The 70,292-nt window shown below is 39.1% G+C and overlaps 7 protein-coding genes across 10 annotated transcripts; 2 read left to right on the top strand and 5 right to left on the bottom strand.

Annotated features, from left to right (window-relative positions):
• The first annotated feature begins 16,727 nt into the window (after positions 1-16,727).
• On the top strand, positions 16,728-28,018 carry LOC103444249 (putative ALA-interacting subunit 4). The gene is made up of 8 exons (XM_029108652.2): positions 16,728-17,118; positions 17,542-17,600; positions 17,706-17,780; positions 17,886-18,002; positions 18,119-18,189; positions 26,748-27,045; positions 27,147-27,436; positions 27,726-28,018. The coding sequence occupies exons 1-8, from the start codon at positions 17,052-17,054 to the stop codon at positions 27,787-27,789; spliced, it is 1,041 nt and encodes a 346-aa protein (XP_028964485.1). The 5' UTR covers positions 16,728-17,051; the 3' UTR covers positions 27,790-28,018.
• A 6,314-nt stretch (positions 28,019-34,332) lies between these two features.
• On the bottom strand, positions 34,333-39,322 carry LOC103444247 (NAC domain-containing protein 54). 4 transcript variants are annotated; one of them, XM_008383168.4, is made up of 7 exons: positions 39,154-39,322; positions 38,779-39,061; positions 36,850-37,133; positions 36,377-36,733; positions 35,656-36,117; positions 35,360-35,447; positions 34,333-35,244 (listed from the first exon to the last, which is right to left on the bottom strand). In XM_008383168.4, exons 2-7 carry the CDS (start codon positions 38,933-38,935, stop codon positions 34,508-34,510), a joined length of 2,085 nt encoding a protein of 694 aa, XP_008381390.3. In that variant the 5' UTR covers positions 38,936-39,061; positions 39,154-39,322; the 3' UTR covers positions 34,333-34,507. The 4 variants fall into 4 exon arrangements, with proteins under 4 accessions (XP_008381390.3, XP_070661247.1, XP_008381391.3 ...); XM_070805146.1 differs by having other exon boundaries at positions 36,856-37,133; positions 38,779-38,967; XM_008383169.4 differs by having other exon boundaries at positions 36,856-37,133; positions 39,154-39,290.
• Positions 39,323-41,085: 1,763 nt separating this feature from the next.
• On the bottom strand, positions 41,086-43,480 carry LOC103444246 (PH, RCC1 and FYVE domains-containing protein 1). Its single transcript, XM_008383166.3, has 4 exons — positions 43,342-43,480; positions 42,929-43,075; positions 41,978-42,261; positions 41,086-41,625 (listed from the first exon to the last, which is right to left on the bottom strand). The coding sequence occupies exons 1-4, from the start codon at positions 43,423-43,425 to the stop codon at positions 41,517-41,519; spliced, it is 624 nt and encodes a 207-aa protein (XP_008381388.3). The 5' UTR covers positions 43,426-43,480; the 3' UTR covers positions 41,086-41,516.
• Positions 43,481-51,996: 8,516 nt separating this feature from the next.
• Positions 51,997-55,462, bottom strand: LOC139187918 (PH, RCC1 and FYVE domains-containing protein 1-like). The gene is made up of 6 exons (XM_070804541.1): positions 55,327-55,462; positions 54,671-54,757; positions 53,890-53,979; positions 53,687-53,773; positions 53,390-53,584; positions 51,997-53,232 (listed from the first exon to the last, which is right to left on the bottom strand). The coding sequence occupies exons 1-6, from the start codon at positions 55,375-55,377 to the stop codon at positions 51,997-51,999; spliced, it is 1,746 nt and encodes a 581-aa protein (XP_070660642.1). The 5' UTR covers positions 55,378-55,462.
• Positions 55,463-57,367: 1,905 nt separating this feature from the next.
• On the bottom strand, positions 57,368-58,372 carry LOC103444374 (probable glutathione S-transferase). The gene is made up of 2 exons (XM_008383302.3): positions 58,055-58,372; positions 57,368-57,712 (listed from the first exon to the last, which is right to left on the bottom strand). Exons 1-2 carry the CDS (start codon positions 58,370-58,372, stop codon positions 57,368-57,370), a joined length of 663 nt encoding a protein of 220 aa, XP_008381524.3.
• Positions 58,373-62,304: 3,932 nt separating this feature from the next.
• LOC103411773 (protein ALTERED XYLOGLUCAN 9-like) lies at positions 62,305-63,961 on the top strand. Its single transcript, XM_008350394.4, has one exon. It carries the CDS (start codon positions 62,544-62,546, stop codon positions 63,651-63,653), a length of 1,110 nt encoding a protein of 369 aa, XP_008348616.3. The 5' UTR covers positions 62,305-62,543; the 3' UTR covers positions 63,654-63,961.
• Positions 63,962-65,488: 1,527 nt separating this feature from the next.
• On the bottom strand, positions 65,489-67,667 carry LOC103411774 (expansin-A13-like). The gene is made up of 2 exons (XM_008350395.4): positions 67,001-67,667; positions 65,489-66,233 (listed from the first exon to the last, which is right to left on the bottom strand). Exons 1-2 carry the CDS (start codon positions 67,486-67,488, stop codon positions 65,924-65,926), a joined length of 798 nt encoding a protein of 265 aa, XP_008348617.3. The 5' UTR covers positions 67,489-67,667; the 3' UTR covers positions 65,489-65,923.
• Positions 67,668-70,292: the final 2,625 nt, after the last annotated feature.

The raw sequence follows: 70,292 nt of genomic DNA, 5'->3' as shown, positions 1-70,292 counted from the left end.
ATTCTTCTAACACCTCCAACCACACCCTTAACTGAAACTTGAAAAACTTTTTATTTTCTTTATATACAATCTTTCTTTTTTTTTTTTTTTTTTTTTTTTTTTTTTTTTTTTAAATACAAACCTGAAATACCCCCATACTTATTCTTTTGCCAAACACCTTCAAAGTACTTCACAAACATTTCTCATAAGACAATCTCACATTGCTCACTAGCTTGCTTGGAAAGGGTAAGGAAAAATGTTTCAGGCATAAGGGTAGACATATCTGGTGATAAGAAATAAAAGGCTCAACATACACGGCTCAAATTGGCAATCTAATGATACCATTTTTCTTTGGGAAACATGGTTATTTGGGCCATAGTGGTAAACCTAATGCCTCTATCATTTCCAAGTTCATGCAATCAATGACAAACATTTCGAAAGATCGTTACGCAAGTTCTAGAGATGTATCTCACATAAGTTCATCACACATGAAAGAATAGGAGTGTATGAAAAATGCACACACTTTCAATCGGCTCAAAAACTCACATAGGATGTAAATGGTCACTAAATTCACATATGAAGCTTTAAGTCATACTTTAGTTTCACATTAACAAGGCTATGTGCATTTGGTTTTTCAAAGATGGTCAAACATGTACAAAACTAACAAGAGAATTAGGAATTTCACAAAACACATGTTAACTAAGTTCTTGATGATCATGGTTCAAATTTGATCCAATTATATCATTGGGTCTAAAAACTAACAAAAATCTAATTCGAAACAATAAGGGAAACAAGACAATATTTTTGGATTTTTAAATTTTCCGATTTTTTTTAAGTTTTTTTTTTTTTTAAGAAAACAAAACTAATTAAGAAAACAAAAAGCAACAACACGGAAACAAATGAAATTCTATAGATGTCTACCCCCACACTTAAACTGGACATTGTCCCCAATGTCAGAAAACACTATAATGCAAATAAAAAAATAATAATAATAAGAAACAAAATAAAACAATTGGACTGAAAACTTCCCGAATTTGCAGGAAAATCAAGCGATGACCCCCAACCTAAAATTCTGCAATCAACTTCAAGGGTGGAAAGAACCAAAAGTTCCTGCAAAGAAAAGAAATAATTCAGTTAAGTAACGCAAGAAAATGTAAAAAAAAAAAAATGCAAACGAAAAATTGAAAATCACGATGAAAGACAATGAATAGAACTAATAAGTGATCATTTGTCATGCTTGTTGACTTTCCACAGCTTTCCTCTTGAACTGGGTGACACTTAGCTTTTTACTTGCAAGTGATGATTTGATGATATCGTACGGCGAGGCTTTGCTATTTGGCGAAGTTGTTGAAGCTTCTTGAGTTCTTCAACTCAGATTCCTTCTGCTCTCGAGTTGATTGTGCAAGCTCAATTCCTTATTTGTTCTCCAAGCAGATGTGGCAGCTTCTCTAGTTCTTCAACTCAGACTCCTTATGCTGGGTTGATTGTGCCAGCTGCATTCTTCTCTGCTTATTTCTTCTGCACGTTGTCTCCACATGCTGCTGGTATCATTTTCGCTTGCCTTATCTGTTCTACAGGTAGATGTGGCAGCTTCTTTGGAAGTACATCAGCAGTGGAAGACGAGTACTCGAGAGCAATTTCTCCATGTCCTGCAGGTTAGAACAAAGACAAGGAAAAGGACATGGAGAATGCATGATATGAGATACTCTTGCTTTCAACCTTCATGATATGAAATATTTTTGCTTTGGATAGGTTGTTAGCAGAGGTACCCCAAGGAATAAGGAAAACTGAGTGACTCGAGAGGGTGTGTTGGAAATACATTCTCGGAGATGAAGAAGTGCTGAGAGGGTGTGCCTTTGCTGTGGAAGGCGAAGGTAGATACTTATAGGACTTTTCTTCACAACCGGAACTATTCCCTCACTTATTGTCGGCAGCCGGTGGATGGATGAATAGTACATATTACGCGCTTTCTGACAAAGCTGCCCGTAATTTCCGCAAAGCTGCCAGTTGCATGTGACGAGTGACGACACGTCTGGACAAATTGATCTTTCGAAATCCGGGGTTCGGCTCGTGGTTTCTGAGCAAGCCCAAATTTTAAGAAATGAAACGCCTCTTTTGAGAAAAGAATCCGGCTTTTGAGAAAAGAACCCCGACTCTTCGATTTGCGGGAGGACGCTTCTCTGAGGAGCGCCTCTCCGATTTCTTCTTTTTATAGAGGCGTTAATTTTGTTCCACAACACACTTGAGCTCCCTCCTGTAAACACTCCCTTCTTGCACTTCCGAAATCTTAATCTGTCTGATCTCTTCTTTCTCAACACCTTCAGAAAATGTCTGGCCCTTCCGATCGTCGTTTTGACTTGAACATTGGTGAAGAGGCAACTCCTATGGTGCCCATCCTTCATATCCTTAACCGGTTCCCTTACCGTGGGGGATTCGGTGATGAAAAATGACATGACCGCTGCGGTGGTGGCCCGGAACCTTGTCACCCCCAGAGATAACAGACTGCTCGCTAGACGGTCTGATGAATTGGCGGTTAAGGAGTCTCTGGCTCTTAGCGTGCAGTGTGCGGGTTCTGTGTCCAACATGGCCCAACGCCTATTTGCTCGAACCCGTCACGTTGAATCGTTGGTAGCTGAAATACAGAGTCTCAAAGAGGAGATTAGAGGACTCAAGCATGAAAATAAACAATTGCACAAGCTTGCACACAATTATGCCACAAACATGAAGAGGAAAATTGACCAGCTGCAGGAAAATGATGGTCAGATTTTACTTGATCACCGGAGGTTTGTGGGTTTGTTCCAACCGCATCTGCCTTCGTCTACTGGGGCGGCACCGCGTAGTGAAGCTCCAACTGATCAACCTCCGATACCTCCTCCTTCCGTGGCCCCGCCGACTGCTAAAGCTCCGCCGACTACTCCTAAGCAGCCTATCTGAAGGCTCCCTCTTGTATTTATCTGCTTAATATTCCTTTCGTTTTCATGAATGTACAAGTACTTTGCAAGAAGTTGTGGTAGAGATTGCAACATCATTACCTGCATAAAGGAACAAAAGTAGGACTTAAACACACAAACTAGAAATCACGAGAAAAACAGAACAAGAACATTTAAAATTATTCAAAATAAAGATGAAAGATAAAAAGCTTGGGTTGCCTCCCAATAAGCGCTTTCTTTAACGTCTTGCAGTCGGACGATGCCTCCAATACTCATCCAAAGGGACCTGGTTCTTGGAGAGGTACAACCTCCACATCATGCTCGGCAAAAGGCTCGTAATATGGCTTGAGTCTATGCCCATTCACTTTGAACACGTTTCCGGTCTTCGTACTTCGGATTTCCACTGCACCATGAGGAAAAATATTAGTAACAACAAATGGACCAACCCATCGAGAATGAAGCTTACCTGGAAATAATCGAAGGCGAGAATTAAATAGAAGAACTTTCTGTCCAATGACAAAGTTCTTCCTTAAGATCATCTTATCATGAAATGCCTTTGATTTCTCCTTGTATATTCGACTTGACTCGTACGCATCATTCCGGATTTCGTCTAACTCATTTAATTGAAGCTTCCTTTGCTTACCGGCAACACTCATGTCCATGTTGTAGGCTTTGATCGCCCAATAAGCTTTGTGCTCTAACTCTACTGGAAGACGGCATGGTTTCCCATAAATTAACCGAAATGGGGACATTCCAATAGGAGTCTTATAGGCAGTCCTATAAGCCCACAATGCATCGTTCAAGCGCATGCTCCAATCCTTCCTACTAGGACTCACAGTTTTCTCCAAAATTTTCTTCACCTCACGATTTGATACTTCTGCTTGACCGCTAGTTTGCGGATGATAAGGTGTAGACACCTTATGTGTGACATTGTACTTCCTAAGCAATGCTTCAAATGTTCGATTGCAAAAATGACTCCCTCCATCGCTAATGATTACTCTAGGTATTCCAAATCTTGCAAAGATATTACTCTTAATAAAATCTGAAACAACTTTTGAATCATTAGTTTTGGTGGCTTTTGCTTCCACCCATTTAGAAACATAATCCACAGCCAATAAAATGTAAAGAAAACCATTTGAAGATGGAAAAGGTCCCATGAAATCAATGCCCCACACATCAAAGATCTCAACAACCAAAATAGGGGTTTGTGGCATTTGATTTCTTGGGCCCAAGTTACCTGTTCGTTGACAACGATCACATGTTGCACAAAACTCATACGCATCCTTAAACAGACTCGGCCAATAAAATCCACTCTCTAACACCTTAAGTGCTGTCCTCTTTGCTCCAAAATGGCCACCACATGCATAAGAATGACAAAAAGTTAGAATAGATTTAAACTCAGATTCGGGGACACACCTTCTAATTAATTGATCAGTGCAATATTTCCACAAATAAGGATCATCCCACTCGTAGTATTTGGCGGTTTTGACAAGCTTATCTTTCTGAGCACGTGTAAAATCATCCGGAATCTTTTTGATGACCTTGTAATTGATAATATCTACATACCAAGGGTCAGTAATCTTTAATGAAAACAATTGCTCATCCGGAAAACTCTCACTTAAAGGGATGAGATCTTCCTCTGTGTTTGAATGCACAAGTCGACTAAGATGATCTGCTACAACATTCTCACTCCCTTTCTTATCCTTGATCTCCAAGTCAAACTCTTGAAGTAGAAGTATCCATCGAATGAGTCGCGGTTTTGCATCCTTTTTTGTGAGTAGATACTTTAATGCTGCATGGTCAGAAAACACAATAATTTTAGTCCCAATCAGATAAGATCGAAATTTTTCTAAAGCGAATACAACAGCTAAAAACTCCTTCTCTGTTGTTGAATAATTCAACTGGGCATCATTAAGTGTCCGGGATGCATAATAAATGGCATGAGGCACTTTGTTGACACGTTGCCCTAGAACTGCTCCGACTGCATAGTCTGAAGCATCGCACATCAACTCAAAAGGTAAACTCCAATCTGGTGGCATGATCACAGGAGCTGTGGATAACAACTCCTTAAGCTTGTTGAATGCTACCACACACTCTTTATTCATATCAAATGATACATCCTTTTGAAGCAAACGACACAACGGTCTAGAAATCTTTGAGAAGTCCTTCATAAACCTGCGGTAAAAACCTGCATGTCCCAGAAAAGAACGAACCTCCCTGACAGTAGTAGGGAGAGGTAAAGAACTAACAAGTTCTGCTTTAGACTTATCCACTTCAATTCCCTTTTCAGATATGATATGCCCTAGAACTAATCCATGAGAAACCATGAAATGACATTTTTCCCAATTTAAGACCAGATTAGTTTCATGGCAACGTTTTAAAACTAGGGACAGAATATGTAGACAGGTATCAAAAGAATCACCATAAACAGAAAAATCATCCATGAACACTTCAATTATTTTCTCAATCATATCAGAAAAGATACTCACCATACACCTTTGAAATGTGGCAGGTGCGTTGCAAAGTCCAAACGGCATCCTTCGATATGCAAATGTACCAAATGGACATGTGAAAGTCGTCTTTTCTTGATCCTCAGGAGCAACTGCAATTTGATTATATCCAGAATAGCCATCAAGAAAACAATAATGAGAATGACCAGCTAACCTTTCTAACATTTGATCAATGAATGGGACTGGAAAGTGATCCTTGCGTGTGGTGTTGTTTATCTTCCGATAGTCTGTACAAACTCTCCAACTATTTTGCACACGTGTAGGCACTAGCTCATTAGCTTCATTCTTAACAACTGTGACTCCTGATCGCTTTGGAACTACGTGAACAGGGCTCACCCACTTGCTGTCTGAAATAGGATATATGATGCCAACATCAAGAAGTTTGATAACCTTTTTCTTGACGACCTCCATCATGAGAGGGTTTAAACGCCGTTGAGCTTCCCTTGTTGGTTTTGCACCTTCCTCCAACAGAATCTTATGCATACATGTAGCTGGATTTATACCTTTGATATCTGTAATGCTCCAAGCTATCGCAGTTTTATGATACTTCAGTACCCGGATCAGTTTCTCCATCTCCTCTGCTGTGAGTTGTGATGATATGATGACTGGTAATGTTTCTTCCTCTCCCAAAAATGCATACTTCAAATATTCAGGAATCGATTTAAGCTCTAATTTTGGTGCCTGAATCACAGAAGGAAGATTTTTTTTGTTAGAAATAGGAAGAGAAATAAAATAGGCAGAAGACTTACCGTGAATTGGTGAAAGAGACTCAAGATCTGCCATAGTCTGAATTAATTCTTCTTCAATGTGCTCGAAAGTATTAAGCTTTTCCTGTGTAATGCTATGCACTAACACCTTTTCTAAATTACCTTGTCCCACACTTTCATTAAAACAATCCTGCACAAAATAGTCAAACGCATCAATAGAAAAACAAGATTCAAAATCATTAGGGTACCTCATAGCATCGAAGATTCTGAATTTGACAATTTCTCCATCAATTTCCATGGTCAAGGTACCATCATAGACGTCAATCTTTGTACGTGCCGTTCTAAGGAATGGTCTTCCCAATATAAGAGGAAGTGCAGTAGGCATAGGGTCATGTTCCATCTCAAGAACAAAAAAATCAGCAAGAAAAATAAGCTCATTCACTTGCACAAGTACATCCTCCAATAAGCCTTTCGGATATCTATTTGAACGGTCTGCCAACTGGATTATTACCTTTGTTTCCTTCAACTCTCCAAGGTTCAATGATTCATACATTGAATATGGCATCAGATTGATGGATGCCCCCAAATCACACAATGCTCTCCCAAACTCTTTCCCTCCAATTACACATGGAATGGTAAAGCTACCGGCATCCTTCAACTTTGGTGGTAGCTTCCTTTGCAAAACAGCTGATGCTTCCTCACTTAATGCCACAGTTTCTTGATCATTGAATCTCCTCTTGTTTGTACAAAGCTCTTTAAGGAACTTTGCATACTTGGGCACTTGTTTTATGGCATCTAAAAGAGGTAAGTTCACTTGGACTTTCTGGAAAGTATCCAAGATTTCCTTATCAGTTTGCTCTTTCTTTGACTTCATAAACCTGCGAGGGAAAGGAATAGGGACACATGAGTTAAATGAATTTTGAATTTCTTTTCTTACAGTATTAGAATTTTTTTTGTTTAATTCAACTGCTTTAGAAGACTTTTCAATTTCTGTTGAAGCTTCATCTTGCTCAAGATTTTTGGTTTGTAACTCCCCTTGTTGCATCCTTGGATGCTCAAAAACTTCTTTTCCACTCCTTAAAGTCATAGCATTTAACTGCTCCGCATTTGGATTTGTCACAGTTTGGCTTGGTAACCTTCCTGGTTGGTGTTGTTGCCCCATCAAACTTGCTAACTGACTCATTTGGCGCTCAAGGTTTTCAATTGCTTTGTCTGTTTTCTGTTAATGAGATTGAGTAGAGTTAGCTAAAGAAGCAATTAAATCCTCAAGAGACTTACTTGGAGCTTGTTGTTGTTGAGGCTGAAATGGTGCCTGCGGTCTTGCTTGAAAGAAGCCAGGCGGACGGTTATAATTGTTGGGAACAGATTGTTGTCCATTGTCTTGATTGTTCCATTTTAAGTGTGGATGATCGCGCCACCCTACATTATAGTTGTTGGAGTATGGATCATACTTTTGCCTTTGTTGCCCTTGAAACCCTCCTAACGCATTAGCTTGCTCAAGACCACCTTGATCCATCAACGAAGGGCACATGTCCGTGGCATGTCCCATCATTGAACATACACCACACACCTGTTTTGGAGCCACAATAACCTGTTGCACAAGATTAGTCAAGTTAGCTAATTGTAATTCAATACTAGAATTAGCACTTACCTCGTTAACTTTCTTAAAAGGTAGCTCATCTCTCCCTCCAAATTGTCGTGTGTTGCCAGCAATGTTCTTTAATAATGCCTTAGCATTTATTGGTGTCTTGTCCATGAATGCTCCTCCACTGGCTGCATCAAGCATTATACGATCAGTACCACATAATCCTTCATAAAAATACTGTATTAAAAGATGCTTTGAAATTTGATGATTAGGACAAGATGCAACCAAATGTGTGAATCACTCATAGTAATCTCCAAAGGGCTCTCCATGTTGTTGTCGGATTGCACATATGTCTTTCCTTATGCTTGCAGCTTTGGTGGCTGGAAAATATTGCTCCAAGAATGCTTGCTTCACCTGGTTCCAGGTGTTCATTGATCCCGGGGGTAAATTGTAAAGCCACTCCTTTGCCTTGGCTTCTAATGTTTATGGGAATGCCCTCAATTTGACTTGCTCCTCATCCACATTTGCTGGTCTCATTCCTGAGCATACCACGTGAAACTCCATGAGATGCTTGTTGGCATCCTCTGTTGAGAACCCATGGAACTTAGGCAAGTAGTGAATCATGCCGGACTTGATCTCACATCCTCCTTCTGCATTTGGATATGTGATGCACAATGGCTGTTGATCCGTATTTGGCATTGCCAACTCCCTCAATGTACGGTTATCAGCCATGCCTTTTTGTGGTTCCTCCTCCTCTTCCGAACTTAAATGTGGTGGAGAAGATGGCGGTAAAGACACCGATGCAAACTTTTTCTTGATTTTTCTCTGAAGCTTTCGAAATGTTCGTTCAATCTCTGGATCGTATGAAGCTAGATCAATGCTCTTAGACTTTCGAGTATGCATGTACTACAAAGAGTACCTGAAATAAAAACAAAACCAAAAACACTAAATAGACAAGAAATAGAAAATAATAAAAATAAATAAAAATAAAAATAAAAATAAAAACTAAAAATAATAAAAATAAAATATAAGCAATCAGAAATAACAATCCCCGGCGACACGGCGCCAAAAATTTGATAGGTAATTATAACGCACCACAAAGTAGCACAAAATAATCCTATTAATTTTCCTTATTAACACTAAGATTTGTCAATTGTAGCATATGAAAATAAGGGTCTTTCCCGCAGAAGATTGTTTTATCCAAATACTTAAAAATGTCACAAAAACAGGGTGGTTATCTCCACTGACCAGCCACCGAACAATAATTATTAAACCAACTTACACTAATCCAAATGAAACGAAATTTTATACACATAAACTAGACACACAGTACGACAGTCTCACAAATTTTTGGGATTTATGGAGTTGATTTGCTATTTAAATTAAATCGTACAAAAACAGTACAGAAACAGATTTTAAATAATACCAATAGATTTTGATTCACAAGTTAAGAAAAACGAGTTAGGGGACATGCTATCCACCACCAAATAATCATGTAAACATGTTATGTTTCATTCAAATTCCTTTTATTTCCGGATGAAGATGCTCAAGTTGGCTCAATGTTAGAACACAACCTATTACTCTTTCTTACGTAGTATGTTAAGAGAATGATGTTTTCAACTTAACTTAGTCCCTAGCATGCAATCTAGAATGGTGTGTTCATAGATTTAACAAGTAGAAATCATTAAGAATAAAAAAAGTTTGAGTCATCACAAGGCATCGTAAGTACTGGTGTTGTCTTACTTATCCTAGAAATCGTTTCACATGTTAACCACAATTAACAAGTGCTACTCTAGAACATATGTAGGTCCTCATTCAACAAGGGCAGGCAGACATATATTCATAGCATTAAAATCCTAGATATGCTCACTATGTATGCATCCATAGAAACACATAAAGAATTTATCAATGACATAAGTAGTCAAACAATTTTCATCCTTTCATAAAAGTCATTCAAACAAAATATCACAACAAACTTACAATCATATTCGGGGCTTCAAAACAAGCCCTAACTACTAAAAATTAGTTACACATAATTCTTAAATTAAACCAAAAGTAAAATATGAGTTTGAGAAGATAAAACTAAGAAAAATGGAGTGAAGCCTCTAATTTTCTTGCTGCCTTGCTCTCTGCCTTCCTGCGCCTTCTCTTCCTTCCAGTCAGTCAGTTTCTCCCTGCTCTCCCCGTGTCTCTTTCTTATGCTCTGCGCACTGCGCCAGCCAGTCCGAGTCTATCTATCTCCCGCTCACGTCAACTCTCCTGCTTTTCTGGCAGTCTCTCCGCAGTCTCTTTGGTCCACTCTCCTTCTTAAGTCTTCTTTTTATTTTTATTCCCCGAGGCTCAAGCTGCGCTGTTGCTGTCTATCCCTCTGTTTTATATATTTTTCTGCTCCTCCTTTTGTTCTCTGCAGTCTGTCCGTCCCATGATTTCCGTCCCATTTCTTTTATTTTCTCCTCTTCTGCGCATTGCACTAGTTTTTTTTATTCTTTCTCCCCACTGTCTTCTCTTTTCTTTCTTTTATTCTTCCACTCAACCTGTGTCTGCCATGAAATTTTTTCTTTTCTTTTGTTTTTGCCATCATGCACTCCTTCTCTTTCTTTGCAGTTTATTTTCATTCTTTGATTTCCACTTCCTCTCTTTCTCATCATGCCGTGCTCTACTCTTTCTATTTATTATTTAAAACTCATTTGTGCTATTTTTATTTTCTTTGCATAACAGATCCTATAAACACAAAAATAACGTAAATAGCTCAAAAATATAAGGAACTAACTAAGAAAAGACGAGTGAATTCGAAGTAAAAATATATATAAATATGATCCGATCAACAGGCAAACCTGCAAAAATGCTCAACCCTTTCTCGCATTTGAGAATGCACCCTCAACATAACCTCTCGAAATACTCAGCTTTATTTCCCCCCGATAATACCTCAGCAAATAAGCCACACCAAGAACAAGAGTATCTCATATCATCAGGGTCGAAAGCAAGAGTATCCCATATCATGCTTTCTCCCTGTCCTTGTCTTCGTCCTTGTCCACACCAGCAGGACAAAGAGAAAGAGAGCAGTCAGTCGGAACCTGAAATCAAACCTCCAATCTGGAACTGACTGCCTGAGACCTTTGCCTGGTTACTTACTTAGCATTGCTCTCGAGAACTCATCTTCAACTGCTGTCAAGGTCATGAATTCCACCGGCACATACCTCATGATAGTTGATCAGATATTGGCTCTTTACACTGAAGCTGCCAAGCGTGGATGAGTCACTATGAAGGAATGTTCTGAAGGACCATTTAAATGCAAAGGTTGCACACCACTTCTGCCGTGCAAAAGATTGAAGCAGAAGGTTCAACGGTGAGCTGAAACAGATCACTACAGCACGACACATTTCCATACCACATTCATTATTCCGTCAACAGCAAAAGTATCCCATATCATCAAGGTCGAACGTACTCTAGATTTGATGGACTTGTTTTGACCCTCAAATTCTTGAGTCGGCCTTATACTCTGAAGGGAACCAGAAAACCCTCCAGCACAGTTCAAGAATAAGCCTGTGGAAAGTTACTTCTTCAAAAGCAAAAGTATCTCATATCATCTCTTCTCCATTTGCTTCTCCTTATCCTGGCAGCTGAATGAGAGACAATGAGAAAGAGAACAATCAACCGAAGCCGAAGTCGAACCTCCGATCCTGGGTTGCTTGCTTGGAAGTTTGACTACTTACCTTGTCTGTCACCTTTTTCGGCAGATCTCCTAGCTCGGCGACTTGGGGGACTCCTACTATAGGGTTTGTATCGCACTTGACCAAGCCCGAAACTACAAGTAAGCTTCAAGTGAAATTGATACATTACCTTGTGCATCTTCATCGGTTAAAGATACCACCCATGGATGGAGGAAAAGTACTTCCAGAGAAGATGCCACATCTACATATGAGACAGATAAGGCACGTGAAAATAATACCACACTTCAGTACTTAGAAGTTTCGTGATTACTCAATGGCTTGGATCTTGCAAGTCCCCAACCGAGGAGCTTCCCTCATTCTGGAACTTAGGGGAGCACTGTTTGTACCATACTTGACCAATCCTGAAACTACTGAGCACCGGTCAACGTTATACCATCAAGGACCCAGAAGAGCTTCCCTTCAACCAGGAGGCCAATCACAATGCGACACGTGTTGACATCAGAAGCTAATCACAGCTCGACACGTGTCAACATCAGAAGCCAATCACAACACGACACGTGTCAATGTTAGAACAAAACTAGAAACTCTCCTCTATAAATAAGGATCATTCTCCCACAATAATCTCTAATGTCATTTTGTACTAAACTATTCACTAGAACTCACAAAATGAGAGCTTGAACCTATGTATTTGTGTAAACCCTTCACAATTAATGAGAACTCATCTACTCCGTGGACGTAGCCGATCTGGGTGAACCACGTACATCTTGTGTTTGCTTCCATGTCCTTATTCATTTACGTACTTATCTTCACTAGTGATCGAAGCAACCAAGCGAAGGTCACAAACCTGACACTTTCTGTTGGACCAAAGTCCTCGCTGATTTTGTGCATCAACATATTTCATGTATCATTGCACTCAATTGCTACACCACTCCATGTTCCCCTCCATTGCCATGCATTTCCTCTATAAAAGGAAGTGTGTGTAACATAAATTAAGTTCATACTTGGTTAGATCATTCACTCCCATTTCAACACAACCTTCATCCAAACACATCCATTCATCTTCACATCCATTCCTCCATACAAACAAACCTTCAAACACTCACCAACACCTTGTGTCGTAGCAAAGGAATGGAAGGAAAGTGCTTGGACATGCTTGCTGTCCAACTTGGATCGTTGGAGCGTTTAGGTGTTTTCTTTCTTTTGTTTCTAATGTTTAAATTCATTTCATTTCGTTTTGTTGTAAATATGAGTGGCTAAACCCCTCTTGGCTATGGGTGATTTCAAAGCCATGATTATGTATGCAATATAATTTGATAAATTCCAGTTATGAACTCTTGAATCGTGAATGCAATTGGCTTAACTATTTGATTGATAACTTATTTGTATTTGTTAATTAAGGGTCGACACTTAATTGGCATGCATAAATCCGTTGTTAGAATATAAGGAAGTTTCACATAATCGTTACAAACTTATATTCACATGTAGTGAAGGTCGCTTATAAACGATCGCGTTAAGTTCAATTCCTAGCATGAGTGACATGATGTCATAGTTGCAAGTGCTTTGTCAATGCTTATGATTTTCATTAAACGTAATGATCTTTGATTGTATATCTATTATGATGTCATGTAGGGAACTTTAGAAGAATATTTTGGGTTGTCGAATGATGTCATCCAATCCAATAAAATAAGGAAAAACTGAGAGTTAACTAGTGATGTCACGGTTAATTTGGAGCATTGTCGTTCATAATTCAATGAAGTAATAACTTGAAATTAAGTTATTTGCATACATGTCATGTGTGGAGAAAAAGCCTCTAGCTATCACATCCATCATCTTATTTCTCAAATTTGTTTTACAATCTGTCTAGTTTTTCATACTTGTTTTTTTGTTTCAACTTCATCCCAATCAAAACCCCCCTTTTAGTTTCTTGTTTCAAAGTGTTTCAAATCTGTTTTAGTTTGTGTTTTAAAGTGTTTTGATTCAAGTAAAAGTCAATTTTCGTCCAAAGTCATTTCGAGTGTCTAGTTTAAGTTTATTTGGTTGTTTTAAGCTGTTTTCAGTATTTTAAGTTTGCTTTGAGTCTTGTGAGTCTTGTTAAGTATTTTTAAGTTTAGTTTTATGTTTTTGAGTCAGTTTAGAGGTTATTAGCAAGCCCTCCTAATCTCCGGTCCAGAACGATCCCTACTTATACTTATACTACAGTTGTCAAAAGAGGGTTAAATTTGTGTGTTAAGAATATTTTCGCATCACTTTCCGAACCAAGATCTGCACTTGTTTATCACATCTTTCGAGAATATAACCACTAAAACTCATGAACAATATATGCACAGATTTACATCAATAAGAAAACAAATACCCCACTCCATCAACTAACAATAACCAGAAAGAGCATTTTAAATAGATTCCAACCTGCAACTTCCAATTTAAGCCTCTTTGGACTACTCAATTTCCACATGGTCTATGGCAGCCACACTTGCTCCAGCATTCTTTAATAAATTGCCTCCTTAAGTGGCCCTTGCATGGTTCTAAACAATCATCATTCTTGACTCTTTCAAGTAGGCAGCTTTTACAATAGAAAGGACGGTGTTGTTGAGGGTTGCGAGTCATAGAGATACACTCTTCCAAGAAATCATCGTTTAGAAGGCCTTCTCGGGTGTTTCAGAGTTTGATGGAGAAAATCAGATGATGGCAAGATGTAATGAGAAAATTACATAAATTAATCTGAGTTTATAGACTTTCTCTCTGCATATGAAGGAAACGGACCAAATAAACGGGCGAGGAAACTTGATGTTAAGGGTACAATTGGAAGCACAATAAATTATTTTGGTTGGGCCAATTTTATTGAGCTGATTTGATATTAGGTTTTGTACTAACCATTAAATAAACTTTTAACATGGTTTTTGGTTAAAATTTAAAGTTTTTAAGCCCTTTTGGTTAGTTTTCCTTTTATCAAACGAACACTAGTACTATCACTGTTTTGTAAACAAAATCGAACACTAGTACTATCACTGTTTCGTAAACTAAACACTGACTATTTCTTAAACGGAACACTAGTATTATCACTGTTTCGTAAACTCAACACTGACTATTTATCAAACAAACACTAGTATTATTACTGTTTCGTAAACTAAACACTGACTATTCACTGTTTCGTAAACGAAACACTGACTATTTCTTAGACGGAACACTAGTACTCTGGAAACTTTATTATGTAATCTCCTGACTATCTCAATATATATATATATAACTAAACATTGACTATTTCTTAAACGAAACACTAACTATTTCTTAAATATAACACTGACTAATTATTGGATCTATCTCCTGACTATCACTGACTATCTCAATAAAAAGTTGTGTAGTCTCCTGACTATCTCAAACACAATAAAAAGTGACTTTTTTTTCTTAAATGGAACACTAGTATTTTGGAAACTTTATTGTGTAATCTCCTGACTATTTCTTGAGAGGAAGCTCATTTTTTATTTTTTATTATATATATATATATACACACGCACTCACACACACGAGTTCAATTTTATAATGAGATAGATCCAAGGAAATTGCATGAGACTTCCAAACATAATTAAGACCAAACATAATCATAAACTAGTTTCCAAAAAAAAACAAAAAACATAATCATAAACGTTGATGTGAGTCTCGCACTTTTAAGTTTCACTGATCCAAGAAATCTTCTCTTAAACATTCTTTTTTCAATTTTAGTGCATTGAGTGCCCTTTAACTTCTCATCACCTTGCCAAACTGTTCTAGAGGGCCTCCTTGTTGAGCCCCATCACATAGTTCTCCAAGTACCTCTGCAGAAGGTTCACCACCTGATCCTCCAACATAATCTCTTCGGCCGCCCAATCTTTCTTCCAAATCGCTATCTCATTCCAACCGACTGAAGTCGGAAGAACTCGCAAGGTGAGAGGAAGCTGGTTCGTTGGAGGAGGTAGGCAGTTTTTGAGTGAAAAACCTACTAATATCTGTTTGGTGGATTAATGAGAAAGTGGCATACTTGTAAATAAAAAGAAGTTTAATTCTAACAGATTGGCTGACAGAATGGGATTTCTATTAAGGGCAGGGGCTGGAAAAAAAATTTGTTTCGTTTTGGGCTTTTAATTCATTCTATGTGGGTTTAATGGTTGTGAGTCTGAAATAGATTAGTTTTGTCCTTATAATTAAATATGAAGCCCTTTTGATTAAATAATAATATAGGATGGTTTTTGGTTAAATTAAACTTTGTTCAAGCCCTTTTCATTAAAGCTCCCTAAATAAAATGGGTGTAGAGAGAGTGAGAGAGAGAGAGAGATTTTTGTTGTTTGCGTTTGGGTTTATAAAATTGTTTCTACTTTTTTATTTATTTAAGGGTGAATTTAGAAGTTTGGTAGACAAATTTTTTTAATTAGGTGTAAAGATAAGATAATTGGGTTCAAATAAAATTTCTCAAAAACAAACCAACTAGAAGAAGAAACTCACCAATAGAAATAGTGGAACAGTGACTTGACTAACCGGCTAATTTCCACCCTCTTTATTTACTTTTTATCCAAGAGAATAAGGAAAATGTCTTTCTCTCCTGAAACTCATCTTCTTTCATGTGAAAGCATCCCCCATTGGTTTAAAATTGTGTTCTCTGTCAATAGACTCAAACTGTATTAACAATGTTGGGAATTAGAACAATTTTGATTTTAAATATTAAAATTTGTAATTAAAAATATCTTTTTTCAATGTTACTTGGAAGTGGAACACCGTTGAATTATTCAATTAAATGAATAGAAATTCTGCTTAACTGTGGCCACAGATAGGGTGAAATTCCTTATAGCCTCTCTAGGCCCGAAAGGAGTGGATAACCGTAACTTGCCACTAGTTGTCCCCCTTTTGCGAAGCAATAAATCATAAGGATACAAACAATCGCATAAGTACAAAGAGATTAAAATTAAAAAAAATAAAATAAAAAGTGTGTGGCAATAATGTTTTTTTGGTCATTAGGTAACCAATGAATGTATGGTTACTAACATTTGATTTGATATCAAGAGTAGAGACTAAACAAATGAGTAAGCATCTGAATCATCTGTTACTTAGTGACCAAAATAATGGAACTCAAATCCGAAAATCATTTCCGATAAAGAGAAAAGCCAGCGTTTAGAATTACCACAACCGAAAATAAATTAGTAAATTAAAAAGAATAGGATAAAAAGAAGAAAAAGGGACATCAACCTCTCGATGCAGTCCGATGAAAAGGTCGATAGAGTGCCTAAGAATAAACATACATGAATGGTGGGACGACTAGTTCGAGATTTAGGAGCTACAAGACCGGTGTTGCGCTCATGCAAAATGAAAAAAAAAACAACCAAAATACAACACTCTACCCACATCATATCCTTCGTTCCATTGTTTTTCCCTAACAACCTTCCGCACCAAATCACCAATCAACTACCCAAAAAAGAAACAAAAATACCAAAAAAAAAAACATTAAAAAAATATAAAACAAGGGTGGGTTGGAATATCAGATTAACGAACAAAGAGCAAAAGTTTTGTTTCTTCCCATGCTTCCAAATTTGCTGGAGAACAAAGGAAGTTACCAAATTTTCAAAAGGGTTGTTTCCAATTTTACTTAATCGATCAAATATTTTGTGTGAATAACAGTGGCATTGTAGAGAGAGGGGATCGTGGAGATGGATGCAAAAGATGGAGCCTCGGATTTAACTTCCTCTACCAAAAAGAAGTCCAGAAGACCCAAATGTTCGTTCATACCTTTCTAACTGCCCTTTTGTTTCATTTTCCCTCTGTGTTGCATAAATGCATGTGTCTTATAAAATGAATATTTTCAAACATAAGCCGGAAGTTCCGTGAATTTGTCACGCACTATTTCTGTGTACAAATCGTCCATAATCATGTGGAGCCAAGCATCTCTCTTCTTCAAATTTCATTGCTCTGTTTTGTGTTAACATTTATTTGGACGCTTGATTGTGTAATTTGTTTGATTTGTGGAGGAACCCCAACCCGACCAACATATTTCTATATATTTATGAAACAGATAAAAATAGATGCAGTTGGATTGTCATTGTGCATTATGAATTGTTCAATCCACTCCTTTTCCGTTGGCGTTTAAGCGTTATTCTAACCAAAGTAATATGCTTGGTGCATTGTTATGATGCATTTCAGATTCCCAGTTCACACAGCAAGAGCTTCCAGCTTGCAAACCAATTTTAACACCAGCATGGGTATAGGTTACCCTACATTTTGATGAATTTTTCTTTTCAGTTGCAGGTTTTGCCTTCAGTTTTGTGTGTTTTGGTTTCTTAATATGTTTCCATTTCGGATTTCAGGTCATACTAATATTTGTTGCAATCGGCATTGTCTTTTTACCAATTGGATTTGCTTCCTTATTTGCATCAGAGCATGTAATATATCTTCGTTTCCTTTATGTAGTGCTTATCATGAAGTTGGCTGGTGGCGGCTGATTATTGTTGAGCCTGAAACCAAACTTTGCCTTGTTTAACATGCAGGTGGTGGAAATCGTCGACCACTATGATAAAGATTGCGTTCCTCCTAATTATGTGGATAATAAGCTTGCATATATTCAGAGTAGTAAAACTAACAAGACATGTATTAGGAGAGTGACTGTAAGTCCAATCCTCTGCCAGTGTTGAGTTTAGGCTAATTTTGCAAAGTGTTTCTCTGCTTTTCTAGGATGATGATACATGCTACTAAAAATGTGCATTTACCGGTGGTTTTTCAGATTCCAAAACAAATGAAATCTCCCGTTTACATTTACTACCAGCTTGATCACTTCTATCAGAATCATCGCCGGTATGTAAAAAGTGTGGATGCAAATTTTCTCCGCTTCAATCTTGGACGATTTTGCACCTACAAAACAACTAGCACCTTAAGTTAAGGCCAAGAGCCTTACGCGCCCACGATGAATGGGGGGGCTTTGGCCGAAGAACCTCCGATGCCAAAGTTAGAATTTTAGAGAGAAATAGTGTTTAGAATATTTGGGATTTTTTGTAAGAGAATTGGAACTAGTGTTTTGTGAAAATGGGACCCAATTTATAGGAGAGGAAATGGTGATTTATTTTGGGGGGTTATGGAGATAATGGGCTAGTTATTTTGGGGAGTTATGGAAATAATTGGCTAGTTAATTAGCAAATAGTAATAACCTAATTAACTAGCTATTTGAATGTCATAAAAAGGGGGAGAAAATGGCAGCAACAAACAGAAAATAAAGGGCATGGCCGGCCCTAGTGGGGTTTTGGTTATAATTTGGAGGTTTAGTTGATAATTAAGGGATTGATTAGGTAATTAATCCCTTAATTAGTCAATTTTAGGAAATATGAAAGGAATAAGTATATTATTTAGCTAATTGATTAGCTAAATAATGAAATGGGAAATATATGAATAAATTAGGTTTTAAGTTGATACCTATTTTGGGTACTTTTGACTTGGTTGAAGGATAATTGTCTGCTGATTGCACGTAGGAATCCCGGTATACCTCAAGGGTAGTTTTGTCTTTTTTTGTCAAAAATCCACGTGTCGCCTTGTGATTATTTTTGGCTCCACAAATGCCCCCACACCTGTTGGGCTGCTTGTAGGAAAGGGCAACAGGTGTAGAGATTTTCTTGCTTTAGGAAACTTAAGACTGTTTCCTATTTTCATGTTGATTCTCTCTTTAAATGGAAATTAGATCCTTCTAGGAAAGGGAAATAAATTTCTCTCCAAGCCTATTTAATTCCACCTTAAGTGGGTTATTAAATCAACTTTGGAGAGCGATTTATTCTACCCAACAAGAGAGAGAAAGTTAGAGGATATTTGTTCCCCCTCATCTAGCAATTTTCTACATCTTGCCCGTGCAAAGGACCGTCTTTCGTTGATTTCTTCGTCTTCTCCGTGCCGCACCGATGTAAGAAAAATTTAATTTTTCTTGCCTTCTTCTTGGATAGTGCTATTGCAGGGCAGCCGTCGGGGTGGTGCGGCACGTCGGCTGGCAGGGGCCAGGAGTTGGCTTGGCATGGGTTGAGGAGATGTCGTGGCAGGGACCACTGCTTGGGTAGATTGGCTTGGCTTGAGCCAAGGGTAGCTTGTGCAGCTGGGGTCGAGGATTGTGGCACTGGGGCGCAGTGCTAAGCGAGCCGCATGGCTCATGTCCTTTGGGCTCTTGGACCTGACTCGGGCCAGGCTGGTGATTGAGAGAAATAAGGAGATTGCGGGTCTCATGGGCTGCTGAAATGTTGGGCATGCAGGCCTCCTGCCTGCTGGAATGCTGGGTTGAGCTCCCTTGCTGAGTACATGAATGTCGTTGGCTGCTTAGTCCTCTTTGCTGAAAGAAATGTGGGCTGCTCCAGAAAGAGGAGGTAAAGATGATCAAGGCAGATGCATTGGCTCGTCTGATCGCTGTCATGGAGCTTACTATGAATGAAGATGGAAAGAAGAGATCTTCCCCGCCTGCTCATGAGATGCCAGTTAAGAAAAAACTAAAGACTTCTTCTGCTGCTTTTGAGGGTCCGCTTGCTACTGAGAGGTATGTGATTGACATTTTTCTTCCAATGGGAAGAAAAATAAGGCTGCTAGATCTGAGCATGTGGCGTCTTCCATGTTGAGAAATGCTAGTACAATTGTGGATAAGATTGCTCAGCGTAAAGGTTTTATCATGCCCCTAGTGCCGAAGTCTGTACCAGGACGTTCTTTGGGAGCCAAGTTCGGTTCACCTTTGTAGAGACTTGCTATTATGAAGAGTGGTAAGGTGGACTCTGCTGCTAAAGTGGCGCCAAAGCCTGCTCCCTTTGCTGCTGAGATTGATTCGCCTCAGATTCAAGATCGTAAGCTTGCAATTTCTGAGCTTCGTTTTGCTGCTTATGCTAAGAAGGGAATGGATGAGCTTCTCTATTTCTCCAGAAGACTTGCTTGCTTTTATTTTTAAGGCTTCCATTGGTGAAGTAGTTGGAGAAGTTAGTGCCCAGACTGGGGCAGCCGGGGGTGAAGCGCCGAATGAAGGTGTGGCGACCGAGTAGTCGTGGGATGTCCAAGCTGCTGTAGTGTAATATTTTAGGTAGCCTTTAGGATTTTCTTTGTTTTTCCTTGTAGCTCTTGTTTTGCTTGAACTCTTTCGGCCTTTACTAGTTGTTTATAAACATGTTTTCCTTCGTTTTTCTTCATCTTCACTTCTTTTGTTCATGCCCTAACCTTTAGACTTGATAGACCAGTGGCAAGCATGCTACTTTTTTATAAGCAGACAAGCTCGCGTAGCCTATGCAGCCGTAGGTGTTGGTGTAGAACTTTGCAAAGTTGTTAGCCATAGGGTTGGCAGCCGGATGCCTTACTTACAGTAGCAGACAAGTCCGCGTAACCACTAGGTTGTTAACCTTGACTTTCTTCAATTTCGTAGGTTGCGTAGCAAGTATCACAACACTTTAGGACTTGGTGTAGGTTGTTCCGCGCTTGGCAGAGGTGAAGCTTATCGACTACGTAGCATGTCGGCAGTGGATAAAACTTCGTATATGCGCGCTAGCTTGTTTAACCTTTCACAAGAATGTGCAGTTGCATAAGTCTAGCACGGCTTTACTGCTCGAAGGGCAAGCCGTAGGCAGTCTTCTGGAATCCGTAGGCTACCTTAGCGCACTCGGTAGCAGCTTTAGGATTCCAGGGCAGCCGTCCATCGAATGTACTGCGTAATGTGCCCTCTCCGTCTCTAGGGCCCGGTTCCCCACGGATTAGGCCAAGAGACCCAAAATCCTTCAGTTAGCTAAGCCTTGAAAAAGACCATTGCGGCTACTTCTAGGAATCCCGGCGCAAGCCATCGTGCATCTAGTTATACTAGGGCAGCCAGGCTCATCCACGTCTGGATATTCGGAGTGTAAAGTTTATCCTCTCATCTTGGAGAGCTGACCCATATGGGTGTCGGGGAATTGGTTTACCCTCTCGCACTGGAGAGCAATTAGTTTACCCTCTCGCACTGGAGAGCATGGTTGGTCCCTCGGGGGGCGCAATTCCTGCGATGGGTCCCTAAGAAGGGCACAGTCTTCTTTTGAAGTACCGGAGTGATCAGTTGTTATAAGCATGCAGCCGAGCCAAGTTGTGATTACTTCTGAATTCCTCATTGAAAAACGAGTGAAACGAACGAGAACTTAGCTGTAAGGTAGAAACTGCATAACAACTGGATAGTCCTCAACTTGTGAGGTGGTGCCCGTCGAGCTTCTTGAGTCTTTGGGCTTTGATGTAGTGGGAGGTCACACATGGTACTTCTTCAGATTGTAGGCGCTCCACTACTTTTCAATCTTTTTATCGTTTCATGGTAGCGGGGGTATAATTACTCTTGCCGCCTATTCTGCTGAGCTTGTACAGACCTTCCCAGATGAGATCCATCTTTTTGGATGTTTTGGCCTGCCTATTGCCTTGAGGATATCTCGGCATGGACATATGCTGCTTGATACCATATTTTTTGAAGAACTTCGCCAAATCTTTGCCAACGAATTGCAGGCCGTTGTTGGTGACGATGGATTAAGGGATGCCAAATCGGTAAATGATGTTCCTCCATATGAAGCGCTCTATGTCCGTCTGAATTGTGGTCGTCATGGGCTCTGCTTCCACCTATTTGGTGAAGTAGTCGGTTGCCACGAACCACGGCTGCTCACGAGCCTTTGTAGTTGGATGCGCCGTTGACATGCGAATGCCAGAAATCTCCATTGAGGGAATATGTGCGGCTAAAGTGTGATCGACTGCCTTCGGGCATCGTTGGGCCGAGTTGTTACGTTCGTCAGAAAACTTTGCATCTGCCAGGGTCTACGCCTTTATCGCCGCCGGTTTAGATTCGGCGGAATAGTGCGTCATGATGATGACTGCAGGTAACTGTAGAATACAGGTAGTCGGGCCTCCATCTCTTCTCGCATAATGGTAGAGCTTATTGCTACTTTAGATACCGTCAAACATGCGAATAAGTCCTCCGCTACTTCTAGGGAGGTGATGTCGGGTACTTCTTCAAGTCCTTGAATATGCATTGGCTAGCCTCATCCCAAAGTGCATGCTTCTCTGCTAAAGCAAAAGAGTCTGCCAGAGTTAGATCTTCTTTCATGATCAATTTTCCGAATAGCGGGTGGTCTGCTGGAAGTCCTTTTTGGAAGGCTGCTCTAGTTATCGAGTCGTTGCATCCGACTATTTTTGCTTTCTCTACTTTGAACCTCCTCACATAGTTGCGAAGCGACTCTTTTGGGTTCTTCTTGACGTCGAACAAATGGTCAGACTTCTTTTTGATCGAGCGATAGGATGAATATTCTTTGGTGAAAACCAAAGAAAGTTCATAGAAATTCCGGATGGATTGTGGCAGCAGGGTGTAGAACCAATCTTGCGCCTCGCCTTGTAGAGTGGTGGCGAATATCTTGCACATGAGATCATCGTTGTTTCGATAAAGGATCATTGCACTTTGGTAACGTTTTAAGTGTCTCTCTGGGTCTTCATCCCCTTTGAAAGATGTGAAATGTGGCATGCTGAACTCGCGTGGAGGCTCTGCCTGCTCGATCTCCTCCGTGAAGGGTGACCTGCTTATGTTGGTTATGTTCCGTTGTAGTGCCTCGTCGGTGACCTCGTTGCGTTGGAAATCATGTAATCGCTTGGTCAAGAGTCTCTCTACTTCTTCCTGAATTTGCCTTTGTTGGGGTAGCGGAGCTCTCGGCTGCCCCCAGTCATGACTTGCTAGTCTAGGCTGCTCTTCTATGTGTTTGGCTCGTCTATGCCGCGGATGCAGTGCATGTGGTGCGTTCCTAGTAGGCGAGAAAGTTCTTCGCAGGCTGCTGGTTGAACTTGAGTTGGATTGAGTGACTGCTTCTCTCCGTCCGTCGTGCTGCCTACTCTGATGTGAGGTGGACGGCGCTCCTTGTGGGCTTACCTGCGAATAGACACTTTGCCCGAAAGGTTGTTCATGTTGACTATCAGAGTATGACCCCAACCGTGAATGTATGCTCCTCCGTGGGCCTAGTCGAGAGTGCATGCTCCTTCGCGCTCTAAGACGGGAATGTACACTGCCCAAATGTTCGGCTCATGGCTGGTCGAGTGGCTGCTTGCCGGGACGCTACTAGAAATGTCCGTCTGCACATTGGATCCCGATGCGTTGTAAAAGTTGATTCACCAAGGTTGTCTGTTGTGCAAGGGCGCTCGTCAACTCTATGACTTGTCGAGACAAGTGTTGTTCGCCATTTGGATTGGAAGAGCTTGGAAGGAATGCACCTCATTGGGCAGTGGAAGAGTGGTAGACTCCGAGCGCGAGATTTGAGTTGGGAAATGTCAAATCTGCGAAAAAATATGGTGAGAATGCTCCCGGCTCGATAGTAAGTCTAGATGGTTGAGATAATCTTGGGCCGACTTGGGCTGCTTGGAAAGCCACGGGAGCAGTCTGGGCCTTGAGAGTGGGCTGCTCGTCGGGAGCAGGCTGGGTCACGAGAGCAGACTGCTTGGCAGGAGCAGGTTGGGCGGTGAGAGTGGGCTGCTCGACGGAAGCAGGCTGGACCACGGGAATGGGCTGCTCGTCGGGAGCAGGCTGGGCCACGAGAGCAGGCTGTTTGGCAGGAGCAGGCTGGGCCACGGGAGTGGGCTGCTCGATGGAAGCAGGCTGGGTCACGAGAGCAGGCTGCTTGGCAGGAGCAGGTTGGGCCGTGAGAGTGGGCTGCTCGACGGAAGCAGGCTGGACCACGGGAGTGGGCTGCTCGTCGTGAGCAAGCTGGGTCACGAGAGCAGGCTGCTTGGCAGGAGCAGGCTGGGCCGCGAGAGCAGGTTGCTTGGCGGGAGCAGGTTGGGCCATGGGAGTGGGCTGCTCGACGGAAGCAGGTTGGACCACGGGAGTGGGCTGCTTGTCGGGAGCAGGCTGGACCACGGGAGTGTGCTGCTCGTTGGGAGCAGGCTGGGTCACGAGAGCAGGCTGGGCCACGGGAGTGGGCTGCTCGACGAAAGCAGGCTGCTCAATGCGCGGTGCATGTGAATGCGAGGCTTGGGCTTGGGTCCACGTAAACTTGGATGGCACAGCTTGGGTCGTGGTCTTGGTACCGTGAGCCTTGGATGGCACGGCTCGGGCCGTGGTGAAAGCTTCATGGACCTCGCCACGAATGGCTACCGAAGTAGCCACCGCGGTGGTTCCCATGGTGGCCGTGGTGAAGGCACCATGGACCTCGCCGTGGGTGGCTACCGAGGTAGCCACCGCGGTGGTTCCCATGGTGGAAACTCGTGGTGGTGATGCCGCTCCCCTTATTGTCGCATTTTGCCTCACGGATCTCCGCAATCCCATTTCTTGTATATTAGAATTTTCACTTATGGAATTTTCTAAATTTCTAGCCATTATATTTTGCTTATACATTTTATCAAAGGACCTTTGCAAGTAAAAAATTATAATAATAAGAACGTATGAAAAATATTCAAATGGACTAGAAAATAAAGAAAAAACTTTTTTGTGCGAGAGTCTTCTACGAGTATGGATTTCAACTCTCAATGAAAGCACCAATTTGTGGATGCAAATTTTCTCCGCTTCGATCTTGGACAATTTTGCACCTACAAAACAACTAGCACCTTAGGTTAAGGTCAAGAACCTCACGCGCCCACGATGAATGGGGGGGGCTTTGGCCGAAGAACCTCCTATGCCAAAGTTAGAATTTTAGAGAGAAATAGTGTTTAGAATATTTGAGATTTTTTGTAAGAGAATTGGAACTAGTGTTTTGTGAAAATGGGACCCAATTTATAGGAGAGGAAATGGTGATTTATTTTGGGGGGTTATGGAGATAATGGGCTAGTTATTTTAGGGAGTTATGGAAATAATTGGCTAGTTAATTAGCAAATAGTAATAACCTAATTAACTAGCTATTTGAATGTCATAAAAAGGAGGAGAAAATGGCAGCAACAAACAGAAAATAAAGGGCATGGCCGGCCCTAGTGGGGTTTTGGTTATAATTTGGAGGTTTAGTTGATAATTAAGGGATTGATTAGGTAATTAATCCTTTAATTAGTCAATTTTAGGAAATATGAAAGGAATAAGTATATTATTTAGCTAATTGATTAGCTAAATAATGAAATGGGAAATATATGAATAAATTAGGTTTTAAGTTGATACCTATTTTAAGTACTTTTGACTTGGTTGAAGGATAATTGTCTGCTGATTGCACGTAGGAATCCGGTATACCTCAAGGGTAGTTTTGTCTTTTTTTGTCAAAAATCCACGTGTCGCCTTGTGATTATTTTTTGCTCCACAAAAAGTATCAAGTCAAGTATCATTTTTCATGGAATATGTGGCATGGACATGGAAATGACTATTTGATATAAAATTTTCATGGAAGAGGCCTAGTTTCTGTTTGCTAACATGGTCAAAGAGAAACTGCGAGCTTTAAATTGTGCTCAGCGTAAGCTGGGGAGCCTTAGAATTTTTATGATTTTCAGAAATCTGAGTGCCTAGATATTCCGTAAGTATCTGAAATAAAGTATCTACATATTAATTTGGAAGTGTTTCCGCAAAGCTATTCTCCTCCAGCGACAAGTTATCCACGAGAACAAAACACCAATGAAAGCTTAAGGGTAAAGCAAACAATACTTTCCAACTATTAAAATCCAAATTCCAAACAAGTACTTCAATGGTTTCAATTTTGATGGAACCTTGAAGTGCTTCAAATCGTTTCACCATCTGAATAAGTCTTACAGAGTAAGGTTCCTGGAGGTAAAAGATTGTGGAGGGTGAGAGCATCTGGAAAATACTATTGTGGATGAGAAGAGAGAAGAACGAGATCAGGACTGTTCTGGTACATTAAGATCACTCATGGAGTTGCATATGTAATATCCCGACTTTGACTAGAAGTATTTAAGGTAGGAAAATTCATGAAACCTCTGTTTCTTTTTGCCAGTACCGTGCACCAAACTTCTGAAAACAAACATAAGGTCCCCGTACATACACACTCAATTTCTGTAGGTACTCAAATTTCCTGCAATACGTGGATACGTACGCATAAATGCGAATGATGAACTGTAATTGTTATCTGAAACTAAAAGGAATCCAAAACATAGCGTAGGGGATAGTGTAGGTTATTCTAGAGGGGTATGTTCAACAAGTTAATTATTCTAGAGGGGTATGTTCAACAAGTTAAAACCCTCACCTGCCACCTGATTCGAAATAATGCTCTGTCTAATCAGACTATATGGACAGATGATGCCACCTGATTGACAATTAAAAAGTGGAAAAATATGTAAATATACATGTTGTGCAGGAGATTGGCACCTAATCTTGATTTCCTTTTCCATTAACCCTTTACTGCCTACATCTGTGTAGCATTTTCCCCCATCCCTCTTGTAATTCTGCATTTCTGAATACTATGACTCTGTTTCTTATGTGGCATGTGAAATATTGTATCCAGATATGTTAAAAGTAGAAGTGACGGTCAGTTGCGGAGCAAGTCCAATGAAAAGAAAACAGATACATGTGCTCCTGAACGTTATACAGCAAATGGTGCAATTGTTCCGTGTGGTCTAGTTGCATGGAGTTTGTTTAACGACACATACAAGTTTTCAGTGAATAACAAACAACTAGGGGTCAGCAAAAAGGACATCACATGGAAAAGTGACCCTAAAAAAAAATTTGGCTCGGACGTCTATCCTAAGAATTTTCAGAGCGGAGGTTTGATTGGAGGAGCAAAACTGAATTCTAGCATACCTGTAAATCTTCGCACCTACTTTTTGTCTTATGTTCCCCTTGTTTTATATCCTTGTTATATGTCTTTGAATTTATATTCTTTTCTTGTTGTGCAATCAACCAGCTGAGTGAACAAGAAGATCTTATGGTTTGGATGCGAACTTCAGCACTGCCAACTTTCAGAAAACTATATGGGAAAATAGAAGCGGACCTTGAAGCCGATGACGTAGTAACTGTGACAATAGAGAATAATTATAACACCTACATCTTTGGTGGCAATAAGAAGCTGGTACTTTCAACCGCAAGTTGGATTGGCGGAAAGAATTGTCTACTGGGCATAGCATACCTTACTGTTGGTGGACTGTGTTTGTTCTTGGCTATAAGCTTCTTACTTCTTTATCTCTTCAAGCCAAGGTATGTGAATTGGTTAGTAGGTCTTACAGTTTGCTTATCAACTAAAACTTGGTCGTCTTCAAAACGGTCCGATAATACAACAACAATAAAAAAAATTGTGAAAAGTTCGTGTAGAATATGTATGTGCTGAAGTTTATGGAAAATTATGTTTTTAAATTTGGGGATCAGATGCAAAATGTTTTAGGAATCATTCGTCTTGCTTCGCTTCTGTTTAGGCTGACAACTATTCAGTTGTATCTATGTTCAAGCGAGATGTGCTTGAAAAAAAAAATTCGCCCGTTTTGTGCAGGCCTCTTGGGGATACATCGTACTTGTCTTGGAACAAAGGTGGACCAGGAGGACACATATACTAGAAGTCTGTCTATGGATGTTAGTATCCGCTTCAAGCATTTTTTGGGCAATCTTTTTTGCCATTAGGCTGGCCAGATCGAGATTTATATATGTTTTTCTTTGAATTTTTTTAATTTGTTTTTCTATTTATAGATCTTCAGAACAACCAATTGGTGTAATTATTGCATTGCAGTTGTGTATAATATGAATTTTCAAGCAATGGCATTGCATATATTTTGCGTTTTGAACGAATTGCTAAACTTTGTTTTGGATTACAGACTTGCAGGTTTTCTATTTTTGGGACTTTAAAGCTTCACTACCCCATACTAAAAAAGTTCAAATTAACCTCACAGACTTCAAAACTTTTAGGTCAATTTCGTGAAAGTTTGATTAGGTAACTTTTTTTTTATTGTAGGTAAATTTCATGAAAGTTTGATTGCGTAACTTGCACCATTCAATTTTTTAGGTGAATGTTGTCGATTTACAACAATAATGAAAAGTGAAAACAAAAACGACTATTTTTCCGTTATCAGCCTATTTATATCATGATTATCACGAACAATTGGATCAGCCAAAAAGGGAGTTGGTTAATCATCAATCTTGAAAGAAATTACAAAAGATGTGGTAAAGGTTACGATTAGAACAAAAAATGATACCTTACTTTTTTGTTTGGAATGGCCTCCAACATTTGCAATGGGCAGGCAATGGTGGAATTTTCGGAGGCGTCTTATGCATATCAAAATGTTGGCGTGTGCATATCATGTGAAAGTAACATCCACAAAAGTCAGCCTAAAAAAAGCTAGCTCGGCATAGCACATGATTAAATTTAACGAAATTGTGGATAAAATTGAACTTAAGTTGCATGTTATATATTATTTTAAATATGGGTGGTTAACTTTGCTTAATTTTAGTTTGGGTTGCAAATGCATAAAAGTGAAAAATTAAGGTGTCATTTGTGCAATTTTCCCTTTAGAAAATGGAGATTTTGAGATAATAATCAATGGAGAGTCTTTAAGAAACTTAATAATCCATTTTAATTGTCCATGACAATATTTAAAAAGTAATAATAGTAGTGTTACTTTGGCCGTTGGCCCATGTTACAATAAGAAATTTAACAATGATATTTGAAGAAATTTAACCCTTGTATAGCTTTGAACTTCAAAAACAATTTACTTACCAAAGCAATAGACTGATGGAGCAGAAGAATGTTAAAAAATTTGTAGAAGGAAAACTTCCAGGGCCACAAATTGAAATAGAGAAATGCAACAACCACTTTATTGTTATGCACAAGCTGGTCGTAGGCTCCAAGCAGATAAGATATCCCTATTAGTATCACACATTTCAGAAGTTATGTTCACAACTCCTTCATCCTATACGTTTAGATGCCAATTATGCACAATTTGTCAAGTATACGAAATAATAATCCATTAAAATATAAAGCAAAACAGTAAAGTTACTAGATTAAATCTTAATCCTAGTTTAACAGATGGAATTCAACTCCATCACGTAACGTCTTTTTTTTTTTTTTTTATGTACGTTAAGTAAGTGCAACAAGGCTTTGTACTTAAAAGAGCAAAATTAAATCTTGTAGTATTTACAAAGTAACCGTACATTGCTAAACACTCAGTTGTTGTTGGTATACTCATGTCCTTCTTTATTGTCCCTCTCAATGTCATTTTCACTGCTTGAGTCATTGCTGCTTTCTTTAATCAAGGAATTCCGCTGAGTTGGTGGTTGGCACCCGAGGTCAATAAGTAATGCATCTATTTCAATTTCGGGGACACATTCCATCTCGAATGGTGGTTCAACGATGTGGTTGCTCTATACTCCAAGAAGGTTTCGGGTGATTGCAGAAGAAGCCTCTTGGTGAACATTTTGGTCATCGTCAGTATCCTCATCGTCATCATGCATAGGTAAGTTCAAAATATTTCTATGAAGTATGAATTGTACTACTTTCCAACCACCCCTGATGTTAGTACAGAAAAATCTTCACAACCAAGGTACAATTATCGTACTTCTCAGGGTCGGTGGACGACTCTTCATCCATATTGAGTAAAGTATTAGGGAAAGCATCATTCAATATGTGACACGCCCTGATCCCAACGTCCGAAGGACAGCAGGATGGCCACGTGTTGGTCGACACCCGAGAGTGACTCAATCCATTTAATGAATGCATATGCTGAGAACATGAGAAAACATGCATATAAATTTCACTCAAACTACATAATATAATATTCAAATGCAAACTTTACCAAAATAATATAATAGTATCCAGCCGTCAATAAAAATATAGTGATAATGCATGACATGTTCAGAGCATATATCTAATTCAGAATACAAGCGGAAGGTGCTATTACAAGTGAAGTCAAAGTAGAGAGGATGACGCGGTAACACTGGTAGGGAATGCCTCGTAGCTCGGATCGTATGCCTCATTCATATGTCCTGAGGGGGCGCAAAACAAACATGAGTGGACCAAGTTGATATATAATTAATACTGAAACAGTTATTCATCAACGTAATAACCCCTAAAATTTTATGAAAACTCAATGGTATAATATGTAATAGGTTTCCTGAAAACCCTAGCATGCCATAAAATCTTTCATAAAACATATATCATATAGTGTGTTAACTAGTGGTATCATATATAAGTATCTTCCGGCCGAAGCCATCTACAAATGCCGAACCGAAGCCATATATAAGTATCTCCCAGCCGAAGCCATCTACAAACGCCCAACCAAAACCAATATAAATATCTCCTGGCCGAAGCCATCTACCAACGCCCAGCCAAAGCCATCTACAAACACCCAGCCGACGCCAATATAAGTATCATCGCCCATAGGCAAAACAGTGACCACTAGATAAGCACAAAACATTGAATATAATCTTTCCAACATAATATATATATATATATATCTTATCGAAGCTTAGTAGCTCAAGCATCATATCTCAAAACATCTTCATGGTATATAGTCATCCATCATATATACTACAAAGCTCGTAAAAATCGATAAAGTATGGTATTCCAAAATATTCTAATAAAGCATGATATTTCATAAAGTGTAAATCTAATTTACTCAAAAGCGTTTCGTAAAACATAACCATTAAATCATGTTTTTCATGTATGCATTTCTAATAGTAAAATATGCATTTTAGAACAAGTCCACTCACAAATAATCCGTCATCAAAGAGCTGTGCGAAAAAGGAAATCGCAGTTAATAAATGCACCTAAACACATGAAGGGTTCAATTAATAAAACTATGTCATACCGATTGAATTTCAGAAAATAGATGTCATAAACGGATTCAAGACGTCGAAAAACACAAGGGGGACCTTGGATACCCCCACGCGCAGCCGCAAGGTGGCGGCTCCAGCGGCCATGCGTAGCCGTGGGTCGCCAGAAAGTTGGCTGGAAAAGTCGTTGGCGACGCGTGTGCTCCAAGCACCGGTACGAACAACCTTTCACGTGTGTCCACGCGCAGGCCCACGAATGGCTTGGGTTCCTAGAATTCGACTGGGTTTGGGTTTGGGTTCAACGGGCCAAAGGCCCAAGTTCTACACGGCCCAAAGGCATAGGTTCAAAGGGTTTTGGGTTTGGGTTCTAATGGGGTTTTGGACTTGAAAGCCTGGCCCAAAGGATTGGATTGGGTTAGCTCAATGGGCCGAAGCCCTTGGTTTTGGGTTAAAGGGTTTCAAAAAAGGAAGAGTTTCATACCTATATCACGTCGTGAGGTGGCTATAGTTGGCCGGATTTTGGCTCAAAAGCCACAAAGCTCGCCGGGAAAGTTTATTGGGCTTCTTGGGCTTCACAGAGGAGGAGGGAGGTAAAGAGTCGACACCGGTGGACGTGGTGGTGTAGCCGTCGCCGTTGTTTTCCTCGTTTTGGGTGTGTGGATGTGTGTGTAACTCGGGGAAAAGGAGATAGTGTGCGAGAAAGAGAGAGACTCGGGGGAGAAGAGAGAAGAGAAAATGGATGGGTGGGGGAGCTACCACGTGGCAGTCCAAGAGAGAGAGTGTTAAGAGAAAATCCAAGAGGGAATCCGAATTAGGTAAAGGATAGGGGACACAAAGGTAATTTCATAAATTTTAAAATGTGAAATTACAATTAACTTTGGGGTGGGGTTTCACAATATGTCCATCACTTGGTCGTCATTAACATGGAAATATGTAGAATGTTCATGCCAAACTTTCCAACTCCCGGAACATGTTGACGTTGTAATGGGCAATTCTCAATGATAAGTTCAATTGGAGTAAGTGTGTACCATCCCATTTGAATACAAGTGAAATTGGACTTCGTCCACTGTCATCTAAACACAATTATTATATTTCACGCAAGGACACCTATTATGATTCTAAGCACTGACATGGTTGCTTACAAATTAAATAAAATTGACAATCCCATCCAAATATTAACTTCTATTTTGCAGACTGATCCACTCCTTGTCTATTGCGCCTATATTTAGATAATTTAGTCATCATAATGATTTCAAATACACTTCATTGCCCCCTTTTGCCTTCGGCAATGATCATGTCCCGTTTGAAAGTCCACTTTCCTTGTTGCAGTTTGCGAATCTCTCGACTATTTTTAGTTGTAAAAAAATTGGTAGCATCTCCCCAGGATTCCCTAAGTGCGACGTATATATTACAGCCAAATATCTAGTATGCACTTGAAGAACATTAGGGGAATACGAATTTTTCACAAACAAAACTTAGGCTCATCGCAAACCCAAAACACATACTAGTGCACTCCTGAACTGTCTGAACTGGACAATTCAAGATTCAGTTAGATCGTGGAGTCACATACGGCGTCTACACACACATCCAACAAAATCTCAAACAGGCCTAAGGTGCTTTTCGAATTTATTATACGAATTTAATCAGCATAATTAACTTCGTGTAAATAGTTATGAAATTTTACCGAATTTCATGCCACAAATGAATTAAACAAACTCAAAATTGCACATCATACACAATTCCAGCATATATAAATATCACAATTAAATAAATTCAAACTTACTATTTATAATTAAGAGAAATATACTTTTACTTGAATTTACTTCCAATCCAATCACAAAGCCACACACATCAAAATTAATTAATCACACATTCGAAGAACAAATTAATCAACAAATAAAAATAAACTAACCTTCAATTAATTGGGAGAGGGAGAGATGGAGGAGAGTGTGTGTTTGTGTGTAAGAGAGAGAGGGGCAGGGAGAAGCAGCGGCCGGGAGGGGAGAGTCATCATACAATTTATACACCGCCGTCAAGTATAGCATCGTTTACTTCTCTTTTTAAACCCGTCAGTGTGGTCCTTAAAACGACATAATGAAAGCTTTAGTCGACGGAAGAATGCGTCGGGCAACTCCGCTTAGCTGACAGAACCTAGTTTCATCCCACAAGCCTCAACGAATTTCGTGCCAAGTTTCTTCTTAGTGCCAAAAACTTGGCCGACGAAATTATTCTTGCCTTGCTACAATCTTCTGTCTCCTAAAGGTTTCCAAATGTTATCAATGTTCGCCCTACTAACTAAAGTAAAACCTAGCTAGCTTAGTATTACTATATAGTATAATATATTTCAATGAATCCTAAATCTCTCCTCTTTCTTCTGTTTCAATTTTCAACCCTTCTGGTGACTCCTTGTCGTTCACTTCTCTAAGGCATCTGGGAACGTGGAGTGTTTTTGTATAAAAGTTATCGGGTGCTCTAACTTCTTTTTCGTATCTTTTTCACACCTTTTGCCCGACGAATGCATTTTACCCGTTCAAATGGGGTCGTCACCTAAAGATTCTCAGAAAAACCAAAACGGCGTCCAGGTTTGACCGACCAAGTGTTTTATTCTATCGGGCTTATGACCTTTGCCCAACGGAGTTAGTTTCCATCGTGCAAAGTTTAGTCGGGCAAGCTGTTAATTCTAGTAGTAATTGTAATAGTGGAATTCATGACAAGGACCATTAAGAGAAAGGATGGGTGTTTTATAATTTGTAACTCCCACAATTGACTTCAATTATAAAATAAAAGAAATGGATTAACTACAAGGGTAATGCTAGGTATACCAAAATTTACAAATTAAATGATGTGTCACAAATATGAAATAAGCACGTTAATCAACACTTAAACAATAATCTAATCATTAACAACCATATCATTTGATTTACAAAATTTAGTTTATAAATTTGGTCTCCCTATCATTAACCTAACTAGAAACATAATGGGTTGTAAAGTTCTCTGATTCAAAACACAACTAGCACATTTGAGGGGATCAAATAACTTGCCAAAGTAATTGAAAGGAAAACAAATGGCTACACATATTTGTATCCCAGTCTCCACTATGGGGATATTATAGGTAATTTCAGTGGTTTTAGCGTCAATCTAAAAAACCAAATATAATAGCAAATAATGAAACTAGTGATTTCCCACATTATACGTGTAAGGAGAAAAACTTGTGTAGAGCTTAGCTTACCATTAAACTTTGTTAAGTAATACTACTATCAAATCAAAATTTGCCATGTATTATAATTACATGGTCAGAAAGTATGCTCCCCTCTGGCATGATTAAGAAAGTAAAATGAAAACAAGGAAATCTCTTTTAGTATAAATCAATATCAACTCTTACATGATTTTATGTCAATTTAAAATACATATTGTGAAGATATATTTGAACTTATAGCTATGGGTTAGGCTGAATTATCCCCTCTCCCAAACAGACAAACTATTGTTAGAACCGAAATAAAATGGTTGAGTTCAAGAGGGAATTACATTGTGGTTAACCCACATGGTACCAAGAGCCAAAGAAACTGTGAGGAAAATCCCCATCTTCTTCAGAAACACGCTACAAGTACTCCCATCTCTTATATTAACCAAGCAAACCTTTTCTTTTTTGTTGCTCCACTTAATTAATCCAAGTCCTTCCTTCTTGCTAATGTTAGAATTGCCTTTTTCTTCCACAATCGTTGCAGTTGTAGTTGTGGTGAAGGCATCCATCAATTTCTCATCTTCCATATGTTGCCCAAGATAGATGATCATGTGCATCAATATAAGTGTAACTGCACAAACAAGAGTGCTTGCAATTTTCCTCCATGGCTTTGTTGATTTGGCAATTCCGTCAAACTTTTCCATCACAAGTTCCTTGAACCTCTCAAAGAAAGAACCTCTATCCTTGGACTTTGTTTGTGTAACAACTCTCTCTACCAAAAGGTTCTGGCCGAACACTGGGTTTAGATGGACCTTAACTGTTTGTGAAGGCACTAACTGGTGAAAGAATGTTTCAGCCACCTGCCGAGTTGAAACAAACATGCCGTGATTAACTTGAACTTCTTCGATGACTTCGAAGCTTGGAGAAGTTGAATAGTCATCCATGTTTCCATCATGGAGGAAGTTCTCGTTCGGGTCTTCATTGATGAAACTAAGTGAGAAATCATCATCGTTTGCCTCATTATCATTGAGTTCCTTGATTATGCCACTACGATGCCCAGGTCCTCCTGTAATCGTATCTTTAATTTGTTAGCCGAAAATAAAGAAGAAATGCAATAACCTAAGCGCAAATTAACCTCGGAGAAGAAAGATAAGAAATACAACTCTTGTGTATATATATACCTTGAGCCTCATAATGTTGCTCTTCTTCTTCCCTACGAAAAGATGAAATGTTTTCTATTGGAATTATCTTGTGTTCCTCCGTGAAGCTCTATCCAATATCAGAAAAGGAGAATGTATATTAATATCAAGAAATATCAAATAAAAGTAATGCATTTCAATGGAAACCTAGCACTAGGGTTAGCAAGAGATCATTGACTTTTAGTCAAACTGCACTTTCAATAAGCTGGTTTTATATTTTTATGCAAGCCAAGTCTGATGGATGGTAAGTTGATAAGTTAAATTGTAAATTAATGTACCTTCTCCAGATCTTTGTCTGACATTCCTATCCACCTTAGGTTCTCAGCTGTATTCTCCATCCTAAAATCATCCTTCAGGTCTCCAATCTCGATTGACCGTGTATACGAATTTCCCCATGTTTTTTGATCCACATATCTCATAGAATTCAAGTGATCAGTAATCTGATTATAATGTGCATCTCGATCAACCATAAAGCTAAAGTCATTGGCTGGAGGAGCGTAGTTTCCACCCCATGTCTGATCCACATGATTACTGGATTGATTGACCATTTCTTGAGAAACATGTGCAACTGAAAGAATTTCCTGCAAAGCATCAGTTTCAGTACTTGTGGTGTCAAGTGCAGGATTTGAGTATTGCATCGTTTTGAAGTCGTTGAGTCCAACTTGAGGGAAATCCTCCACTTCTAATGGAGGAGGTGAGAGTCGATGCTGCAGCCTTGCACACTCTAATGCTATGTCAACCTGCAAATAGGACGTATGTTGTTAAATATAAACATACGATTCTTATTTGAATTTTTGTACGGTTTAAATTAGTAATTTATTTTTTAAAACTATTACAATAATTTAGGAAATGGGAGTTACGAACCCGGGATTCATGGATAGAAATCTAACAGCCTATTCACTAGGACATTGGACCACTTCTTTTATAATAACATGGCGAAATTTGTAGTACGTAATTTCTCTATAGAACTTTATATATTGACATAAAAATTAGTAATACCTTAGATGGAGGGTATGAAATGTTTTCATGATTGGGAAATGGAGAAAATGAGGACGAGCAATTAAATGCCTTTTTCGATAAGAACTGTGTCCATTTTCCATCTCTTTTTCTACCCATGTCATCAAGTGAATTTTTATGAACAAAGTTTGGTGATGAAGAGCATGCATTATGCATTTGCATCGGATAACTTGAGCTCTCGAAATCTTCACATCTTCCTCCATCAGAATATAGTTCATTAACGCTGGATGAGTGGTCACTGGTCAGCTGGTAATTGGTAGTACTTGTGCCACCGTAATGCTCTCCTATCTTTGGCCCCGTTGCAGTCTTCTTAAAAATACGACATAGCGCATACGCGTCCTGTACATGCATATATATGTTTAAAATTATATATAATTAATTTGCACGAGGGTTTTATTACCATGAAATTTAATTCAAATTAATTGTGAATTTTGAGAAAGAATTAGAAAAAGAACCTGAACCTGCAAGCCTTGTGCAGTTTCACACTCCCTCTCGTCGAGGCGATATTCATGCATAACCCAATTGGTTCGAATGCCATGGGGTGCTCTTCCCCTGTAATAAACTAGGGTTTTCTTCATTCCAACCGCACGCGTCTGTGAGTTTACCTTGCGGTCCTTTCCCGTTGCCTTCCAGTATCCAGCTTTAGTAGCACGATTGGTCCTCGATCCGTTAGGGTACTTTCGATCTCGTGGACTGAAGAAATACCACTCCAGATCTTTGCTGGGCAATAATGACTTTCCTGTATATTTGTTAATATTTCAGTTTGGCTGCTTTTCGTAGATGATTTATTAAAAACACCATAACATTGTACAATGACAGCATTGCCAATGCATTTGTAAGAGTAAGTTCAAGCAGAGAAAGAAATTATCGGGAGACCACATGCATGATCTGCTACTCAGATAATTTAATTATTGATGTGATACATAGATGTCATGAAAACATAGTACAAAATTGTGGTCTCCTCAGTATTATTCCCTTAAAAATAACAACAAAAATAATAATCATACCAATGACATATGCAAATATTAATAAAAACACACTCATTTGGAAGAGAAATTCTCACCAAGACATAGTCCCAATGACATCATCTATATATCTAAAAGATGTTTTATCACGTGTTTATAAAATGAACCATTTATCTAATGAATTGCTGACAAAAGAATATGTCACCATTAGAAGAGCAACCGGAATAAACATACATGCAGGCTAGCAGCATAAAATTCTTGAATTTAAGCCCATGTTGCATGGCTTAGTTATTAACTATTACCAATAATTAAGAACACTCCTTGTGGAAAAGGGTGTGAAGGAAGAAGTGCATGTAAACTTGGAAAGCATTGCTTGGAACCCATACCAGTCGCACACAAAAAGCAATCCTTTTCTTTTTCCATGCTAGCTTTTTGACTTGGTTCTTTCTCTGTCTAACTTTAAAACTTGGTGTTCACAACAGGAACCCTAAAGATCGGTGGACCATGTGTCGGTGGTTTGAAGTTTCTTTACACTCTATTATTATTATTATTATTTAATAAGCGCTAATGGATATTTAAAGGTTAAAAGTTCAGCATATTTGACTCATAAGTAAGGAAGTATTTCATCATTAGTTACCAAAATAAACATGTACTTAATTCATTGTTAAGTAATTGCAATATGCATGTGGTTCAATATCTTGGTTGATAGAATTTTTATTTTATTTTAAAAAAAAAGAATCAGTTGGTTGATTCACCACGGCAATCCACCATTCGGGAAAGGAAGACTCAAAGAGACATTACAGCATTCCCCAATTCACCAATGCCATGAATTGAATCCAACACGTGTTTTGTGGAATACGGGCTTAGAATTTGTCCCCAACTACTGGGCCACCCTGTGATGGTTCTGGTGGATAGAGTGTTGAGTTTCTACTCATACTACCCCCCCCCTCTCCTCTCATAACTTCGAACTCTCCCTCCTTCCCTTAAATATAGTTGAATACAAATAAAGGATAAACATGCCTAAAGGAGGCAAAATATCAAATTCCTTTTATACATAAAACATCGCCCTTAATCAATTTTGAAGTTCCCGTCTTCATTTTAATATTTTGGCATTGGACTGCTATATGTAAACAAATTTATAAATAAGGAATTGTAGGGGAAGTAAACAATTTTAAAGACTCAGGGCCAATTTGAAATTGTTCTGCTTTTAATCAATTATTCAATTATGGAGTCATATCTTCATGTTAATAATTGTTATTTCACCTCAATTAATCATTTCCAAAAATTTGAGCCTAAAACATTAGCTTAGGTACTTGAACAATTAACAAGCTAAGCAGTTAATAAAACAATGAACAAAAAGGGAAAGAAATACACTACTAGAAAAACCATTTTTATAAAGACTGTTCAGAGAGGGAGTACCTGGTAAGTCCCATGGCTCACACTTGTAGAGATCAACTTCAGGGATGACCTCTAATTCGATCTTACGGCCATTAATCTTTCTTTTGAGGTAGTAAGCAACTAATTCCTCATCTGTGGGATGGAACCTAAAACCAGGAGGCAATGAAACAGGAGCCATGTATACAGATGGACCTTCTTCTTGTTCTTCCCCTTGATGATAATAAAAGGGCACAAATGTTAATAGCTAGCTAACTTGGATGACAAATCCCGTCAATAAAAATCAAGAATCGCACCACACAACACCCTGCAACAATCAATCAGCAACAAAACCCTAGTTATTAGAGAATTTATGATTAATACACTATTGTACGTACAATTAAACACGCAAAAACCAACCTTAGCTAGCTAGGAGAGGAAGAAGATGATGAAGAACCAAAGCGGAGAACTGAATGAGAAAGAAACTCGAAAACTTGGGAGAGAGAGAGGTTGGAATGTGTGGGTTGCTTGGGGTTTTGTAAATAAGAGAACAAAAAGGCAACGATGGAAAAAGCAAGCAAATAAAGATGGGGAGGCTGCCACCCCACCCCCACCTGATATTTCCTCTCTAGCTACTTTAACTTTACACATTTCTTTTTCCTCAACCAATCAACATGATCATGATTCCTCCCATCTTTATTTACAAGCTTAATCCATCTCTCTCTCTCTCTCTTTCTCTCTCTCTCTCTCTCTCTCTCTCTCTCTCCATTGATCCCATGCTTCGATCTTGTCCTTTCTTGGAACCTATTGTCCACGTTTGGAGTCTTAACGGAGGCATTACTGGCCTTTTCTGCAAACAAGTATATTTTCTTAACGAGAAATCGTGGAAACGAATTTCGGCGGCGTTATAACTCAAGACTGTCCTTTTCACATGCTCATCCCCAACATTCCTTCCTCTCTTTTTGTTTCTAATAAGAACCGATTGGAAAACTAATCAGTATCTTCCTTTCGTCTTTTCTAGTCATTGGTATAACCTGGCTACCCAACCCAACTAACAGTTTTTCCTTTTTAATTTTCTATTCCTTTTGCTACATATCAAATTTTTGGGTTCTAGTATAATTAATTCAACTGCTATTACTTAACTAGGGGGCTTAAGTTTATTAGCGAAAGTATGTAACTCCGCCTATTCTCCATTATTCATACACGTATGTTCATTTGATGTCCTCAGTCAGTACGAAACCAAGGGCAACTCGGGATGGCATGCGAGATTCATGCATTTTGGCATCAAGAAGAAAATTTCTAGGACCCACCACTGCATAGAACATGTTTATAGAAACTTAAACCCAAAAAAAAATTTAGGGGCTGTTAAAAGGTACACCAAAAATGCCATCATGCACTCCTATCAAATGTATTTCCTCTCTTATAAGTATTTCTATATGTTGGTGTTGAAATTTTTTAGATCGACAAGCCTGGGGGGTCCACTCTAACGACACCGATATTGTTCTCAACTTTACCACCTACCCAATCCAATTAGGTGTGGAGTTTTACCACAAAAGGTCTCAGTATTAGTTAGAGTAGGGTAATCATATTTAAAGTCACCATTGTTGACTTCCACCATCGATGCACGCCCCCTCATGTGTAACCACACATTGGCAATTGAAACTCAGAGGTTGACTCCACTGGAGTCTAGACTTGTTTTCAATCTTTTCAGGAAGTGCCTCTTAAGAACTCAGAGGCTGGCTCTATGTTAAGAGTCCAAGCTTGTTTCCGAGCCCACACTTCCTTGTGACAAGCCCTTGGCTTGCACGGGCTCATAACTGTGGGCTCTGATACCATGAATTTTTTTTTAGATAGATGGACCCAAGGGGCCTCACTCTAACGATACCGATACTGTCCCAAACTTTACCACATGCCAAATCCGTCAGGTGTGGGGTTTTACCACAAAAGGTCTCAATATTAGTTAGAGTAGGGTAATCATATTTAAAGACATCCTTGTTGACTTCCCCCCACCGATGTGGGACTGCCAACAGTTTGAAGTGTAGGATGACTTCTTTGAAATGTTGTTAACAATTCCCAAAATTTATCTCGATTAATAAACCTATTAGAGACATATTTTCAAATTGACTCGTATATTGGTGATGGATAGAGGATTATATGATCACCTGGGCGACATTGATCATGAAAGTGTTGAGAGTTGTCCCACATCGAAAAAGAAAGTGTTGAGAGTTGTCCCACATGAGATGGCATGTTATGGTTGTACAACAATGAAAATGAACTATTTCCTTAGTGATTTAATTAACATAGATATCTCACTTCTATTTTCATTTGGTTTTAGTTTATATGCTCACGCTCTAATAGAAAATCTCTTAGATGCATACAGAAGGCCGTGGCCCCAAGAAGAAAATGCCAACAATTACAAGGGTCCATGGTTTTGCACCGAGATTTACAGGCCCAACCACATACTGAAAAATGGAACCCTGCAAAACTCAGCAATGTGGAAAATTTAAAGTTAAAACTTACAGATTTCTCTTAGTTCCAGTTGTTTTGGCTATGAGAGCTTTATCCTTTAGGGTGCCACATATTGTCAATGAAGACTAGGGTTTCACTAACTGTACATGGGGATTACACATGCAGGATACTTCATATGGACTGCAGCCAATGCATAAACACAAAAACTTTCTTCCCTGCAACGTTAATCTACGTAAAAATCTGCCTGCCAATTGACTGTAGATGTATACACGTCCAAATGCAAAGGGCATGTAATTAAAGATCAGCCTTAAAGGTTAATCTTCTGTAGAGTTCTCATATCCCTCAATGCCATAATTCTGGTATATCAAGCCTTGATTTACCTCCAACCATCTTTCTACATCTTTGTCAGTGAACTTCTTCCGGCTGCAAAACACAACGTCAAGTAGCAACGATAGTCCAGTTTAAATTGATAAGATTATAACACCAACATATATACAGTGTTCTTGGATAACAAGGCAACAAACAGGACAAGAAGTAGGCACTTTTTGCTTTGAAGAAAAGAGATGAATACGGATTTTAATCTAGAGGATGGAAATGTTCGTAAACAAACTAAACCTAATAATTGATAAGATGAAGATACGTCCCAAACTTATATTGGTTACCTTCAATTATTAATTCTAAGTCTAACATACATCATTAATGCGCAAGTATAGCCAGTAAGATCATTTTCAAAATAGTGGTAACCTAGACATGGAATGATTCAGATAGAAAATACCTAAAATTCACTCGCTTTAACCCCTTTTGTCCATTTGGCAAGACAACAAGCGTGAGATGCACTCCAGGTTCAAATTGTTCTACCCATTCAAGCTTTGCCGATTTAGTTTCTCTACCATGGGGTTCTGACTTCGGCGTATCAGACAACACAGCAGGCGAATCCGATACACTATCTACTTCAGGAAGTTTTGTATTTGTATTCAGTGGCGTGAGTTGAGGAAGTTTTGTATCTATACCATTGTTTGGTTGCTTTCCAGCAGACGCCTTTTCTGAAATAGTTTTAAGCTGCACAAAATAAATTATATGTACTTTCAGATCTTGTAAATTGAATATTGTGCTTTTTTTAATCATTTGAAGAAATGCAAGGTAGATGCATGATAAGTTTCCAGTTTAGTGACTAGAAGGCCTACAAAGAAGTGGGAGTGAGAATATAAGACTCTCATTAGCTGTATTTAAGGTAAGTTTATGTTTAAAACTTTAAAATCATGTGAAGCAACTCTCGTTGTTATGTATCAGGAAAGCATTTCAGAAAAGTTAAATAAAGGATGGATAGAGGGGGAGTTACAAGATCCATATAGAAGGATTAATTATTTTGGGAAAATTCATCGACCAGAAAAAGATCCAAGGAAAGAAGCAAAATGGCCCTCGAAGAGATTGAAACTGAAGTAGGATTATGAGTGTGCACAAACAAGGTAGAATTGTTATCGTACAGATAATAAGAAGGGCCAGATATGAATAATATCGAATGATAAGGCAGCAAGTACAATGTCTACAAGTTCCATGCCATAGAGAAGTGTGTGACAACTGTAAAACAAGGAACAAAAATGAAAATCGAGTTGTAAAAAACAGACATGAACTTCCTTCAAAAGCAAAATGGAAAGTCAGAGAGTGAAAATCGACAGCATTTTTGTAAACATAACCCCTTAATTTTTAGGAGAAGCAACACATTTACCCTTAACGCCAAAGCTTTTATAACCTCCTTTGCTGCCTTACATGTAGCCGCTTCATCCCTTGCCAGAGACCATGTTTCCTCAGTCTTCTGCTCACATTCATGAATCTTCTGGCTTCCAATTTTGCATTTCCTTTCAAGGTTGTGTGCCTACTATGAGCAAAGTGAACGACAGATGCAAAAGAGTATAAAAATATATTTTTATACAGCTAATAGAAAGCATGCAAACATCAGTTCAAGAAAAAGTTTATATAAAGTAGTAAAACTTACCATACCTTCCTAATTGCCTAAATGGTGACTGTAAGTTCAAAACTAGGAACCGAACACTGACAAGTTTTCATGTGTGTGCATACACCAAAGAATAAGAATAAAAATGGATACGAACATAAGCAACAAAATTAATAAGATAGAATCACCTCAACTGTCAGCCGCTGTATTTCTTCAATAAGCATCTCATCTGACGTGGATATGCATTTCTCTGCGTTAGTGGCACCGGACATTGTGGATTCTGAATGCACTAGGATGACAGAAGATAAATGATCTTTTGACAGAGAGTTAAGTAGGGGTGGGCATAAAAACCGTGAAACCGTAAAACCGCATCGAACCGTATGAAAAAAAACCGAAAAGAACCGTGTTGACCGGAAAAGTCAACTTTGGGTCAAAAACCGAACCGAACCGTTCAAACCGGTTCCGGTTCCGGTTTTGAATGAACAAGAACCGGCCGGAACCGAACCGAACCGTTTAATTAATAATAAATAAATTAATATATATATATATATATATATATATATATACACTCATGTCATGATATAATAGGTTGACAAATTAGTTTCACCAAGTTGCAAAGCATTGTATCCCATCCCAATTAGGTTTTACTCACTCACTGACTCACTCACCTCACCCACCCTCCCTCACCTCACCCACACACATGGCCTCACCCCTTTCACATCCCCATTCCCCCATTTCGCACATCCGAGATCCGACCCTCACCACGGCCTCTCATCCAAAAATATCAACAATTCCTCAGGCAGCCCACAACCTCAGCTTCTACGACGGCCCTCATCATCCCTCCTCCGCGACAGACTCTTCGTCATCCGTCCTCCCTCCTTGGTATTTTCTCTATCTTTTATCATATTTGACAAGAAGCTTGCATAAATGATTTCCAGACTTTAGTATCTTTCTCCGCCATCATTTTCGTTTCTGTTTGACAATCTAAATGTATTCCTTCTGTGATTGTTCTGCGATTGTTCTTTATTTTCTCTCATTTCGAGTTCTTTTCGATTCAGAAAACACTGTAAAGGTTTTAGGTTTGTTCTACCTGATTTTGTCAAATAATTTGTGAATGTGTTGGGTGTGTCATTTTGTATACTTTCATTTCGAAAACATGTAATTCAGTTAGAACTTGATATATCAATCAAATTCGTTTTCTTTACTATCCGTGATGATGAATCGTTGAATACTGTTCGAGTAGAAGTCATATTGCTGTGAAAAAGCAGTTAACTTTTATTGCGTAACGTCTACAATATGCAAACCTATAGCAATCATCAATGTGTTTAAATGCTTTCAAATTTGGGACTGAGTATAACATCTGTGGGTATGACTAGAAAGGAACACTGCAAATGCATAAGATGTGTAGGAAAGGTGGGTTATGACTCTAATTTCTGGATTTATTTGGAGCTTGAAAGAATTGTACGCCTTTTATATTGAAGTTTCGGCAAGAATGAGATGAGCATGAGATGGTTTTTTTTTTTTCATGAGGTTTTTCAGGAAACAAATGTAATAAGAATATGGGAAGCTCATTCTCGAAGGTGCAGAAATTCATTCAATTTTCCATATCTTTTCTTTCTTTTCCTTTTTTTCTCACTTGAAAGCTTATGACTTTTAAACCTCATGTCTGGGTTTTCTCCTTAATCTTTCACTTTTATATGTTCCCTTTTGTTACTATTGATAGTTAGTGGAATTTATAATTTACTCTTTCAATCATTTTTTGTCCTTTTAATTCTGCTTTGCCTTTTGTTTTCTTTGTTAGATTAAATGTAACTCTCCCTTGGTCCGGGCAAACAATGAATTTTCACTTTGTATTAACAAAATTGCTTGAACTTTATGATTAGAACTTGAAATGAAAGAAAACACCCCTTCAACCAGAGGCCAAGTGTACAGGTTACATTATTTGCCAGCAGATTCTATTTAATTGTTGTGTAATTAAATTTAAACTTGCAGTTTGCTTCTTCAAACTTTTAAAATTGGGGAAGCCCATGCTTCCTCTTTGAAATAAGTTGTTTGATTATGCTTGCTCTCTGGAATAAGTTGTTTGATTTGATTATATGTTGTTTGATTGTGTACAGGAGATGCTACTTCCTGCTTGCTCTCTGAAGTCTGAAATAAACCTGTAGTTTGCTTCATCATTTTTTTGTTTGTTGATTGATTGACCAATGCATATGTATTTTAGTTGTCTCTTTTTGTTGACTTGGTGCCATTACCAAAGACATTTGCATTAAAAAACATGTGTTGTATGCAACTTTATATAATCAATTTTAGAAGATGTATTTGAATGCATGATGATTTAGTGTTCAAATAATTTAGTATTCGGAACCGTAAACCGGCAAGAACCGAACCGGAACCGGTGTAGACCGAACCGTAAGGTTCTAGTAATAAATTTAAGCGAAACCGCACCGAACCGAACCGTTGATATATTCGGGTTCCGGTTCCAATTTAGGGGTGAAACCGCACCGAACCGCACCGTGCCCACCCCTAGAGTTAAGTGCTGTATAATTTTCTCTATAATACGGTTTAAATAGATCAGGGCATGAGACTTGGCCCCATCGTGGCTCTTCGCTCCAGGAAGAAGAAGCTGGTTCTAGATGCTGCTGGTTTCCTTCTTGGTTTTTCATGGTGGTGGTCCTCACACCAGACTGGTGTTTCTTGTTACAAGCCTGTTTGATAGATAATAGATGACCGTACTTAGGTGTTTCTCCAGCCTTTTCTTCTTTCCTGTCTGGGACTGACTTTTCTTTGGTCAATAGTTTTATGCTACTATGATTTTCTTGCTTGAATGATCTACATGAATGTGTAAGTTTCTGCAGATTGCTAAAGCATGAATCACAGACTCGAAAAGCCTTGCCTTTCTTGGGTGCCAGCGAAGAATCCATAGCCTTCTTACCACTACACGAATGGCAGAATAGAAGACCGCAATTGTAGCAGTTGTGCTTCTTCCTAGTAAACCCAAAAGGTAGGTTGCATCGATAACAAGCTGACTGGTTGCTGACAGAAATAGATTTGTGAAAGCAGATTGCAGCTGTTGAATTTGATCCACAAACAACACTTTCTACCAGCCTGTCTCTCAAAGCCTCCACAAAAGTTGGTGTGCTACGATCGTTGATATCACCTAATCCCAACTGTCCATTAGTCCCCTTTCCCCAGGTATAAACATTTCCTCTGGCTGTCAAAACAGCTATATGTTAAATTATGGCCAAACAACAATTACTTTCGGCTATTAAAAAAAGGAAAAGAAAAAACTTTTGGTTATAAAATTATAAAGACATCATGATGAGGAGGCATCATGATGATGTTTTTTCTTCTTTTGTGGTTTTTTATTAGCCGAAAGTGATGGCTTGGTTTAAATAATAAGTCATTGTTTTGTTTCGGTAGATAGAGAAGAAAAGGAGAGCTCAATTTCAGTTTTGAGCAGAAGAGAGAAGAGAGCTGCAGAGAAAATGAGTGCAAGCTGCAGAGCATCAGAAAATTAGAAAGGGTGCAACAACCCTTTGTTGAAAAGAAGAAGAATGTGCTCTTCTTTTTTATTAGCAATCATCCATCATAGTTATTGTTGTAATAGCTTTGAGCTATATGTGTAGAGAAGAAATTATACCTTATATTTCTTTCTCTATTTGTTTCTGTGGTGTGTGAGAGCTATTGGGTGTATTGGGTTATTTGGGTTGTGAGATTGCCAACACTTTGTAAACTCCCATTTGGTTGATAGTGGATTATTGGGTGAGCTCCTACTGCTCCGAGGACGTACTCCAGTTACACTGACTGTTGAGGAACCTCGTTAAAATCTTGGTGTCTTTTATATTTTGTTCTTGCATTTTCATTTGATAAATTTCCTGTGGGTTAGCTTGAGTTGGTTCCAACGGGTTTGGTGCTATCCTAGCACAACAATTGGTATCAGAGCACTGGTTGCTCTTGGGTACTGTCTAGTTGCCAAAAGATGTCAGACGGGCAAGATGAGAATCCTTTTGGAAGCACCTCCGGGTTTGCAAGAACTACGGTGCAAAATGCAAAGTTCGAAGTGGAAAAGTTTGATGGCACAAACAACTTCGGGATGTGGCAATGTGAGGTCAAAGATGTGTTGGCTCAACAAGATCTACTTGCCGCTTTGGGAGAGAAGCCAGAAGCCATGTCGAAGTCAGAATGGGAGAAATTAAATTTGTGGGCTTGCTCTTCAATTCGGTTGTGCCTTGCAAAAACTCAGAAGTATTTTGTGATGCGGGAGACGGTAGCAAGTGTGTTGTGGCAAAAATTGGAAGACAAGTATATGACGAAGAGTGCAGAGAACCGGCTACACTTGAAGAAAAAACTCTACCGCTTCCAATACAAAGAAGGTACAAAAATGATTAGACACCTTGATGCTTTTAATAAGTTGATTGCCGACTTGTTAAATTTAGATGAGGATATTAAGGATGAAGATAAGGCCTTAATATTGTTGAATTCCTTGCCGGATTCTTATGAGCATTTTGTTACCACTATTATGCATGGTAAAGAAACTGTGAAATTTGAAGATGTGTCAAATGCCTTGATGAATTATGAAATGAGGCATAGAGATAAAAATCATGATAGTACCTCTGAAGCTTTATTTGTTAGAGGTAGATCATCGGAGAGGAGGTCATCTTCTAGCAGGAAAAAATCACAGTCTCGACCTAGAGGAAACTCTAAAGGTAGAAAACCTTTGGAAAGGGATGAATGTGCCTTTTGTCATAATAAGGGTCATTGGAAGAAAGATTGTCCTAAATTGAAGACCAAAGGCAAAGAAAGTTCTGAAGCTAATGTTGCTGAGGTTGAAACAGATTTTTCTGATTTTGCTTTAACCACTTCCTCATCATTTGATTGTGCTACTAAGTGGGTGTTGGATACGGGTTGTACTCATCATATGACTCCTCACAAGGATTGGTTTTCAAGCTTGAAAGAGTTTGATGGTGGCGTTGTGTTCATGGGAGATGATAATCCTTGCACAACAAAAGGGATTGGTACAGTTCGTTTGAAGTTGCATGATGGCATGGTTAAAGAGTTGACAGGTGTTCGGTATGTACCGAATTTGAAGAAAAATCTTATTTCTTTGGGTACTCTGGAATCCAAGGGCTTCAGGTTTCATTCAGATGGACAGACATTGAAAGTTACTTATGGTGCACTTGTTGTGATGAAAGCTCCTAGATGTGGCCATTTGTATTTATTGCAGGGAAGCACTGTGACAGGTGAAGCATATGTAGTCTCTGAAAATATGGGCACATCTAATTCAGATACTACTAGATTGTGGCATATGAGATTAGGCCATGCCGGTGAGAAAGCTCTACAAGGGCTTGTGAAACCAGGTCTTCTAAAAGGTGCCACGACTTGTAAGCTTGATTTCTGCGAGCATTGTGTCTTGGGGAAGCAAACTAGAGTGAAGTTTGGTACTGCTGTACATCAGACGAAGGGCATTCTTGATTATGTGCATTCGGATGTTTGGGGTCCTACAAAGACTCCCTCTTTGAGTGGTAGACATTGGTTCGTGACCTTTGTTGATGATTATTCAAGAAGGTCTTGGGTCTACACTATGAAGCACAAGAGTGAGGTGTTGAGCATTTTCTTGGGTTGGAAGAAAATGGTTGAGAACCAAACTGGGAGAAAGATTAAGATTTTGAGATCGGATAATGGTGGTGAATACACATCCGATCCTTTCTTTAAAGTTTGCAAAGAGGAAGGAATTGTGAGACATTTCAGTGTTCGGGGAACTCCACAACAAAATGGAGTTGCAGAAAGATTGAATCAAACCTTGCTTGAGAAGGTTAGATGTATGTTGTCCCAGTCGGGTTTAAGCAAGTCATTTTGGGCAGAAGCAGTTAATTATGCATGTCACATCATCAACCGGTTACCTTCAGCTGCTATTCAGGGTAAGACACCAATGGAGGTATGGACTGGAAAACCTTCTTCTGATTATGATCATATTCGTATTTTTGGTTCACCTGCTTATTTTCATGTAACTGAAAATAAACTTGATCCTAGAGCCAAAAAGGCTATCTTTCTTGGTTTTAGTAGTGGTGTCAAAGGTTACAGGTTGTGGTGTCCAGAGATGAAGAAACTGGTAATTAGTAGAGATGTGACATTTGATGAAGAAAGTATGTACAAAGTCTCTGAGAAGAATGTGAAAGATGTCCAACAGGTGGAGCTTGAGAAAGTTGCATCTGGTACTTCAAATCCTATTTCCGCTAATGTCGAAGCCACTACAAGTGAAGAAGTGGGAGACCATGAGGATGTTGAAGAAGTTGAACTTGAAGATTCTATTCAAGTTGAAGAGCAAGTTTCACCTCAAGAGTCTATTGCCAAAAACAGTGGAAAGAGACAAATTACCAAGCCAGCTCGGTATAATGACTATGTTTCTTTTGCTCTTCCTATTATCACTGATGATATTCCATCTAATTTCGAAGAAGCCATTGAGAGTGAGGAGAAGAAGAGGTGGTGCAATGCCATGGGTGATGAGATGAATTCTCTCTTGAAGAACAAGACTTGGGAGTTAGCTAAATTGCCTAAGGGCAAGAAAGCTATCGGTTGCAAATGGGTGTATGCCAAGAAGGAAGATGCTGATGAGAAAAGCAATGTGAGATTCAAAGCAAGATTAGTTGCTAAAGGGTATGCACAAAAGGAGGGCATTGACTACAATGAAATCTTTTCTCCGGTTGTGAAGCACTCCTCAATTCGCATTATGTTAGCTCTTGTTGCACAGTATGATCTTGAGCTTGTGCAACTTGATGTGAAGACGGCTTTCCTACATGGTGATTTGAATGAAGAGATTTATATGTGTCAACCAGATGGGTATATAGTGAAAGGGAAGGAGAATTTGTTTTGCAAATTGAAGAAATCACTTTATGGCTTGAAGCAATCTCCAAGACAATGGTATTTGAGGTTTGATAAATTTATGAGAGGCCAAAATTATTCTAGAAGTCAATATGATCATTGTGTGTACTTCAAGAAGTTGCAAGATGGGTCTTTCATTTATTTGTTGATATATGTTGATGATATGTTGATTGCCTCAAAAAATGTTGAAGAGATTGAAAAATTGAAGAAGCAAATGAAGAATGAGTTTGAGATGAAGGATCTTGGTGAAGCGAAGAAGATCCTTGGCATGGAGATCACTAGAGATAGAGCAAAGGGTTTCGTCAGTTTGAATCAAAGACAATACCTTGAGAAGTTGATTCGGAAGTTTGGAGTTCATGATTCAACCAAACCGGTTAGTACCCCTTTGGCTCCTCATTTTAAATTAAGTTCTCTACAATGTCCTAAAAATGATAAAGAGAAGCTGCAAATGAAAAATATACCATATGCAAATTTGGTTGGTAGTTTGATGTATGCAATGGTATGCTCTAGACCGGATATTGCTCATGCAGTTGGCATGGTGAGTCGATATATGCATAATCCAGGTAAAGAGCACTGGCAAGCAGCTAAGTGGATATTGAGATATCTCCATGGTACTCGAGATGTTGGTTTATGCTTTGAGAGAGATGACTCTGGTATTGGTCATTTTGCAGTTGGTTATGTTGATTCAGATTATGCAGGTGATCTGGATGGAAGGAAGTCTACTACAGGCTATGTGTTTACTATGGCTAAAGGGCCAGTTTGTTGGAGGTCTATTTTGCAGTCGTCTGTTGCCTTATCTACTACAGAGGCTGAATATATGGCAGTTGCTGAAGCTATAAAGGAGGCCATTTGGATACATGGGCTGATTACATATTTGGGGGTTGATCAGAAGCAGGTGGAGGTACATTGTGATAGTCAGAGTGCCATTTATTTGGCTAAGTATCAGGTTCATCATGTGAGGACCAAGCACATAGATGTGCGTTATCACTTTGTTCGTGAAATTGTTGGTGAAGGGGAAATCATTCTCCAGAAGATTCCAACTAAAGACAACCCCGCTGATATGTTGACTAAGGTTGTTGGTGTAGCCAAGTTTGTTCATTGTTTGAACTTGGCTCACATTATGCCTATATAAAGAAGGCGTTGAGCAGTAGGAGTTTTGGAGCATTTGGCTCGGTATGAGTTGTTCTCGTACTAGTGTTTGGGAGTGATTTTTTTGTGTTGATTGTGTTGGTTGGCTTATCATGGTGTTTTCGAATTTTGGCCAAGGTGGAGATTGTTAAATTATGGCCAAACAACAATTACTTTCGGCTATTAAAAAAAGGAAAAGAAAAAACTTTTGGTTATAAAATTATAAAGACATCATGATGAGGAGGCATCATGATGATGTTTTTTCTTCTTTTGTGGTTTTTTATTAGCCGAAAGTGATGGCTTGGTTTAAATAATAAGTCATTGTTTTGTTTCGGTAGATAGAGAAGAAAAGGAGAGCTCAATTTCAGTTTTGAGCAGAAGAGAGAAGAGAGCTGCAGAGAAAATGAGTGCAAGCTGCAGAGCATCAGAAAATTAGAAAGGGTGCAACAACCCTTTGTTGAAAAGAAGAAGAATGTGCTCTTCTTTTTTATTAGCAATCATCCATCATAGTTATTGTTGTAATAGCTTTGAGCTATATGTGTAGAGAAGAAATTATACCTTATATTTCTTTCTCTATTTGTTTCTGTGGTGTGTGAGAGCTATTGGGTGTATTGGGTTATTTGGGTTGTGAGATTGCCAACACTTTGTAAACTCCCATTTGGTTGATAGTGGATTATTGGGTGAGCTCCTACTGCTCCGAGGACGTACTCTAGTTATACTGACTGTTGAGGAACCTCGTTAAAATCTTGGTGTCTTTTATATTTTGTTCTTCCATTTTCATTTGATAAATTTCCTGTGGGTTAGCTTGAGTTGGTTCCAACGGGTTTGGTGCTATCCTAGCACAACACTATATGATATGAACCGGATGCTATTTCTCTAACAAACTCTTCCTTAAGCTTCCCTTCGACCAATGTGATTGATTTATCCTTGGCTTGAGCATTCCCTAACTGCCCATGTACTGAACTTCCAATTGTATAAACTGCACCTTTATTGGTAAGCCCAACAGTCAACATTCTTCCACAACAAACTTGAACAAAATCATGATCCACAAGCTGCCCAACGCAAGTTGGTAAAAGCTTCCTCTCATGATCCACATGTCCTAGCCTCCCTCTATCCCCATCACCCCATGTAAACAACTTCCCACCAATTGAATTGGACCTGAGACAATCGACCATGATTTCAACTACAGCAGCCATGTGCCATGATCCGCACGCAGCAGATTTTACCCATAAACCCTTGAGAGATTCAACTTGCTTTGGTTGATAAACACTATAAAGATTTCCGTGCCCCAGTACCCCAAAGGTTCCGTCTCCATATGTAAATAAATTCCCAGAAGTGGACACCATAGCGGTATGCCATTCCCCACAAGCGACATATGATACATTTATATTATTCAAGGGACCAGAAAGTTTATGCGGTAACCACTGACTGATACTCTTCTCCTCGGCCTCTAAACTGGCACCGCAACTTGTGTCTCCCCATGTATAGAGCTCACCAGAATGTGTCAGAGCGCATGTTTGATATTCACCACACGAAACAGATTTCACCTGGATCCCATTAAGGGAGTCAACAGGTTTAGGGTTGCTCACATCCATATTGATTTTGTGCCCTAGTCTTCCCCCATTAGCGTGACCCCAGCAGAACACTTCCCCCTGCTTCGTAACTACTGCAGCATGCTTCCCTCCTAAAGATATATTCTGTACATCCATCGTCATAGTTGATTCTAATAACTTAGGCAGTAAAGCATCTGCTTGCAATCCACATACATTCCCTCCAATACTTTCACCCCAGATCATGACATCTTTCAAAATATTGTCCTTTTCAATTCTTGAGGTTCCATAGGCATAGGAAACAAACCTGTGAGGCTCACAGTCGGCATCAGAATATATTCGCCTCCTCTTGAGATAATCTGATCCAATATATGGAGAATCTGGAACTGAGATGTCCATTACATTTTGCATATTTGATAGGACTGATTCCGACGAAAAAAAGCTATCAGAAGAAAAAGATATGCCATCAGAAATACACCTCTCAGAAAGTGTTAAAGTAGGACTCCCGCATACGCTTCTCACCTTCAAAAAAATCAATAGACGAAAAATTGAATGATGGTTAAACATGCATCTCCTAACATGGTCTAACTAAATTAAAACTAAACTCAGATATTGATATGCTACTGATTGAACAATAGAATAGTTGGAGAAACGAGAAAAATGTAAAAGGTATAAAAACCTGGGAGAACTCGTTGTCATCGTCCACTATTACAAGAGTTTGCCTTCTCCTAAAAAGACCTGCCGGACTATTTAGACAACTTTGCACCTGTCCGAAACTTCCCAAATTATTAAGTGGTCTAGGATGGCAATGCAGGGATGTTAAAGCCCTCAACCCTAAAATCCAAAGATCGCATTGGATTTCATCTTTGCACATCTGTATAAAATGAACAATAAAAATTAATGAGATACAATGAGCAAAGGAACTACTGATCTTAAGTCATTGAAGAAATAGACTTAAATCGAGACATCAGACTACCAGATCAAGTGAACATTCACTGTGTGCATAGACAATTGAAAATGACTGACCCTTCCTTTCTGGTTCCAGTTTCCCCCGTAAACTAACCTGTCATAAGTGGAACCGCCTATGATATAGAGCAAAGAAGCATATTGCTAAACAATGTGTGATGTTAAGAGTTAAATAAAACAAGTTAAAATCTGACTTCAATCTGAATTACATACTGTCCACTGTCCGGGTATAATTTTTGTGACTGAGCTCAATTTCAATTGCCTTTCCTCCTTTCTGGAACACCATATCAAAAACTTCTCATCCTGACATCCAGAAAAAAGTGAAACTCAGGTATCTATCATTACTCTGCTTGATAGCAAAAAGGACAAAAACTAATAACTGGATCAACGTTTGTACTGCTATCAAGGGGATACGAACCAATTGATTGTCAGATTCCAATTCTAACTTCAAAAAAGAGTAGCAATGCAAGTAGCATGAAAGTTGAATATTGATTAATTGATCATACATAATTTGTAAATAGGACATCAGCATGTGAAATAGTTCCTCTTCGTGCTGGATTTTAATGAACATATTCAAAACAATTGCCGAGAAATACGTTTTCCAAGCTGGCAATAATGTAGACTATAAATCTTACAGCACCCTCCTGGTAATCAATCACCACATTGCAAATATGTAAAAGTTAAGCTATAACAAAGGTTTTGCGGTTGGCCAAGAAAATGTTACACAGGGTAGAAAGGTTTAGCAAGTTGTTTGATAATATGGCATAGAAAATGGTCTAAAATCTTAAATTAACCCCATGAGAGTCAGTCCCATGGGATTTTTTCTGGGTGAGGACACCTTTGTTACCAACCAAAAGATAATTGTAATAATAAACTTAAGTAGTGTTCTGCAGAAACAGACAGCTCAATCAAATTTCATGAGCATTGATCCAGAGCTACATGAAGATTGCACATATTGAAATCATTGATGCCAAGTTACAGTACAGAAGTCTACCGTGGAAAGCCGGAAAGGGCAGAACTTGGGCTTCCCTCTTCGTCCATATTTCAGCAGATAAGCACCCCTCTTCATAGAGACAACTGCCTGTTCAAACATCAAAATGGAATTTTTTTACCGGACATAAAGCGAAAATCAGAAGAGAAGGAGAGCTTGGGAAAATGGGAAGAGAAGACTCAAAGACTTCAATCTATTTCTTACTCAACTTACTTAAAATTCACAATATTATCAAAATAACGGTAAACATGCGATTAGAGTCTTAAAAATATTATATTATTCTAACAAGTAGATGGTTCCCCACATAACTTTTGGTTCTATGGATTCATATCAACTGGCAACCTATTTGAAATCCCAAAAGAGATATCTTCAAAGAAAATAATTTCTAACTTAAAGAACTGCAATTAAAATATGATTATTTTATTAAACAAAAGCTTCAAATCAGTTGTATCTCCAGACTTCAGTGATATATGGTTAAACAACTGAACAGAAATGTGAATTGTACCACAAGAAAAATTCTGAAGTACCAATAAACGATACTAAATCCCATAAATATTAAAAGAAAATTGATGTAAAAGAATGCAGAATTTAAATGCATTGATGGATATGATGAGAAAGGAAAAAGGAAAAAGGAAAAAAGAAGGGTAAGAAGAGGAAACCTGTTGTATTGCTCTGTTAAATGCAACAGTTGACAAAGAATGTTCGTCCATTTCTGTTTTTTGGAGAGAGAAAGAGAGAGAAAGAGAGGAGGAGAAGAAGAAGAAGAAGAAAGGCTTGAATTTCCCCACAGAATCAGAGAATGTGTGAGAAGCAAGAATGCACTGATGGGTCAATCAGTCTGACCAATTTAAACTTTTTTTAAAAAAAAAAGCAATAATAATGATAATAGAGGCAAAAATGAGTGAGATATTATGTTTCCTTTATGGTGTTTTTTTCCTTTTGTTTTATATTTTGTAGGACTGCATTGGTTGTTATATGATTACGACAAGTGAGTGGAACTACACATGAATGTCCACAATTAGAAAGATTAAGCGAGTCAAATTACACATGAATGTTTGGTATTGGGGTGATTATGCAGTCTATACCAAATATTTTTCTAATGTATTAGAAGATTAAGCGAGTCAAATTACGGATGAATGTTTGTTACTGGGTGATTATGCAACCTACCCTTTTTCTAGCAATTGAAAATAACATTTTTTTTTTTTTTTGGTGTACATCAATATTTTTACGTGAGGGGAAGTTCGGCTAAGCCACACAATGGACAGCCTAATTTGGTATTGAATTCGCCATCTACAAAATTCAAACCTAAAACCTTTCCTAATGGGAAAAGGAAGACCACCAAACTATAGTACTGATTGGTCATAATCTTGCTTTTAAATATAGATTTGATAAAATTTGATTCTGTAACGCCATATTTTAGTGCTTTCCTAATGGGAAAAGGTTGGAGTTTCGGGATGCATAATTATAGGAGCACAGTTAGGGATGAATCAGCACAAAATTAAGGGTACCTTAAAAAATGAAACAAGTTTGTATTTTGACTCCTTAATCTGCCCCCAAAGACAAAATTGATTTTGACTTTTTATACATGGATATCCTGTTAGTAATCTTAACCAAATCTTCCATTTACATCGATTTGTATAAGGGAGCACCCACATGCCCTTCAGATAGCACAGAAGTTGAAGTTGGAGGAGGGGTGAAATTTGATGGGAACCTTGCCACTTGCGGTTTGGCTCTCTATTTATGTTGCTTGTAACTCAGAATTATAAATTAAGTTTGTCAGAACTATAGTCCTATAAAGTTGTCATGACAATTTTTTTCAATTAATGAAATTGTAATTAGTGTTTATAGTCGGTTTGTGCGCCATATATCATCTCTTATGGATAATGTATATACACCATATAAATTTCATAATCATAATGGTTCAATTTCTTAATCTTCATTTGAAGATCATATTTACAAAGAATCATTCAGATCATATATGTGTATGCATCCAAATGGAGCTCTCCCCTTATCTCAATTGGATAATTCACATATCCCACCCCTTGAAAAACTTTGGCATCGAGACCTTCAACGATTGGGCAATGAAAGGCTCGACAGTCTCAGCGTCGGAAAGGAGAGAGAGCTATTTGGAGGAAGAGGGAAGAGGAGCCTAAGAGGTGGTTTGAGTGAGAGTGAGTAATACAAAATAAAGGGAGAACAAAAGTATTGAGTTAGGGGTTAGCGGGTTAAAAGAAAAATACAGAAAGACACCAAACTCATCTAAAACCAAAAGAAACAGAAAAATACAGCAAATTCATCCAACTTCAAACATTGTAGTACATTAAAGAAAAATACAGAAGACACTACGGCAACAATTTTCTTGAATGCAAGCGATATTCTACAAAACACTGCCACAATTTTCTTAAATGCAAGCGATATTCTACAAAACACTGCAACATTGAACCTTACTTAAAGAGAGAGGCCAAAATTACAAAATCATAACATGTCACAAAGTTCCATTTATTTAGCTGAAAACAAAAGTTTTCAAACTGTCCCCCTTGAGAAGACTCATTTTCCTATTCTCGTACAATACAGCGACTGATCAAGAAGGAGCATGATTATTTGTTCCTTATTTTTCAAAGTATTAGAACAGAAATTAAGAGATCAAGTACACAAAGTACTAGTAAATCCGATCATCAACGAAGTAAGGATTATCGATCTCTATTCAAATCCCATCATCTTTTTGAGATTGATGACGAATTCATAGACTTTTTCTGGGTCTGGAATGACTTTGGCTACTGTCTTTCTCTGCATGCACCTATTAATCCAAGCAGACAACTTTGGTGTGTGGTCTTCAACCTTGAAGTTTCCAAACTTTTCATATGCAGAGAACCAGCTCGTTATACCGATCGTTATGATGTCAACAAAACCAAAGCTATCTCCACCGAAGAAATCTTTGTCCCCGAGAAATTTCTCTAGCTGCTTTAAGACTTCTACAAAGTCTTTTACAGCTACCTCTTGTGCTTCTCCTTTGGTCCTCCATATACTGCTTCCTGCATCGTACAGCTTCATGTATACAATCATGAAGTTAGACCTATATATACAAACATGCTGCTTACTATTGGGTCATCAAGGTTTGGTTACCCAATGATACGACAGTAATACTGTGTTACTTGTTAAAAATGCAAGTTCATATTTGAATGATTAAAAAGCTCATTTTTTTCACCATTAGTGTATCCTCATGTTACTAATTGATAGAAATAAATAAGATTCAAAGTGAGCAAACGTAGATTTTGAATACTTAAAAATCCGAATCATTTAGTAAACTAATTTGATAACAAAAAAGAAACATCGACCGAAGAGAGGACCTAATCAAATCTCAAAAAGTATATAAAAGAAACCAATTACCTTTTTGTCAATGTAGTCGGCCTGGAACTTGGCCTGAGCACGAGCATAAGGGCAAGATGGGAGCAATGGTGGAGAAGCCCAGGTCTCATCAACGTAGCCAACAATGATGCTTGACTCACACACTGGTTTTCCCTTGTGAAGCAGCACAGGCACCTTGGTGTAAATCGGGTTGGATGTGAGGAGCAGCTCACTCTTGCCTCCAAATAGATCTTCAGCTCTCTCTTCATATTGGATGCCCTTTTCCTCCAACACAATTTTCACCCTCATGCAGAAAGGGCTAACCCAGCAGTCCAAAAGAACAACATCTTCCGTCGACATCTCTATCGATTTTCTCCTGTGTATATGATTTTCTAGAGTTTGTAGTATATAACACAATGAAGAAGATGTGGAGGAATTTATAGGGAGTGTGTGTTCTTAATTAAATACTTGTTAATTAGGAGATGGAATTTTCGATGTTTTGTGAGGTGTTCTTGTTTTGCCCTCCAAAGAGGATAAACTCTTGTAAGTTTGTTAATTTAATACATGTTAACTAGCGTTAAGTGTTTGTCAGTTGGAGCTAATTATGCTTCAAGAAAGGTTTTGTCTTAAGAGTATGGAGTATATATCTAGCTAGAAAGCCGGCTCACAAGAAGTTTCAGGTTTTGATCGACAGGTATATCTCTTAATTATTTGTTGGTATCTCTTTGTTAGTCTGCAGAGAAACCATAATATAAATTACAAAATAAGAACAAACCAGCTGCTCTGAAGTTAAGTTGCTTGTCCACCATTTTGTGATTACCGTAGTTTTTGTAACCATTTATCCTATTTATCATTAGCTAAAACATAATCTCCACATTACGGTTGCATTTCTTCCAGTCACCTATTCCCACAATTTAACAATTTTGATAACAATTAACATTTTCACACCGTCTATTTATTTTATATATATATGAATGATTAAAAATAATCTTCTTTTTCTTTTTGATGAATAAAAGAGGACAACTAAGACACCCCCTAGGCCGACACAAAACCCTAAAGCAAGAAACAACAACAACATAGCCTTATCCCACTAAATGGGGTCGACTGTATGAATCCTAGAACGTCATTGCGCTCGGTTTAAGTGGGGTCGACTGTATGAATCCTAGAACGTCATTGCGCTCGGTTATGTGCCACATCTTCCGTTAAATCCAAGTACTCCAAGTCTTTCCTTAGAGTCTTTTTCCAAGTCTTCCTGGTCTTCCTCTACCCCTTCGGCCCTGAACTTCTGTCTCGTAATCGCATCTTCTAACTAGAGCATTTGTAGGCCTTTGTTTCACATGTCCAAATCATCTTAACTGATTTTCTCTCATCTTTCCTTCAATCTCGGCTACTCCTACTTTACCTCGGATATCCTCATTCCTAATCCTATCCTTTCTCGTGTGCCTACACATCCAACGAAGTATTTTCATCTCCGCTACACTCATTTTATGTACGTGTTGATATTTCACCACCCAACATTCGTGCCATAAAGCATTGATGGCCTTATTGTCGTCCTATAAAATTTGCCTTGAGTTTTAGTAGCATACGACAGTTGCACAACACACCCGATGCATTCTTCTACTTCATCCATCAAACTTGTATTCTGTGGTTGAGATCTCCATCCAACTCTCTGTTCTTTTGTAAGATGGATCCTAGGTGGCGAACGCTGTCACTTTTTAGTACTTACTAATCTTCAATCATCACCCCTAACTCATTTGAACCTTCGTTCGCACTGAACTTGCAGTCCATATATTCTATCTTTGACCAACTTAGGCGAAGACCTTTAGATTTCAGCATTTCTCTCCAAAGGTTAAGTTTCACATTGACTCCTTCCTGAGTTTCATTTATTAACACCATATCGTCTACGAAAAGCATACAACAAGGAATATCTTCTTGAATATGTCATGTTAACTCATCTATTACCAATGCAAAAATGTAAGGACTTAAAGATGAGTCTTGATGTAACCCTACAGTTATGGGAAAGCTTTCGGTTTGTCCTTCATGAGTTCTTACTACAGTCATTGTTCCATCATACATATCCTTTATAGCTTGGATATATGTTACTCATACTCATTTCTTCTCTAAAATCCGCAAAGAATGTCTCTTAGGACCCTATCGTACATTTTTTCCAAATCTTTAAATACCATGTGCAAATCCTTTTTCATATCTCTATATCTTTCCATCGATCTTCGTAAGAGATAGATTGCCTCCATGGTTGAGCGTCCTGGCATGAACCCTAATTGATTGTCCAAGACCCATGTCTCTTGCCTCAATCAATGCTTAGTTACTCTCTCACAAAGCTTCATTGTATGGCTTATTAAGTTAATACCCCTATAGTCAGGGGTGGAGCCACATGGAGGCCAGGCTAGGCCTAGGCCTATCCTGAAATGGTTAGTGTATTTTGACAATCCCATCATCACATGGGTTCGAAACTCATTGACATCAACAACCTTTTGCTTTTTTTAGTTTAAACTAAACTTATAATTAGGTTTTTGGTTTACCATATAACAACTAATTTCAAATTAGAGGAAAATCCAATTACGTTGAAAGGAAAATCTCATGGTAATTGTTTTGAATTATGGCCTTAAATTTTTGTTTGAATCTTCTTTTTTGTTTTTTTTTGAAGCTCGTAAATAAGTGTTGTTCTTATAATATAATCATCCCAATACTTAATTTTTCATAATAATTTAAATCTCCATTACTCTTGTTTGATAAATTTTCTGTGCCAATAAAAAAAATTTAAATTTTCTAGAAGTAATCATATTGCTATATTTAATCTGATTTCTTTTATGTGTCTGAAATGCCCCTCATGAGCAGAATTTATGGCTCCGCCATTGCCTATAGTTCATGCAATTTTGTACGCCGTCTTTATTCTTGTAAATAGGCACCAAAGTAAGATGAGAGAAAACCAGTTAAGGTGGTTTAGACATATAAAAAGACCAAAAAAAAAATCCCATCTGAAGGACGAATATTGAAGCCGCCACCGAGCCACCATAAAAACCAGGCAACCACCACCGAGGTCGCCCAAATCGCCAGACTTCTCCTAACGCCCTAGCCTTCGTGATGAACACCACAAGCCTGGTCCAATAGTCGCCACCCGAAGAGTTACTGGAACGAAACTTTGATGTTGAAAAAACCACTACCAATATTGTGATGAAAGGTAGCGATACGAGGACCATAAACGACGTTCTGCGCACATTCCCATGCAGAAGCTAAAATTCTGTTTAAAAAGTTTGCTTTTGAAACGGGTGTCGAATTCATTTTAAAGAATCCTTACCACTCAAGCTATCCAACTGTAACATTCCACATCGCTCAGGGGAGTGGATCCTCTAAGTCTTATATGTACATGTCCATCTCTTTTTAGCACGAGACATTTTGGGAGCTTACTGGGTTCGGGTTCCATCGGAACTCCGAAGTTAAGCGAGTTCGTGCAAGAGCAATCTCATGATGGGTGACCCACTGGGAAGTTCTCGTGTGAGTTCCCAGAAACAAAACCGTGAGGATGTGGTCGGGGCCCAAAGCGGATAATATCGTGCCACGACGGAGTCGAGCAATCCCAGGATGGGTGACCCACTGGAAGTTCTCGTGTGAGTTCCCAGAAACAAAACCGTGAGGGCGTGGTCGGGACCCAAACCGGATAATATCGTGCCACGACGGAGTCGAGTTCGGGATGTGACACCAACTGCTTACACAAGATCAAGATAAGTGAAAAACAAAACACATGGTTGTAATCAGGGGAAAAAAAGCATGGCGTCATTTATGCGGCTATCAATGAAGATGGAAAAACCAATTAGCTTAGGGTGATCGGGGTTGCGTGGCAATACCCGCAAAAAATAATCTTCTCATTGTGTTCAAAGGAATGCTTAATCCCTCCACAACCACCTAGAATTCATGAAAAAATGACTTTATTCGCTTATCCAGTTTTGCATTCGAGGGTTTTTTTTTTTTTTTTTTTTTTTTGGCATACATTATCTGTCTATTTTATCTCCATGTTGGTTTATATGGGCTCTATTGTCATAAACTATAGTTTATAACTTTATTGGGCTCGGCCTGCATTTTGCTTTGTTATTGGGCTCCACTAATGTGAGTGGATGTTATCAAAATAAAGTTGACCACACCCAACACCCACTCTCCTCCTTCTCCTCCTCCTCATGCTCCTGGAACTTTAACAAAAATCACCTGGTACTGTTCATTTTAACCAAAAACCACATTTTTACGCAAGTCAATTCTGGTACTTTTCCCTTTATTTTGGCCTTCTTATTTTGAAAATTAGTATTCCTCCTCCTCCTCCTCTTCCGCCCCGCCTCCACTTCCTCCTCCTCCTCCTTCCTCTGTTTTGTCGTCGTTGGAACATTCCTTTCAAAGTCGGTCAATGAAAATACAGTCAATTTTGTACAGAATTACAATATTTGATTTATTCGCAAGGCACTGAAAATTCAAATACTTTCTTGTCCGATCAGATGTTTGATATGATGAGAAGAGTAACACTAGCATGATAGGAGCTGTGCCATTCGGGGTGCTGGCTGCGTGCGTCGTCGTTTTGGTCCCAATGGCCATGGCCGGATACCATCTCAGCCGCAAAAAGATGCTTTTCTTCAGCGGCGCTCTCTTCATCGCTCTCGCCATCGGCGTCCACCTCAGCCCTTACTTCCCCTCCGTCAACGACTTCGTCACCACGGTCTCCTCCGTCGTCGTCTTCGAGAACCGCCGCGACTCCTGCCTCTCCCACCTCCACGACGTTGTTTGGGAGGTTACTCCTTCCCCCAATTTCAACGCCCTCGACAACAACACCGTCAATTACGACAAGTCCTGGGCTTGGCCTTCTTCCTTCGCCGTTTCTGCATGTGGATTTCAGAAGCTGGGTCGTTTCGACGCCTCCGATCTGCTCAACGGCTCGTGGGTCGTGGTGGCCGGAGACTCTCAGGCGAGGCTGGTGGCGCTTTCGCTGCTCAGCCTGGTTCTGGATTCTGGGCCGCTGGAGAAGGTTAACAAGGATCTATTCAAGAGGCACAGTGATTATCAGATTGTGGTGGGCGAGATTGGGATGCGATTGGATTTCATCTGGGCTCCTTATACTGTGAATTTGACCAATCTGGTGTCGAAGTTCAAGCGAAATCGGAACTTCCCGGATGTGTTGGTGATGGGTTCTGGGCTATGGCACATGCTGCACTTCACCAACGCTTCAGATTTCCGTGTTCAACTGCAATCACTCAGGAGATCTGCGGCGTCCTTGTTGCCAGTTTCGCCGGCGATTGGCTCTGAAAAGCCGGAAACCAGCTCGGCTTCAGGCTCTGGTTCGGCCCGGACGCCACACTTGTTCTGGGTTGGCATGCCCACGTTGATAAACTCGATGTTGAATACGGAGGAGAAGAGGGAGAAGATGACTGATGCAATGCGGGGTGAGTATGATAAGGAGCTTCAAAAGAGTAAGCTTTTGCAGAAGTCCGGCGGTCCGCTTTGGTTACTGGACATTGAGTCCCTGAGTTGGAATTGCGGGGTTCGATGTACGGTTGATGGAATGCATTATGATATGCGTGTTTACGAAGCAGTGCTGCACATCATGCTAAATGCATTGCTCATCGAGTCTCACCAGAAGCTTTGATTTGATTCTTTTTGTTTTCTCTTGGTATATGTCCTGCTCCGGCTCACTGGTTTGATTCCATATGGAGTGAGCTTTTGATTCGTCAGGGAGGTTGGTTGGCTCCTTTGCTTCCTCCTCTTATCTTGCATCTTCGGTTTCTGCCAGGTTTCTCTCTTGGCCTCGGAAAACTCGGTATAGTTTATGTGAGATAGCAATTGAGATTGAAATTCATTTGTATCTGATTTGCATTAATCTGAATATTGAATATACTTACTTGTATTGTGTAGTCTATACTCAAGACAATTCACAAAGAGCTTCCTGGATAGAAAGTACATGTCCCTTTTTTTTTCACACTTTCGTAGATCACAGCAGACACGAAAAGTTTTTTTGTTTCAATTCTATCGTGCTTTCTTTGCTAGCTTTAACTCCGCAGCAAGTTTTATGGTTTTGCACCATGTTTTTTGAAGTTATGTTCTGTATTCGTTCGTAAGAAATCCAGTGCACATGAAGCTTGTAGCTTTTACCTGTTTTTAAGGTTTATGGACTAAGTATCCATAAAAGTAGCTGCTCTCTTTAGGAAAAGTTGTTAAAGTTGACACATAAATTGTATTCTCATTAGGAAATTGTAGAGGAGAGCTAAACAATTATAACTTTGCTTTATATAGAATACTAGTGACACCTTCCAAAATACTACAACGTGAACTAGCTGGCTGCATTCGCATCATATTGTTTGCCTCCAAGTATGAACATATACTTGGAACTTGTATATTTATCGGATGGGAAAACGTCATTAATTTCTGTTAGAAGGATGATATTGAATATGCTTGTGAAGAGAGTAAAATAGTCTTGGCTTTAAGTTCATCCTGTCTGGAAGTTGAATTCAAATACAGTTCCTTGGCTTTTTTAGTAATGAGATACAAAGAGGAAGAGAAGACAAAGGGGGAGAAACTATCCATCCAGAAGAATAATTTTTTGGATCGAAACCTTGTTGATGGACTCGATGTTTTTCTGGGATGGTTAATCCAAAGATGTTTGTATTTAGGGTCTTATTCTTTAAACTGACAAGGGAAAACAGTAATAAATAATTAGGTATCAAAGAAATTAAAGTTTTCTGGCTTGCCGTAGAACCCTGATTATGCAAGGACAGTTAACAAGTGGGTTGGAATGGAAGGTACTAGCTCCGTATTTGCTCTTAATATGCAGTGGTGTTTCAAGGTTCATTACGAACTCTTATCTCTAGCAAGTATAAGCTTCTCTCAAGGATTGTGGTGCAATCTAACCGTAGGTGCGATTCCTAGGATCCCCTCTAGTCTGATGCTAGTGTTCTCTACCTTTTCACTATGGTTGCTTGTCCTACATCATTGTGTTTTTGCCTGGCCAATCCGAAGTTAAATCATGTTACTTTTGTGTTGTGTTTTCTTTTGTGTTGTCCTACATCCCCATGTGGATCTTCGAGTGTTTAATCGACTTTATCGTGGCTTCTGCTGGAGCAAATTTCGTGGTGTTTCTTGGTTTGCACGTACCATGGATCGTGTGTGCTACAGTACTGAATATGAAGGTCAAATCTGGCTGAACAGTTTAGAAAAGTATGTTTATGTAGCAGTTGCTTTGGCATGCAGCTATGCATACGTTGGATGCAACTTAAGTTGTGCAGTTGATGGGATTTGCTTCTCTTTCTGAAATGGGAATGACTCCTCTCCGCGACACTCTCATTCCAGGTTAGTAAACAAATCGTTAGGTTCGTGGGAGTTATCGGGACTTTATCGCTATCGATTGAGAATGACAACGGATTATAGACATGCTGCTCCATTGTGAGCAGCAAGCACAATTGCAAACATGCCAAACAAAAATATATGTAACCTAAAGAAAATTCCCGCAATAAATTTGATATCCAATCATGAACTTTCAATCATGAACCACCACACCAGAAGCAGAACCAAGCAATTTATCAGTACTTACAAACTACACTCCGCCAGTACACCCTCTCATCATCAGACCGCTGTGCAGCTCCAGAGACCTCCCCAGCTACCGTGGCAACAGAGCAGTTCTATCTCAATCCCTTGCGATTCTATCACCGTGCACCCCTGAGCACCAGCATACTCCGCAACCTATACCTCAAGATCAGTTTACATTCCGGGCCCCTTTAATAGTTAAGCTTTGGCATAGGTCTTTGTACAACATCATCCGCAATCTAACTGTACTTCCTTACCAAAAGAAAAATAGAACAAGCAACAAAAAGGGAAGATATACAAAACCGGTCTCTCCTGCACTATTTCGTTGAAACAGTGCTTTTAAGAATCAAACTGCTTCCCTTCAAAAGTCTGCCCAAAGTTCCAAGCCTTGGGAGCAACGTTGTAAGATGTAACTGTGCGCCCATCGCTGCTTGTGACCTCGAAAGAAAGAGGTTGGTTCAGTAAATCGGCGCTTGCATGCCAGTTTTGGCCCCAATTCCGTCCCATTGGAAGCCAGCCGGTTCTTGAACCCTTGATCTTCACGGCAACAATGTCTCCAGCACCACCAACATTGCTGATGAGCACTGAGATAAAGATATTAGAACCATCTATGGTGAAACGAATTCCTCCTTCCTTTCTACACTTGATCCTGTTTCAAACACAATGAACAAAAATAAGAGGAAAAACCACAAAAGGGGATTTTGCACTCCAGACTAACACTTTCTTAGTTCAAACAAATGAAACTCTGGACAATGTTTTCTCATTTTCTTGAAAATATGAGGTGAGATGCCTCATTTGTGTGGTGACTGGTGAGTGAGCTCCCATGCCTCAGCATATGCCAAGGTGCCACCAATTTCTGACATGGTGTGTGTGAATCTTGAAAATCGAACATTGTTCCATCAAATATGCAACCAGAAAACCTTCTTTGACCCTTATATTCCATTAGTAATTAAGCAAAATCACTTGCCAAATTGCAACTACCATACGCCATACTAAGCATTGAAAATCGATCTCTAAAGCCTATATATTGAAAGATCTTCGTCAAATACCAGACCACCTTTTTGAAGGAATTCCTCGTATCTACAGCAGTTTATCACAAGCGATATTCCTATTCTTAGCTACATTAGGCGACGTGAAGGGTTTGAACCCAGGACACAATCCCATTAGACAACAATATTAATGGTATGGTACCGTTTTCAATACTGTAGACATCAAAATTTCGTTGTTCACGTGCCCTTCTGTTATTCGTTGCAGGAATTTTCGTGTTATACATACGTCATTTACAATAATAATCACATTTAAGACAACAAAATTATATTTATATTTTAAGCAGAGAAAGAAAGAAGGTAAAAAAAGAAAATGAAGATATGAAAGAGTAAAGTAGAGGGCAACAAAATTGGAAGCCCAAGGACCAACCTACGATACTGGACGGCCATATTGCCAGCCTTCCAAATAGCGATCTTCTCAAACGCCTCGATGGGAAGCACCAAATGCTTGTTCGGCGCGTTGCAGTGGCCCCCGCCTTCCGCCGTGAACCCGTAATTCGGCGGGCAGAAGTTGGTCGCCGTCACGATAATCGACGTCCCAGGAATGCACCACCGCATGTCCTCCACGCACCGGACCTCGAAGCACGCGCCGCAGATCTGGCCCCGCTCGAACAGCGCCTCGCTCAGCCCCACCGTCGCCAGCCCGTACCCGGCCTTCTCGAGGTCTCCGTACCCGCACGCACCGCCGACTTTGTCGCGGGGGTCGACGGCAGCGTAGTAGGTGGCGCGTGCGGAGGTCCAGTCGTAGAGGGAGGGTGAGGCGGTGGGGAAGGGGGAGGAGGAGTGGGAGTGGGAGAGGGCGGTGGAGGCGAGCGCGAGTGGGAGGAGGAGGAACAGGGCGAGAGCTGGCGGCGACATTTCTGCCGTTCTTTGTTTTAACGCCGTCGGCCTTTTGTCGTCGGCGTTATTAATTTGCTTTCTCGTTCGAGGAAGGATTAGTGTGAATGAGTGAGTGAGACTGAGAGAGTGATCCAGAGAGAGGGAGAGACAGAGTACAGGTAAAAACGGAAAGATAAAACATTTTGCATTTTATTTATTTATTTAAATGATGTTTTTCGCTTTTTAGGCTCATGGGACGGACGCTGTCAATCACGTTGCGGCTCGCACCACTAATTGTCTTCTAATTGTCTATATTATTAATCAATTTTCTAATGCAATCATATTATAATAGACAATCTGATATCAAATGAGTAATTTGTGAGAGTTCAACTTAAAATCTCATTTTGATATTAAAATAGATAATTTGAACTACATTATTACTAGTTTAATTTTTTTTTTTAACAAATGATATTATATACATTAAGGGTTTGGGAGTTAGTTAAGATTCAGAATGGACTAGCAATAATATGGTTCGATTCTCGGTAAAAACGAATTTGAACTAAGACATTTCACTTACAAGTAAGTGAAGAAGAATATCACTAGATCGTAGTCATAAGTGATTTGCTAGCCCAAACTAAAAATCTCATTTTTACATAAATGAAATACCATTAACATAGTATTACATGTCATCTATCGTCAATGAACAAGTCTTCTCCTTTTCGATTGCAATCGAGCTTTCTCCTTTGTTATGTCCATTATACGATATTAGAATGGAATGTACTATTCACACACACTTTTTTACTGCTCACGTACCCTTTGTTAATTTCTATCAGTTGATTTTCTTCAGTTCATTCAATCAAATGGAAAAAAATTAGAAAGATGTGTGAGAAGTAAAACAGAGTGTGAATATCACATTCCTATTGAAATAAGTAATGTGACTAATGAAGATAGGGATTGAAATTTAATTAAATAGCTTAATTAATTGTCACGGTGCTTAAAACGAGCTTCGAAATAGTTTCGGACTCTTCACTTGAAAGTGAGAGGTCTTTTGTTCAAATCTTGTGGATGGCGAATTCGATACCAAAGGCTGCTCTATATGTAGCTTAACTATAAGATCCCACATCACCTAGGGATGAGGATCTTGTAAACCTTATATGTATATTCTCATCTCTACCTAGCACGAGACCTTTTGGGAGCTCACTGGCTTTGGGTTCCATTGGAACTTCGAAGTTAAGTGAGTTCGCGCGAGAGTAATCCCATGATTGGTGACCCACTGGAAAGTTCTCATGTGAGTTCCCAGAAACAAAACCATGATGGCGTGGCCGGGGCCCAAAACAAACAATATCGTGCTACGGTTAAATCGAGCTCGGGATGTGATGGATGCCTAAATCAAGATGTGACATTAACTGAACTCTCATTCTCTTTAATATAAAAATATCGATATATTAAAAATAAAAAAAAATCAGGCTCATTGAGCCCGAAAGAGCCCAAACCTCACTTGGTGTGTGAGTGTGACTAAAAATGATACAAGACTCAAAAGGCCACAAGAATGGCCAATGACCTGCTTTTTAAAGAGCCCCAAGATTGTGTAATGAAAAATATCGATGTATTAAAAAGGATAATAATAATGCTCATTGAGCACGTACGAGCCCGAACCTCACTTTGGTGTGTGAGTGTGACTAAAAATGATATAAGACTCAAAAGAGCGCAAGAAGGGCCACTGACCTGCTTTAGAGAGCCCCAGGGTCGTGTAATGACACAGGTTTTCGAACGCAAAACTGACACTACAACCAAGAAAGAGAAAAGGCCGGTTAAACCTTGTGGCATGGTATGAGCCAAGTGCTGTCGCATAAATCCAACAGCTTGAATTACTTGGTCAACGAATGATTACATTCTCATGGTCGAAGATGATTCATTAAAGCAAACGTGACGTCCGTAATTGACTGATTTAAGAGTTATTATCCAGCTCATCTAAGTCAATTAGACATTTGATTTTGAGATGATACTTGACAATTTATTACATAACTTATTTTAACCTGATATGAAATAAAACAAAAAAATGAATTTTCGATCAACATATTAACTAACCGAATTATTATCATATCACCAGTTAAATAACAGATCGGAATAAATTTACCTGAAAATAATTTGTTAAGAAAAATGTTAATTTGGTAATTTTGAACTACTAAAAAACCAACCACAATAGCATAGGATCTAATCTCATATAAGTGAGATTAAATCCTTACCGTTGGATTCTAATACCCTTTCACTTTATCTCTTTCCCAGACTCTCAGTACCAACTCGACTCCATTTGTCTTCTCTCAATCTCGAAGTCGACGCTCACTCTCTCTCTCCCATCGCCATCTCCATGTCTAATTTTGTCGTCCAAGCCACTACAATAATCACGGGCTATCTCATCTCGTTGTCCAAGCCACCACTACCAGGCACCGCCGCACTAGTGATGAATCACGACCACCACCATCAACTCCTCCCATAACCCAACTGCAAGGTTGCAAATCGAGATACAAATTCCCAGCTAATTGCAAGGTTCCAATACCATTTCTTTGGTGACTGATGAAAATTGAAGGGTCTAGTTGTCAAAAGAACAGCGTGCAAGAGTCTCTTTGACATGGTTCTAAAGTTTGAGAAACGCTCCAAAAAAAAAAAAAAAACTCCATCCATTTGCATATCTTTATACATTTGATATTTTGTAATAACATACTAATGTTTTTTTTTATTAGGCTTTTATTTCGGGGTATTTAATACTTGGAAGACAAATACATTTTTATGTTTTGAAATAATATTTATGTGATAATGTGATACGTAGATATTTCGTAGATATT

Source organism: Malus domestica, chromosome 09 (genome assembly GCF_042453785.1).
Source record: "Malus domestica chromosome 09, GDT2T_hap1".
Taxonomy (NCBI): Eukaryota; Viridiplantae; Streptophyta; class Magnoliopsida; order Rosales; family Rosaceae; genus Malus; species Malus domestica.
The sequence above is the reverse complement of the archived record's forward strand: the minus strand, read 5'-3'. Positions and strand labels throughout refer to the sequence as shown.

Coding starts and splice junctions, on each gene's coding strand:
- LOC103444249 (XM_029108652.2), top strand. CDS start 17,052: ATGGATGCAAAAGATGGAGCCTCGGATTTAACTTCCTCTACCAAAAAG. Junction 17,119..17,541: donor GAAGTCCAGAAGACCCAAAT/GTTCGTTCATAC, acceptor GATGCATTTCAG/ATTCCCAGTTCACACAGCAA. Junction 18,003..18,118: donor CATGTATTAGGAGAGTGACT/GTAAGTCCAATC, acceptor GTGGTTTTTCAG/ATTCCAAAACAAATGAAATC.
- LOC103444247 (XM_008383168.4), bottom strand. CDS start 38,935: ATGGCTCCTGTTTCATTGCCTCCTGGTTTTAGGTTCCATCCCACAGAT. Junction 35,448..35,655: donor CAGACAAAGATCTGGAGAAG/GTACATTAATTT, acceptor GATATTGGATAG/AGCTTCACGGAGGAACACAA. Junction 35,245..35,359: donor GCAACATTATGAGGCTCAAG/GTATATATATAC, acceptor ATACGATTACAG/GAGGACCTGGGCATCGTAGT.
- LOC103444246 (XM_008383166.3), bottom strand. CDS start 43,425: ATGTCCGGTGCCACTAACGCAGAGAAATGCATATCCACGTCAGATGAG. Junction 43,076..43,341: donor TACAGCGGCTGACAGTTGAG/GTGATTCTATCT, acceptor TGCTCATAGTAG/GCACACAACCTTGAAAGGAA. Junction 41,626..41,977: donor TTAAAGCGAGTGAATTTTAG/GTATTTTCTATC, acceptor TGTGTTTTGCAG/CCGGAAGAAGTTCACTGACA.
- LOC139187918 (XM_070804541.1), bottom strand. CDS start 55,377: ATGGACGAACATTCTTTGTCAACTGTTGCATTTAACAGAGCAATACAA. Junction 53,980..54,670: donor GCCCTTTCCGGCTTTCCACG/GTAGACTTCTGT, acceptor TCTGGATGTCAG/GATGAGAAGTTTTTGATATG. Junction 53,774..53,889: donor TTATACCCGGACAGTGGACA/GTATGTAATTCA, acceptor CACTTATGACAG/GTTAGTTTACGGGGGAAACT.
- LOC103444374 (XM_008383302.3), bottom strand. CDS start 58,372: ATGTCGACGGAAGATGTTGTTCTTTTGGACTGCTGGGTTAGCCCTTTC. Junction 57,713..58,054: donor CCGACTACATTGACAAAAAG/GTAATTGGTTTC, acceptor GTATACATGAAG/CTGTACGATGCAGGAAGCAG.
- LOC103411773 (XM_008350394.4), top strand. CDS start 62,544: ATGATAGGAGCTGTGCCATTCGGGGTGCTGGCTGCGTGCGTCGTCGTT.
- LOC103411774 (XM_008350395.4), bottom strand. CDS start 67,488: ATGTCGCCGCCAGCTCTCGCCCTGTTCCTCCTCCTCCCACTCGCGCTC. Junction 66,234..67,000: donor ATGGCCGTCCAGTATCGTAG/GTTGGTCCTTGG, acceptor TGTTTGAAACAG/GATCAAGTGTAGAAAGGAAG.